General features: G+C 43.0%; 1 long non-coding RNA gene across 1 annotated transcript; it reads left to right on the top strand.

The window, feature by feature from the left end:
• The first annotated feature begins 30,097 nt into the window (after nt 1-30,097).
• On the top strand, nt 30,098-46,108 carry LOC128352165 (uncharacterized). The gene is made up of 3 exons (XR_008320252.1): nt 30,098-30,267; nt 44,690-44,775; nt 45,810-46,108. It is a non-coding gene; the product is annotated as an uncharacterized LOC128352165 (long non-coding RNA).
• Nucleotides 46,109-72,089: the final 25,981 nt, after the last annotated feature.

The following is a 72,089-nucleotide window of genomic DNA, read 5'->3' as shown; positions in this document are numbered from 1 at the left end:
GGGTTGTAACAGACATGGAGAGACAAGCGACCTAAGCAGGGCTCCAACTTTCTTAACCTCAGGAAGACTCAAAGACATCACCTCTCCTGCCAAATACCTGACACAACTGGAGATCCCAAGCCACAGAAGGGCCTTTACCCTCACCCGCTCTCACACCCTCCCTTCCACTGTTCTAGAGGGCAAATATAGTAAGATTCCATCAGGGGCATAGCAAGGTTGGAGTGGGCCCAGAGACAAGATTTTAAAATGCCCCCGTCAATGAAGACACACACACACACATCATCCTACCTTATTTTTAAAAATGTTTTGTAAATTGTGGACAATGCAAGTCATCTAATGGTACTAGAGAAAGACATGCTGTTCTGGTAGATCCAGGACTTAACTCTCACATCAATTTTGGAGGATAAATACAACTGAAGGAAGCCCAGGCGGGTGCGCAGCTGGGGGAGTCAGTCATGTGACTTGCCTCGGGGGACCCCCCCCCAAGGCAGTGGGCCCCCAGACAACTGTCTCCTTATTATAGTCACGCCCCTGGATTCCATTTATGGAGAGGCTTTGTCCCTGTGACAATGGGGAGATTGAAACCACAGAGCATGTGCTCCTCTCCTGCCCTTTTATCAAGATATTTGTGACAAGCTCCTACTCCCATTACTCCGCAAGCACCCTGGAAGATCAACCTGATCCTATCCTACTAGCAGATAAGGACCGGGCCTTCACATCCAACACTGCCAAGTTCTGTGTGACAGCATGTAGGATTTGTTGGACCTTGACTGCCAGTTTATGACCAAGCTCCTGATGTTTTTAACTGTTGCTTGACTGCTCAGTTAGCCGTGTTTTTATATATCTCTTGTTTTTAACCCACTTACTGACTTTTACACTAATTTTATGAACCATACGGTCTTAAATCATTTTGACCTGTTTTTATCCTTGCAACCCATCAATATATATCCTATTTTTTTGTTTGCCTTGTTCATAACTGATCATGTTATGATTCTTAGCCTTTTAACCTTTAATCTTTTATTCAGATGCCTCTTACTGCGCTTTTCTCAGTGTATAAGTCAGTTTGTCGTTTTATAGTAATTTTATAGTATTAGTATGTTATAGTTTTATAGTATTAGCATTTTGGTTTTCATTGTTAAATATATACCACAGTTTTAATGTAGGGCAGTAATTGGTTAATAGTGATATTTTAGCTTGTGATGTTATTTTTAGCTTATGATGTTATTTCCTTGTCTATGCTCTTGTATGCTTTTATTCTTGTGCTGGTCTTTGACCATAATAATACAGATTGATTGCGGTTTGAGGGGCTATGCTTGTAAAGGGGGATCCGATGAGGATTCCCCTTTACAAACAAAGGGGAATCCTGCCTTTAAAAGGCTTCTAAAGGGTGGCTGGTTGTGTGTGTGGCTAGAGGGCATCTTACCACCAGTGCCAGCGCCGGCTCCTCTAAACCCCAGTGCTCCCCACAGCAGTGCAGCCCATGTGTCAGCTGCGCAGTTCTCACCAGATTCCTCTTTACAAACATAGCCCCTCAAACCTAGTCAAACTGGTTCAACCTGGTTCACTTGAACAGAGCAAACCACCAGTCGGTTCGACTGAACCAGTTTGTGGACCGGCGGTTCAATTAGAATCCAGTTCCAATTCGAACCGAACCGCAAAAAATGGTTCCATGCTCTCAACTCCTGCCTGTGGCTTCCAGCAGCATCTGGAGGGCCACTGTGAGAAACAGGATGCTGGACTAGATGGGCCTTGGGCCTGATCTAGCAGGGCTGTTCTTATGTTCTTATGTTCCCCTAGTATTCATTCAGAGGAAAAGCAAAACTAGCAATTCGCTCTCCTCTCCCTGTGAGGTGCCAAGGAATTTATGAACCCAGCATGCTTTTCTTTCTAAAGCAGATGTCGACATTTTAAAACAGATAAACCTAGATTATTGCAGCAAATTTAACAGTGCGCAAATGAAATTTGTGGATTGTTTTATATGGCTTACATTTATTTTCCATTATTTCTGGAGTATGAGTGCCTTGAGGTCTTTAGAGCTATTATGCATTGATTTTAACACTTAAATCACTGTATAGTAATACCAAATGTAAAGCTTTCTGAATAAATATTGCTTTAGGGCACTCACTATGGTTGCTGCAAAATGACTCCAGTGTCAGATTAAAGCACAGAGCATGCAGACTTAGTTCTGCCACGAAGAAGAAGAAGAAGAAGAAGAAGAAGAAGAAGAAGAAGAAGAAGAAGAAGGTGGTCACATAAAAAGTCATTAAAAGGACAAAAGTTGGTGCCAACCTGCATGTGTGTCTAAACACAGGTGTGCTATGCTGTGGGATATTCCAAAGAGCAAAAAAGATCTTACAGCTCATCTCCCTGAAATCTGTTTCCCAATATCACTTTTCCTTCCATCAGGTTGAAGGCTCCAGACAGCACTGAGAGTGAGCCTGGCAAAAAGAAAGGTACTTGGGGGAAGGACTGTAGGGAGGCAAGCCAGAGAGAAGGCATTCACCACTCCTCACCTGTGCTTTTTGAATTGGACCCCCACCACTTCTTTATGTGTGATTGGGGAGGGCCTATGTTGAAAGTCAGAGATCTGCTACCTGCCTGGGAAATTTGACCTGTGATAAATGCATGCTGGTTGTTTCGTATTAGTTTGGGAGCCATCTCTGCCCATTGGCTAAACTTCTATTGTGTTATAGAAGCCAGTGGGGGGAATAGCAAAGCAAAAGCCCTTAAGAAATATGTAGAAACATTAAGAGAGATAAGATATTAAATGTATGGGGGTGATGGGAGTGAGATCACATGTGCTTTTCTGACTTCCAGCCTCTACACATTCAGCTTAACATCATTAGGCATAACATCATTAACCATAGCCCTCTTCGGACATTATTTGAGAAGTCCACTGTATGGGTGCTATAGCCTGCTGATCAGTCACACTTAGGGTGTTCACCTCTTCAGATGAATGCCCTAAGCATGTAGAAAGCCAGGGGCAGGTGAGTGGCGCACCTAGAGAGGTGCTGGGGATGGGACTTCCAATTCCCTTTGCCTGCCTTGCACATTTACAGCGGGCTTCTCAAATAACATCTGAAGAGGCCTCATATTATTCCTCATGGGGGGGGTCATTGGGGGGAACTCTGACTGCAATTTCTGCTGGCTCATCTGACAGTGACTCAGGATTATGCCTTCTTTCTCTGTAGCCACCCCTGAGCTTTAGAGCACATTCCCTGCTGAGATAAGAGGTTTAACATCCTTGGTGGTTTTTATGTATGCCGTGAAGTCACATCTTTTTGGACAGGCTTTTAGTTGAAGTTTTTAACTGTTTTTGTGTAAAATGAAATTCAATGGGTGGAGGTATTCAAATAGAATAGGGACTATGCATATACAACTGTATTCCCATAAGGCTTTTACTATGTGAATGGCAACCATGGAAAAGCAGAATTCTTGATCTCAAAGAAAGAGTCTTATATGCATACAGTAGCTCAATCCCTCAAAGCTGTTCACCAAATAATTTCTACATAGTGGTTCACATAGTTGTTTAAAATACATGTTTTAGATATACATTTGTTCCAGTATTGGTTTGATGTTTCTTTCATAGTTAGACGGTATTTATCAAATCCTGCAGTGTATCTTTTACTGGTTTTCTATTTGTTCATTGTCTTGTCCTTAAAGGAGACAAATAAGGATCCATTATGAGCAGGATTTTTAAAAAATGATTTAGAAAAACAACAACGGTAGGCCAACATTTTGAAAGGCAATAAAATGGAGAGGGGAGTAAAACCTTCAGTAATTCTTTAGCCAAATTCCCATGAGAAGGTTTAGACGTTAATCTTACTGTTAGAAAACATAAAAGTGGCAGCAGATGTACATTGTCCGAGATAATGATCATGCCATCCTATCATGCTGGGTCTTCAAAATTAAGACTATTAGGGACAGAATAGAGGCCTCATAGATCGGCTTTTTTAAACATGAAAACTATTGGTGTTTTTAAATGCTGTCAGGAGAGTACACACATCAGTATAATTAGCAGCAGCAGCAGCAGCAGTAGTAGTAGTTATCATCATCATCATCATCATCATCATGGTGCATGGAAGCAGCAGCAGTTCAAGCCCTTGTGCCATCCAAGGTGATGCAAAAGCCACTGACAACACCCCTTGATACCACCACTAGCATCCGGAGTGGGGTCAGCACCAGTCAAGGCTCTCTCTTCGCTGCAATCCTACAACAGCTTGTGGCTGCCAGGAGGGGAACATAGGAAGCTGCCATATACTGAGTCAGACCATAGGGCCATCTAGCTCAGTATTGTCTACACAGACTGGCAGCAGCTTCTCCAAGGTTGCAGGCAGGAATCTCTCTCAGCCCTATCTTGGAGATGCCAGAGAAGTAACTTGGAACCTAGATGTTCTTCCCAGAGCGGCTCCATCCCCTAAGGGGAATATCTTACAGTGCTCACATGTGGTCTCCCATTCATATGCAACCAGGGCAGACGCTGCTTAGCTTAAGGGGACAAGTTATGTTTGCTACTACAAGACCCGCTGTCTTGTGGTAGCTCTCTTGAGGGGGAAGCATCCCGTCTTTAAAAGTAGGATGAGTCCTGTTGCTGCAGTGGTGGTGGCAGCAAGAAGGAGATTTGGCACAGTGCAGCTGCTGCTTTGCTAACTGGCTTGCTCACTGTCTCTCCCTTTGCCACCTCATTCTACCAAGAGTCTTGAGCTTCCTTCCAAAATGGAGCAGAGCTCACAAAACTCTTTGTGGAAGGAACAGAGGGGAGGGGAGAGAAAGTATGTGAAAGGAGGAGGGTGATGTTTCAACTCCATCCCTAGTCCCTAGCATATTTATAATGTAGGGTGTTAAAAGAGTTGTGGAGGAGAGAGTCTTTTGGTGGGCCGCTGTGAGAAACAGGATGCTGGACTAGATGGGCCTTGGGCCTGATCCAGCAGGGCTGTTCTTACATTCTAACCTTGGGATCAGAAATAAAGAACACTGCCTTATACCAAGTAAGACCATTGGTCCATCTAACTCAATACTGTTTACACTGGCAGTGGCTCAGCAGAGTTTCAGACAGCCACTAAAATACAGGGGGAACTCCTACAACATCAATTACAGGACCCACGGTTCCTTTCAGCAACCTTCACAAGCCCCTCCCTCTTTCAGAATAAGAGTTCTCCTGTCACAAGTGGACATGGAATCATGTCCAAACAAGGCTATCAATGAACTGAAGAAGCATTCATTATCTACGTTGTGTTCGGTTTTGGATGCCGCTCACAAAGTTAAAACTTAAGTTTCTATAAAAGGATAAATGCATATCTTATGAATATGAATATGTTGAATATTTATATACAGCTTTTCAACAAAAGTTCCCAAAGCAGTGTGTGTGTGTCTGTGTGTGTGTGTGTGTCTGTCTGTCTGTTTTTGTATTCAGAAGACCCAGGTTCAGACACCAGGTCCTCCGCTACTTCACATAAATGTTTCCCCTACCATTTCTCATCTTAAAAGAGAACAAGCCTGTGCAGGCCACTGCAATTCCTGATAGAAGCAGATTTGCATGTGCACTCATAAAATTAATGTGTCAGCTAGCTCCAAAGTCCAGGGGGAACTCATACAACATCCATTGCAGGACCTACAGTTCCTTTCAGCAACCTCAACAAGCTCCTCCCCCTTCAGAATAAGGGTTCTTCTGTCACAAGTGCTGCATTCATATTTTAATATGGCTAACTCCCCCATCCCCCTGTTATTATTCAATCCAGTTAAGCTGTAGGATCATCAACAGTGTCTTTCTGCATGGAGATTCCAGATACTTACATGCATTTGAACACTATGCATTTGAACAGTCTTAAACTTTGGCTATTCACTCTGTATGCTTTATCATTCAATATTCAATGACTAGCTGGAACTAGATCCACAGAAAATATTTCTTGATATAATAGCAAGGACACAGGCATTCCCACTAATGATTATTAGTTTCGTGCCACAATACAAAAAGAGAAAGACCATATTTATACATTCAGGCTGTGGTAGCTACTAATAAAAATGCCTGCATGGAAATATGAAGATGATTCATTCGTGTATATAAGAAATGAATATCCCCATCCCGCGGTAATTCTATGACTACTGTTCTCATTTCGAAGAAAAACAGCACAATCCAAAGGGACCATTCCAGGCTCAGGGACTTGACTAAGCTGTTCTTTGTTCTTGCTCAAATGGTCTATTATTTGCAATTGGTTGCTTTCATTGTTCACCTTTCTAAACCATATATTTAGTATTGTGACAGTGTCTCCATCTGGGCTTTTTCAGAAGCCTGTAAGATCAGCCTGCTGTTACCTTGCCTGAACGTCCCCAAAAGAAAGGCTGATTTTACATCCAGATTAATTTAGCATGAAAAGGTTATGCTTAATATATCCCCAAACATTACAGTGTATGGCATATTTCTAGAAAATAAAGTCATTCTACAGGACATTCTTTAATTAAAACCACACAATAACCATTATCCCTCTCAGGTTTTAAATATATACTGTGATAACTCTAGTGAACTACTGTCTGTAAATGTGAAAAACGTGGAAAAATAAACTTTGTGCATTGCTTTCTTCGTAACAAGCTATAAGCTTGATATCTTTGTTGAAATAAAGATAAAGGTATATTTAGCACAGTGAATCAACAGTCCTGTGTAGTACTACCAGGCCTCCATTCTCCCCCCGCCCCCATCTTTCATTCCTTTCATCCTTCAGACAAGGACAGGGTTCCCAATTTTGGCCGCATGCACACGTAACACGAAACCAGAGGTGAAGGGACCTACGGTTTCAAAAACAGTGTGTCCAAATGCAGGCAAATGCAGCTTTCCCTCCCCAAACAGTGATTTGTACCTTCAGTGTGTAAAGAGTTCCACTGCCTGGACCCCTGGTTCTACGGTCCAAACGCTGGCACCACAGCTACCCCCTTCTGCAACTGAAGTTGAAGGAAGAAGCTCCTCCCTTACTCCAGCTGCTATTGGCTGCCAGGGCTGTCCTTCAGTAAATAAGGAAGCCCAGGCAACCAGTTTCCACTCCTCCTTGCAGTCAGTGAAACTGCAGAGAGGGAGATCTCCTGAACGTCCAAATTTGGATGGGAGAGTGGGAAGAGGGGGAGCGAAACCATGGGTCCACTGGACCAGCTATTCTGTGTTATGTCCAAAGGCGGCCCTTGTGTTGCCAGATATTGTTGGACTTCAACTCTCACCATCCCCAGGGCCCAATCGGCCTACAGCTATTGTGGCTGGGAACTATGGGAGTTGTAGTTCAAGAACATTTAGTAACACAAGGTTGGGAACCCCTAGACTAGGAGATACTCTACTTCAGGCCTGTGCTAGATCCTTCTGCCAAGGATCTGCATGAAACCTTGTAAATAAATCAATTAAATCAGCCATACCTGTGTGGAGCCTATATTCAATAATGAAAGTTCAACAGGGGAAAAAAGGTATCTTCCATGATTTGAAGGATCATCTGAACTCAGTGTTTCTCACAGGAAAACAATATTAACTATCAGTTACCAGAATTTGATTATTAAGATAATAAGTAGAAATTTCATGTAATTTGCTTCTTAGAAAATAATTTGCCATGGAGAACATTTAGCATAATTTGTTAAGGGTAACAAAGTGTACTGAACAAATCAGAGAATTTCTAGTTATACATTTTATTGGCTTCCATTTAGCTTTGAAAAGTGCTGCCTGAAGTTCTAGAATGTGCTGCTCAGAAAATGTTTCTCTTACTCAGACAAATTCATTCTGTTTAAACATCTGTTTCCTAGCCATAATATTTCATATCCATTCTGAAGGCAACTCTTTTTACTAGGGATTCATTCGACCATTTTGAAAATTCTCCTGCCTTGTTACAGCTTGAGTGTAACAACAATGTGCATGTGTTACCTACCACAACCTGTCTACAGGGGCTTGCCTGTACCTACAAATGTGTGCTTTATGTAATCATCTACATTTTTGCAACATGGATGTGAAATGTTACCAAAGAACACTTGGCTTAATCTCTGCGTGCTTTGCTGATTCACATAACTGATGTAACCCGGTGATTCAAGAACTTATCTGTATTCTGGCAAAACCCTGTCAGCAGTCCTAGAAGTAATACCAGAAGACCTTCATTTCTATGAGACAGAAACCACCTGAGCATTTGGTCTGATCACGAACATTGTTGTTTTCCTGCAATAACAATGGGAAAGAGTGGTAACTGATGTATCCTCAATCTGACATAGATATACTGTAATTTGCTCCATGGCAAGTTATTTTCTAAATTATATCTGTATTTATCTAAAAGGAGCAGAACTCTGAATTTAAGGTGACCCACCCCCCAATTTCTAATATCAAAGGACGGGGGGGGGGGGACTAGTCTTAGATTCAGGTAAATATGGTATTTAATTCACAGTAAGCAACAAAGCATTCATACTAAGACAGCCAGAAAGCAAATGGATCACCTCCATAATACCTACATGGCATCTACAGGGGGCTCTACTAAAGAAGTATAAAAATACAAACAGATCCAATCTGTGTTCCATGCTGTAACTGGTCCAGGTTCAGACATAATTAACTCATTGCTATCCTAAACAATATTAACAGTTGCGACAATGAAACATTACTTTAGATACTCATGTGATAAATTTTGGGTGAATTGCCTTGTTGTGTGATTTTGTTCTGTGTTATTGGGAATGGAGATTTTCCTCTGAGGCAATAAAAAAATCAATGTTATCCACAGGTCTGCATAGTGTGTACTCCAGCAGTTTCAATACTAAATCTTCTGATTGGCTCTTTGTTCCACTTGTTCAACACAATATACATCCCTTTTCAAAGAAAAGATGGAAAGTAACATTTCAAATATAAAATCGTAAAAGGTCATACTCACAGAATAAATTAGAATGGAATTACAAGTAGTTCTGAAAATGTCAACATAAAAATCGAAGCAAGACATTCTCAACAACTGAACGCTAGAGAAAAACATTATACACATAATAATCTGCAGATTAAGATAATATATTTCCAGCAACACTTTTTTAAAAAACAGAAAAAATAAAGGTATGTATCTTTTTAAAAATGGTGTCATGTGGCCAGAGAGCTTAGGAAGATGTAAAGATACCAGCAATTCTGATTTATTCTGATTGTTCTTATAAGTACAACATTAGAGAAATTGTTGAAATTCAAATGTAGAAGACACTGGCCGCATTCAAACATAACGTGAAACTGGAGGTTGGAGAACCTGTGGTTTCAATTTTAAACTGTAAATTGCATTGCAGAAGTTCATCCAACCGTGGTCCACCAACCTTTGATTTCAGGAGAGAGGTGCCCCTACCTGCTGCTCAGCCACTGAGGCTGGTCCAAGCAAGCTCCACAGCCAGACTGTAGGCAAAGCATCAGCACGTCAGCAGAACAGCCACGATTGGTCACGATCCTGAAGGGAGCATGCCAAGTGCAATCATGCATTTTCAGAGCAGTCCGCCTATCCCTAGGTATGAAAATGGCATTTAAATCCCTTTAAAGCCATGCCATGCCCTTACTACTTCTGACAGTGATGACACCCTTGCCCTCTGTTGCCAACCAGCCATATTTCAGGGTAGTCCAGAGAGCACCCCTTTATCCCTGTTGCCAGGCTACTGCATTGCTGGATAGGTAACAGGAAAGGTGGGGCTGATGCTCCAACAGGTGCAACAAACCAAATTTGCTACCGCTGTATGGACCCATAGAGATGTCCCAAAGGTATAGTTTGTGATGATGTCATCCACCTTGATCCAAGATGGTGGACGTGTGAACTTTTGAGGTGCAAGTGCACTAACTTGAGGACTGTCTAACCCATTTGAACCAAATTTGATATAGTTGTAGTGAGTAACACACAGATACATCTCAGTGGTATAGTTTGTAATAATGCCATCCACCCTGCTCCAAGATGGTGGATACACAAACATTTGAGTTGCAAGAGATCTAACTTGTGAACCTCTATTAGAACCAGATTTAGTCCAGTTGTAGAGAGAGTGAAAGGAAAGTAGGCTGATTAGTTCTTACAAGAACAACTTGTTATTTTTATTTCTTTAGAAATGCATTATATGTCCAAGCTGGTTGGACATGTCCAAAAATCTCATTCACACTATTTACACTGGGTTTGTTTGTTTATTTATTTATTCATTCATTCAATTTATATACCGCCCTTCCAAAAATGGCTCAGGGCAGTTTACACAGAGAAATAATAAATTAATAAGATAAGATGGATCCCTGTCCCCAAAGGGCTCACAAGCTAAAAAGAAACATAAGATAGACACCAGCAGCAGTCACTGGAAGTACTGTGCTGGGGGTGAATAGGGCCAGTTACTCTGGCCCTGTATGTCATCAATCAGTATGATTCTGTAATGATATGAAATGTTAAGGAGGCCCCACACATGCTGATTTGCCCCTAGCCCTGCAACCTAGGGACAACCCTGACTATGGGATTGTATCAGGACAGTGATACTCCTAAATAGCTCCTAGTCAACCCCTTTTCTTCTAATGGGGGAAAGCTTTAATTGCAATTAAGGTTTCCAGCCTGCTGCATCAGGTAACATTTTGGGATTTTCCCTGCCAGTGGATACCAGGGGAGGCTCACCCACTATGGACTGTGCCTCCCCTAACAACAAAGGAAAAGCTGCAATGAAAGAGCCCTGAGTTTTGTATTATAGTCTCTGTTTTAACCAAAACATTTGTTCTTTTTTCTACTGCTGTGCTGTCTCTCTTTCCAGTTCCAGCATGAATGGAGAAAGGGATGCCAGAGTACAATCATTCCATTCACCAATCTCAGTGTTGTTCTCATTACTGCCTTTCTCACAGACTGTATGGTGTATCTGCAGAGAGAATCACAGAACAAGATTCCTTCCCTCCTCCTGGCAGCTTAACACCTCATGCAAGTCTATCTACTGATATAGTCTATCTACTGGTATAGGGGCATACCTGCTGTCAAAAACCATGTGCTTTTGTTTACAAACAAAAGCACGTGGCTAGAGGATGATGTCACAGTGAGGTCACAGGGGGGCGGGGGCGTGCAGCTGTCAAAATGCGCTTACATCACCGGAAATACGTCACCGGAAGGGTCTGAGGAGACCCCCACGTGACCGGGAAGGGTCAGAAGTGGGGGACGCCCTTACCCCCAGAAGTCTGGCACCCAACCTACCACCCCTACCCCAGAATATGTCCAGACATGTCAGAAGGAGGACATTTGACCCCTCTACGAACACGCCTAGCCACCCTGGACCAATAGGAACAGGTTTCAGGCTCCGGAAAGGTCCAAGTGAGCAGGTGTGATAATGGTCGGGCGGCCATTTTGTGTAACATTATTGTGTGAAATGGCCCAGAGGAGACCCCACGTGGTCGGGAAGGGTCAGAAGTAGGGGGACGCCCTTACCCCTGGAAGTCTGGCACCCACCCTACCACCCTGACCCCAGAATATGTCCAGACATGTCCGAAGGCGGACATGTGACCCCTCTACAAACACGCCTAGTCACCCTGGACCAATAGGAACAGGTTTCAGGGTCCGGAAAGGCCCGAGTGCGCAGGCGTGATAATGGTTGGGTGGCCATTTTGTGTAACTTTATTGGGTGAAACGGGGTCAAGTGAGCCCTCTATGAACACGCCTGGCCATCCTGACTCTGTAGGAATAGTCCTTGTCTCTCTGAGCCACTTTGTTTTTGCAGACCCACGGTTTGAGCGATCATGGGTTCCCCAGAGAGATCCTTGGAGGGTATTGTACAAGAAACAATTGTAAACCCTAGCCTGAGAAAGCATTCTATTAGTACAAGTTCTGATGATGAGAAGTTTCCACCAAAGTCCCCTAATTTCCTTTCTTCTCACAAATATGCACATGCACCCTTTTTTAAAAAGCAAGACTTCTCTCTCTCTCTCTCTCTCACACACACACACACAATAAACATTTCTGGGATATATATCCTTTGGTTGCAAAGCTAAGCACACAAGGGTTACCTGGGAGTAAGCCCTCATGGGTTCATTAAGGCTTTGAGTTAGAAACTGTATAGAATGGTTGCAATCTGGGCTGCTATGATTTAAATCACTTCACAGAACTTAGTTTTAATGATTTAAATCTCAATTTAAAGCACCATTTCCTAGTAAAAGTAAATTCTTGTTGTCTAATATAACCTTAGTACATATTCAGAGATGTAACATGTATTCAGAGATGATAATGCGGTTTCATTCGGGCAACCAGACCTTGCATTTCTTTGTTGCACTCTTTGCATTTTTGCACACATGCCTGACTTACCCACATGTACAGAAACTTGATTAAAATACTCCCAAGTGAGGTCTCTTTTAAGCATGCAACCCTGATAGGTGTTTCCCTTCTAAAATGGAGGATACACTTGGAAAAGGTTTCCTCCATGTTCCTGTTGCTTGCCCAGATCTATTCCAACCTCCCCAGATCTCCTAGGCCTTCTTTATCCCGATTCAGACACTGTTCTGTGGAGGTGTACACAAGTTGGTGTGAATTACTGTACCTGGGTTCATTTTAAAATTTAAACAGGGATACCGGCCCTTCAAGTGCATGGTACAGATAGGAAGTATAATGCTGTACCTGTGTAACATATGAATGACTGTACGTGTGCACAGATTTGTACCTGTGCATACACTCATTGTACAATTGTTGAACATAATGTGTGAATGGACCAACAAGTTCACAGAATCTAATTAGGAGTTATTATTAATACTCTTGTTCATGATATCTTTGACCTATGTTCTTTAAATAAATAAATAGGTTTAAGGAAAAAAATCCAATTTAAATTTTAAAATCTGATTTAAAAAAAAAAAAATCATTGTTTTCTATCAACCCCAGCTGCAATTCTATGCAACATTTATTTTATCAGTTTTGAAAAATTAAGGCATATAGATCACAGCCCTGAGAGAGAATTTATGCTGAAGATCTCTCCTTTCAATACTACTACAGTCACCAAAGTTTAAAAAAAAAAAACAAAATAACCAGACAACAGCAAACAAAAAACTTGGTATAATTAAGGACTATAGAGAGAGGTGCAGCTACTTAAATATTTTGGACTTGCCTGGTTTCTAAGCTATACCTGTTAGGTTGGCTCATAAATAGAAGGCAAGAATGTCAGATTTCTTAAAAATTAAAAACAAGTATTTCTGTTTTAAAGACCCATTTCAGACAGGGTAGGTTTGAAATTATCCAAGGTGTAATTTCAGTTAAAATATCATTATTATTTTTTAAACCACCCTCTCGAGAGGAGAGCTGAGGAAGCTCGCAACAGGCTTTTCTAGATTTCTGAGTGTTACTAAGATTTGCTAGTGAAATTTTAGAAGATGAGGAAAAGGAAACGAAAAGAGAAAAGCTCCCAGCAAAAGCTGGACCCCCACCATAGCCACACAAACTGCAGATCCTGGAGCAGTAAAGTTGAGAGACAGAGGAGTGCATATGTTACTGAATTCAAAATGATGCCTGCAACTTATAATTAGGTGGGTAACAGGCCATCTGCAGGTGGACGGTGCCCACTTTGCCCCCCCCCCGCATCCCTGGAACCGTTATAAAAGGGTGACAGGTAACTTTACATTACCCTCACCTGTAAAGCTAGCAAGAACACAGGTTGGGGCCTTTACTACCCAATTAGCAAGGCCCCGGGATCTTCCTGGGGACTGGGGCCGGTTGGGATATGCTGCCTACATAGCGGGTGTGTATGTGTGTACTGTTAAAACAGATCCCCCCCCCACCCGAATATGGGTGGGTGTTCTTCAGAAATGCCTGCTGCTTCTTCAGAAGAGAACTGTTGGGAACCCGCTGCAGGTCCAACATCGAACGCCAAGCCTCCTCGAGAGGCTCCGCTGTGAGTAGCCCGCTCTTTGGGGGTGGCATTCGGGCCAACATCAGAAGCCTCACATAGAGAGGTCCCATTCTGGGTTACACACTGTTCAGTAAAAGCATTCTGAGGACCGGGGCCACTAGGTGACTCCTCGGATGGTTCAAATTCATCTGAAGAACCAGAAGCATTCCTAAGCCCTCCGTGCTGGTTGCTAAATGTGTTCCCTCTGCTTTTGGGTCCCTACGAGTGTGTATGTCCCCCCTCCCCCCCCAATGTGTGGTGGTACAGGAATACATATACTCATTTTTTGTTAATTTCTGAAACTTGAAGGCCTCAGACAGATCATTATAGAGTTTCAGGACTGTCTTCTGGTAATCTTCTGTCTTCTGGCTTGTTCAAAAATCTGCACAGCAACATTGTTAAGGACATAAAGAAAACTAGCCATCACCCACAGCCATTCATCAAGGTCTTTCCCACACACCATCAGCTTTGGTGAAGCGTCAGCATTGCCTGGCTCCTCATCAGCCAGTTCTAAAAAAACAAGAACATGATAAAGTTAGAAAACTATACAACAGCCCGCCCCACAAGGTGGTTGTAATTTATTTATTAAGATATGTATACCCCCCACCCCATGCACTACTCCCCCCGACAAGGTGGTTGTAATTTATTTTATTAAGATATGTATACCCCCACCCCTGCAGTACTCTACTGCTCGGGGTGTATCAGAGGCTCTTATTTCAACAGGGAGCATATTCCAAAGGCCAGGGACAGCATTGGAGAAGTCCCAAACAGCCGCCAGAAGAGTTGGCGGAAGCCGCAGGTGAACAAGAACATTAATAAAACAGCTACAATGTAAAATAAGACTCATAAAGTTAAACAAATTAAAGTAAACAAGTTAAAAGACCAGACTAAAACCACAATTTTTAAAGTTTCAAATTGAAAGTCATTTAAAACTATCAAAACTACATCCTCTTTAAAAGTATGCATTTTTAAAGGGTTGCTAAAAACACCAAGTTTTTATTTATTTATTCTGAAAGCTTTAAAACTAGTGCCCCAGGTGAGACGCGAACACACAACCATGGGGTTGTGTTTTTTTGTACAAATACCCTATGCTATCCATTGCGCGTGTGGAAAAATTCTATTTATTAATAACTTTCTAAAAGGCATCTTAAAAACCTTGGGTTTTCAAACATTGATGGAACACACATTTTAGAAATCTACGTTCTACACACTGCTTTTAAAACTAGAACCTGTTCACTTGGATGCAGAGCTAGAGGCCTTGTAAAAATACTTAAGAACCAGGCAAAAGAACAAGCTAGCTCTTGAACACGGGGCAGCTAGAGTTATTATATTCCTTTTCTGACACCACACTCACTGGAGAAAGTAATGAATGAGTAACACAAAGGGCAAAGTTTCATGTAAAGTTACACATACAACATAAAGAACACAAATGAATACAGAGTTGTAAAGTATAAAGAATATGATATTCTACATAGAGTGTCAGACACAGTAGTGTATGTACTTGAGAAGGAACATTTCCATATCATAGTTTAGGGTTGTCCAAGACCATGGGTAGATTGTGCCCACATCTGAAAAAACAAAGCAACAATTTCAATGTGGTTGCTAAATGCTCAGTGTAAAGTAATAATTTTCCATTAAAATAAACCCATTATTTCCTCAAGGTGCGGATAACTACCACTTAACACCCCCCTCCCAACCCACCCAAAGAGAGAGCTGTGCAGGTATGGCTTAGCATACCTAATAGTCACAACACATCTCCCTAAAACTCTGATCCTCCAGAATAGGAAGCTATAGTACAGCCATGTGGCAGGCGGACCAACACATGGCTTTTTTTCTACAAATGTCTGTTTCTACAGAGAACAATATGTAGCAGGCTACTCTGCTCCACTCTGTGGAGTTCTCTCTTTTGCCCTAAAGAATTAGTCACTCCTTCAAAACACAACATTCATCATAAACTTTTGTGGACCAGAATCTGCAGCATCACAGGCATCTGATGTATGGGATTGCTGATCCGCAACAGCTCATGCTGAAACTAGAAAATAAAACATGGCCCCTCAGCAGTTTGGGGAAAACATTTGAAACCCACATGCCTAAAAAATTTAAACTAGCAAAATGAAAAATTATTTATTTGTTACATTTTCTATACCACCTTTCATTAAAATAATCTCAAGACCCAAAAAGTTAAAAAAAGACTACAAAAATTACACAATTAAAATATTAACTAGAATATAAAAAATACAGATCTGGTTAAAAAAGAAAAACAAGCACACTCTAACAGTAAAAGATACAAAGCAACAGCAATGGAGACAATCATATAAAAGCCAAGGTAAAATAAAAATTGCAGGCCTGAAATTGAAGCTATGGGATGAAAAATAAATCCAACACAGGGTTAGGGAAAGCTCTCTTTACCTGAGACCCAGACTTTATAACCCAACACTTTCAAATATACAGGTTCAGTTTTTAACCTTGTCTAATTAGCGGTGTGTCATGCAGTCACGGAATCCACACCAACTGCAGACTACCGCCCCACCCAATTCCCCCCAAAACCTGAATATGCTATTTATTGCTAAATAAATATGCTATTTTATTGGTGAAGGTGAAGATACCCAGAGCAAAAGCTCATGCTGAGGAGGAGTGCATGAACCTACAAAACTGGAGGCACTAGCGATTCATGCTTTCATGGTCACCACTTACATTCAGAGATAAGCACATAAAAATGCAAAACCCCCCCCCAAAATGACTCCTTTTGATTTAGCATATTAGAACTGCCTGGAAAAGGGCAGGGGTGGGGGGCAAAGAGAATTCATGGTGGATTAAAGCAAAATTAAACACACACACACACACACAACAATATCTGTAGAAAATAGATGAAGACTACACTAAGTTTGAGATATTTAAAGCAGCAATAAGACACACAAAAATGCACTGAGCTTTACAGTTAAGGTTGCAATCCTATACAGACTTACTAGGGAGAAAATCTAATTGATACTGATGGTACTTACTTCTAAGGAGGCATGCATAGAATGATTTTGCATTATAAAGCCAAATAAATAAATAAATAAATAAATCCTTAAGGATGCAGACTGCAAAAGTGACAATTTTAAATTAATACAGGGGCTTATTATTATTTTTTACTGAGAATAGGAGATTCGCTACTTACTGCATGCTGGAATTTCAGGAGAGAGAAAGGAAATCTTTCTGTGTCTGAAGGTCACATGCTTTCAGTTGCCTCAGACTGGCCCACGCCTATGCAACATGATGGAACAATGGGATTATCGGGTGTGGTGTTTCGAGAGAGAGAGGAAATCTTTCTGTGCCTGAGGTCCACATGCTTTCAGCTGCCTGGCCCACGCCTATGCAAATTGTGGGATGGCCCTTGATGGGACAACATGATGGGGTTATCTGGTGGTGAACTCATCTACCTTCGAGGGAGGGACCCTTATTCTTCAGATAAAGAGCCTTGAATTTGAATTTATTCCTTCAAATAAGTTTCCTTGAATTTTAAAAGTCTCCATTTTGCACTTTGAGAGCGGTGAAAGGGGGGAGATGGCATCCCTGCTAAACTGAGGGGTGAGGGGAGAGACCATGTGTGAATCATTTGCTGTAGTGTATGGAATTTTCCTAACTGAAATTACCTTTGCTGCAAATTGGGGTGCATTTTTATAAAAGTTGGTTTTTAAAAACCTCACTTTGTTATCCCTCACCTAGCCCATTACTGCCTCCAGGCAGGCATTTGGGAAGTTATGCCATTTCCTAATGAGGTTAGCATGGAGAAGTAGACATATCTTCCCTACAGACAAGCAGTTCTGTCTCCTTGGGTGGGCAGATTGCCTGCCCAGATGAACACCAGGCCCTGCCAGTAGCTCCGGGGATCGGGGTGCCGGGACATGCCGCCCTGCATAGCTCTGCCCCCCGGAGCTCTAATAATGCACTTTGCAAGTATGCAGTGCATTGTTGGGATCCCTACCCCCCTACCCCAAGTCTGCCAGCCGCAGCTGGAAGCAGCTGCAGCTGACACATGATTGTGGAAATGGTGTTAGAGATCGCTTGCTCTCCTAACCCCAGATTGAGGGGTGGCTCCACAAGCAGGTTTGCCTGATCCCAGTGGTTCACACAGGCATGCAAAACTGGACTGAGCTTCCTTAGCCTGGTTTTGCACACACATGTGAATAGCCTCAACGTTTTAAACCTCATATTCTTAGCATTTCTCTTGCACCAGTGCTGCTTATTGGCTAGACTGGCTTTCTGAATATGGCTCAGTAAACCCTTTCCTTTCCTTCTCAATCATCTCTAGAATTAGCGATGCACCACTAGTCCTTTGACAGGTGTGTCCAGGTATTCACATTAGCAAAATAAAAAATAAAAAAATTAAACCCTTCAGCTTTGCCATTCATTAAAATACACATGTTGTTTTGAATTAACAACAAAACAACAATAATAATAATAATAATAACCTACACCCACCTCAGATAAGCAGCACCATGGTTCTATCTACTAATTTCTAACATTTAAATTAATTTTAGAAGAAAAATTATTTCCTGGATCCACTCCGTAACAAATGCTTTTACTAAGTGAATAGGGTTGTTATTACCTTTTCTTCATAACGACGTTAAAGATCATCATAAATGAACTCAAAATAGTGGTACATGTGCCGGTAACCTCTAGGCTTGACTACTGTAATGCACTCTATGTGAGGCTGTCATTGTACGTATTTTATTTAGTTATTATTTATTTATTCAATTTCTATACCGCCCTTCCAAAAATGGCTCAGGGAGGTTTACACAGAGAGATAATAAAGAAATAAGATAGATCCCTGTCCCCAAAGGGCTCACAAGCTAAAAAGAAACATAAGATAGACACCAGCAACAGTCACTGGAGGTACTGTGCTTCGAGTGGATAGGGCCAGTTACTCTCCCTCTGCTAAATAAAGAGAATCACCACATTAAAAGGTGCTCTTTGCCAAGTTACGTAGTCCAGAAACTACAACTGGTACAGAGTGCAGCAGTCATATTGGTCTCTGGGTCAACACGAAGGGACCATATAACACTGATTTTGAAAGAATTGTCCTGGCTACCGATAAGTTTCCGAACAAAATACAAATTGCTGCTTATTATCTATAAAGCCCTCAACAGCTTGGGTCCAGGGTACTTAAGACAGTGCCTTTTCTGTCATGAACCCTGTCACCTATTAAGATCATCTGGAGAGGTATGGTTATGGTTGCCGCTAGCTCGTTTGGTGGAAACTCAGGACCAGGCCTTCTTTGTGGCTTCCCCAGGGCTCTGGAATACACTCCTTCTTGAAATCAGAGCTTCTCTTCTCCTTCTCAGCTTGCTTTTAGGAAGAACCTGAAGATGTACCTGTTTTCCCACACTTTTAACTGGAATGTTTAAAATTGTAATATGTTTTTATTTTTTAAAGATTTTTTTCTTGTTTTACTTGTTTTGTGAATTTTAAACTGTTTTATATTGTTTTACATTCTCTATGTTTTAACTTTGTACACCACCTAGAGCTGTCTGTATCAGGCAGTATAGGAATATGATAGATAGATAGATAGATAGATAGATAGATAGATAGATAGATAGATAGATAGATTTCATAATTTGTAAAGTGCCTTGTGAAATAAGTTGAGACTATGGAAGCACAAATACCTGGGGATGTTTCTTTATGTTAGTTCTCAACACCGTGTCAGATGTTCTTTGTGTTTTCAGACCTTCCCTCTTCCTCAGGTTTCATCACAGCATTGTGGATCCTAAGGCTGAGATTTGGGAGGAAAGAAATTTAGGTAAAATGCAAAAAGAGAAAAGGAGGACCATGCTACTATGAAAAGGGTAGTATTTTGAAAGAATTAGGAAGTAAAAAGTGGAGAAAGAATTCATGAGAGCAGAGCAGAAAAGAGGAGAAATAGTCCAGTAGAGAGGAAAGATCACATTAAACAGCCAGAAAGGAGAGCAGTAAAACAAAAGGAAGGGAAGGGAAGGGAAGAGAAGGAAATAAAGAGTAACTGAGGGCTCTTTTACACATTAGGTAGCAACAAACTAATTCAACTGAGGCCCCACTCAACACAGGGAGCATTAGTCTGTCTGGAAAGTGTATACTTTTAATCTTTGTAAACTGCCCAGAGACGTAAGTTTTGGGTGGTATAAAAATATGTTAGGAACATAGGAAGCTGCCATATACTGAGTCAGACCATTGGTCCATCTAGCTCAGTATTGTCTTCACAGACCGGCAGTAGCTTCTCCAAGGTTGCAGGCAGGAATCTCTCTCAGCCCTATCTTGGAGATGCCAGGGAGGGAACTTGGAACCTAGATGCTCTTCCCAGGGCAGCTCCATCCCCGAAGGGGAATATCTTATAGTGTTCACGCATCAAGTCTCCCATTCATATGCAACCAGGGTAGACCCTGCTTAGCTAAGGGGACAAGTCATGCTTGCTACCCCACAAGACCAGCTCTCCTCAAATGTTAAATAAATAAATAAAATACAAAATATCTTTCCATATACTTGCCACATCCATATTTGTAAATTTTAAAAACCGTAGATGCTTTAGTGTAAAAAGCATAATGTGTGAAGAGACTCTCAGAATGAGAGCAAATAGAGGAATATGGCAGAGCCTAATACTAGCAAATAAGGCTTTACACTTGCACTTTCTGCTGGATTGAATTCAGTAATCCAAAAAAAGTTTGATTTAAAATGAGAGTTAAGCTGATTTACATTTTCAGTTGTGCTCTAAAAAGAATGGAAATTGCAGGTTAAGGTGCACATCTTAACTTCTGTGCTATATAAGCTGTAAAGAATTTGTACAGTCTGGTATATGATGATGGCTTTAGAAAAGAGGCTCCATGCACCCACACTTTACTTGGTCTTTCAGTTGGACATTGGGCTGGGGAAGGTTGCCTCCAGGCAGATATTTAACAGGTGCAGTTTCCCTAATCACTTCCGAGAGATTCCCCTGATTAATTTCTGCCTGATGCACCTCTGATCAAGGCAAGGTTTGGATGAATGGAGCCTCATTTCAGATGGCCTCCTTTTTAGGGCATGAGTGAAAATGTAAAGCAGCTTAGCTCTCATTTTAAACCAAAGGTTTTTGGATTACTGAATTTCTAGGCATTTTAAAAAGGGAAATCTGATTATACACTATGTGGAAGAGATTATCCAAACCACAAGGTAAAACTTCCTGACGTTGAATACCTAAAACTTTGTAAAACCTTCAACTAAGATAAAGTCACACTCCCACCGCACCAGAAAAAAACACAAGTAAATGAAATTAGTGGATTCAGTAATAGTGACAGTGTGATCCTACCTCATGATTATTCAGCAGTTAATAAGGACACAACAAAAAGCAGGTAATTTGTGTTCACTACAAATCTGTTATTCAATTTTTTTTCCTTAAAACACACAAACACAAATAATTAAAACTAACAAATGCTTTAACAACCATGTCCAAAACTACAGATTATCTTCCCCAAAAGTTCCCATTAACCTCACAGTTCTGCTTTATTCAATTTCCCTCAGGATGGTGTTATCAGCAAAATAGTGTTAAAGTTCTACACAAGTGACATAGCCATCCACACAGAGAGACACAGGCACACACAGGCATATGCAGGCACACCTCACCCATTCGAACTCGCTCCTCCTTGTCCTGGCCAGAGCGAGCTGGCATTCCCTGCCAGCTGCCCCATCCCCAGTGCTCAGATGGCCTCCATGCATATGCACACACACAGATGGCCTCCCAGTGGGTGTGACCAGTTGGGTTTCAAGTAGGGGTGTGCACGGAACTGCGGAGCTGCAGTCCGGCACTGGGGTGGGGGGTTACTTTAAGGCACGGGAGGGTTTACTTACCCCTCCCACCGCTTTCCCCCCTCCGGTGCCTGTATTTCATGGAATAATGGTTCTTACTATTTCCTCGAGTGCCCCTTCTCCGGCGCTCTGCTGCAGCGATTGTTTTAGTAATGGGGCGGCAGGATACCTCCCTGCCGCCCCTTCCTCCGCTTGGCGTCATGGCATAAAGTGCAAAAAGGCTTTAAGAAGCCTTTTGTGCGTGCACACATGTACTTTCTTAAGTAAACGGAGCGGCAGGATATCTTCCTGCTGCCCCTTCTTCCGTTTCACTTTGCTGCAAAGAGAAGGGGCGGCAGGAAGATATCCTGCCGCTCCATTTACTTAAGAAAGTATGTGTGTGTGCGCACGCACAAAAGGCTTCTTAAAGCCTTTTTGCACTTTATGCCATGACGCCAAGTGGAGGAAGGGGTTAGGGGGGAAAGCGGCGGGAGGGGTAAGTAAACCCTCCCGCGCCCTTAAGGGGACCCCCCACCCTGAACCACCCGAATCCGAACCGCCCAGGTCCGGACCGGTCTGGAGGCCTGTAGAATGGCCTCCGGACCGGACCGGACACATCACTAGTTTCAAGAGGCAGAAAAATGCATTTTTAGTGCTAACAGAGTAGCAAGTTTGAGGTTACAGTGCCCAGAGGCGCTCTAACCCCCGGACCTTGGGAACCTGGTCTGATCCTCCAAGGTCCGGAGGGGCTCCAAATGTCTGGGCCTGGGGGCCTCTGGCAGCCACCCTGCACCCGCCCTGTGAAACATCTATGCTTTTCTAATCACAGCTGATGGGTGGCCGGGGGGGGGAGCAGAGCAGTTCTCCCCTCTCCCCTCCTCCCCCAGTGGGGGTGGGGGGGCAGAGTGATGTTGAACCTATCCGTTTGGGCCAGCATCTTTTTCCAACTGCGAGGCATGCCTCGCTTGCGATGATCTCTCAACTGCGCAGGTGCGCCTCACAGTTGGAAGAAGACGTTGGCCCAAACGGACAGGCTCAGCATCACTCCACCCACCCCCACTGCCACCAGGAGAGGGGGAGAGGGGAGAAGGACTGCTCCATTCCCTCCCACAGCCAACCCTTGGGCACAGTAATGATAATTTAATTGTGAAATAACAATCACTTGGACCCCAAGGGGATATACAAAAGGTACTTTTCTAGCATGCAGTCTAAAGGCTGAAACTATGCAAATGAACTACAAAATCATTTAGACTGCACTTCCTCAGTCCAAAAATATGTCGCCAACCCTTTAAACCCCTGTTCAAAAGAGGAAAACTTTAAACTGCTCTACCTAAGCCATTTCCCAGTGGATCTTCACCAGATTTGCCAAGGAAGTGTCTGTTGCAACTTAGGGAATGTGTGCTGATGGCCAGGCAGATCAGACAAATGGTTTTGATTTTATATGCAATCGAATTTTCAGGGCTTATAATGGTGGAATGTTGAAAACACTTTCCAGCTTAAGTTTACTGATATTCTCTGTCTGTAGAGACCCATTGTGCATGAGGAGCATGCATTGGTGGAATGTCCAAACCAGCCTTAACAATGTAGTTGATATATAAACAAATGAAAGGTGTCACAGTGTGCCTCCACTCCTCTTCAAGCGATGGTCTACTACAGATGGAGAATATTATCCAAATCAGCCCATTCTCCAGACTAAATCCATATATTACAGATGCAGTCAACTTCAGACATTCACACACAATAAAAACCTACCACAGCCCCTCCATAGTGTTCCAACATATATGTATGAATAGAAATCAAGACTGGAATAGTATGGAGCAGAGTTTCTCAACCACCGGTCCGGGGACCGCTGCCGGTCCCCGAAGGGTTGAGCGCCGGTCCCTGACTGGGAGTCAACCCCCCCCCCAACAACTGCAATCAAGGCACTCACTTCCTCAATTTTGCACATGGTACGGAAGAGGAAGAGTATCACCTTCTTGTCCCTTGCCTCCACGTGCTGCTGTGATCTTCCTACAGCTATTTTATTCCCTATCTTTACAGCTTCAAACTGTATGCGGTGTGGGGGCATGAAAAGGTATGCCACCTGAAGGGCTGCCACTTGAAGGGCTGCTGGTTCTTGCATGCTCATTGTTTGCAGCCAAAGGTTGATTGATTGAAACCCAGCTGCCTATTGTGGTCGAGGCGCCTTGAGAGGGAACGCTGTTTCCCTCTTGCATCGGTGGGGTGTTGTGGTCCCTCTGCCCCCTGTAACCCCCTGGTCTGCACCGCCGGTGGAGGACAGCGGTCCCCTTTATGACCTCGCCGGGTGCGGGGGACAATCTCTGGCCGGGATCATGCCGCGGTGAGGGCTAAGCAGAGGAGGGAGGGAGGAGGGCCGCCTTGGCTCACCTCGCAGGTATGCGCGGGCAGCATGTGGGACCACGTGAGCTGCGTGGCCCCAAAGGCAGGCTGGTGTGATTGGCTCCCGCAGGGGAGTTGGGAGGGGGGCACAGAAGTGCACATTGTGAGAGAGGATGGGGAACACTTGCTACACTCTGGTGCGCAAGCACAGTGGCGGCAGCTCTTGGACCCAGGCGACCTTCCGAGTGCAGTCCGGTGCACCATTGCCTCACCCACCCTGAACAGTGCCTCGTCTCCCCAGCGAGGAAAATGAGGCATCTACCACTACAACGCCCCACACCCTCCGCCATCTCAGAATCACCCCCTTTCTTTTAATGCCAGGTTTCCACCGCTCTTCTTCACATTTTCTTTCACCATTAAAAAAAACCCCATTCCCAGCACCTGCCATGTAACGAATTTAACGAGTTTTGGAGGAGCTGCACGGGTTTCATTAGGTCCACCTCACAAAGTGCACATCTAAGAGCAGGATCCAGATCAAGTCAGGTGATCATGACCAAGCAGCATTGACACAAATGAGAGATGACTAAATTAATTTCAGTGGGTGGTCGTGACTAACGTTGTCTGGATCCTGCCCTGCGACTACACAACTCCTGCTAAAACTCCACCTCCATCATGAGAGGGTTAAACTGTAGATTTCCGGCTCTACTGAGCTTGCCCTGCTCTCCTCTCCTCACCTCCTTTTTGCTTTGCTTGACATCCAGCCTGATGAAGCATTTTGGGGGATTCAAAAGCTTGCTTGTGTGTTGTTTTCATTGCCCCCATGTAGCTTTTGAATTTTTCTAATGGCCCAACATCCCCTCTCCATTGAGTAATCACAAGCACCTCCACCCCCACCCCACACATACTGAAGACATACTGGAGACAAATTTGTTCACCCAGGCTTTTAGATTCAGGGGTTCTCAACCTTGGGTATCCAGACATTGGTGGACTTCTACTCCCATAATCCCCATCCATAATGGCCAAATGCCATTGTGGTTGGGGGTTATGGGAGTTTAACTGAGGGACCCAAGGTTGAGAACCCCTAGTATTCCATGTTTGCAAAAGATTCCAAATTTAATTATTTTAATGCTTATATTATTTTAATTGTAAACTGCCCAGAGATGCAAGTTTTGGGCAGTATAGAAGTCTGATAGATAGATAGATAGATAGATAGATAGATAGATAGATAGATAGATAGATAGATTTGAAACCCCTTTACTAACTGCCGGTCCGGGAAACTGCGCATGAAGAATGTAGCGGTCCTTGAAACTCTGCACGAAGAATTTAGCGGTCCTTGACTCCAAAAAGGTTGAGAAACACTGGTATGGAGTACCCTATACTCACTCATCACAAAATCATTGACACAGTTTCCTCTCCTTTCCATGCCGGATTTCATGTAGCAAACTGTAGTCCCTAACAGTGTCATCCTTAGTGTTTTGTGTCTGAAATTCAGTTTTTCATCACTGCTCCATAGACCTTGATTCCGTGAGGTGATTCTTATTTTTCTTATGTTGTAACATTTTCTGACTTGTTACCAACCCCAATCTTTGGGGCTAAAGGGGGTACAATATTTAAAAAAAAAAAAAATGGCGGATGGAAACAAATGTATAACAAAATAAACACGAGCAGTTCTGTACTTCTAAGAGGAAGAATTAAATATTAAATTATTGCACGCAAGACCGTTGTTTTGGGGAACACATTCTTAATGTTTTTGCTTTCCTTCATGCTTTGCAATGAGAGTTATTTTTTGGAATGCATTCATAATTGCTTTGCTTTTCAGCAACTGATTTAGAAGAATATTCAGTTTCAATCTTCCCAGTGGTTTGCAGCAAACCACTGTCTCTTGATGATGAATCATCATTATGCATGATAGAGAGGAAAACCTTATTTGAATGCCTCACAATGTGTCTCCAGTGACAAGGTGGAATGAAAACTTGTGCCAAAGTCTGTCTTCAAATCACAATGTGGAAAATATAAAAATTATGTTTGTGTGTCCAGACTCCCACAGGAGACATTAAATTTGGCTTCCTGTCACATATGAGTTTCTAGAATATTTAAACACTCTGTCAGTCCCAATTACCTCTTGGGTCCTTGCTTTTGTTACCCCAGGCCTTCTCCTGTCTAACAATGAGGCCTCAAATAAGCAGCAATTGGTGCCAAATGAAGACGGCTGAGGGTAGGCCTCACACTTCAGCCTGCAAAATGTCACTCTGTCTCTTCAGACTGGTGACTGGATTGGCTTCCCGAGGCACATTGTCAGTTTGATTTCTGACTTGCTAGAGCAGCTACATATAAAGGTCTTTTGAAAGACAGAACAAAAAGACCTATTTCCTGTTCAGCTAATCATAACAAAAACATACACCAAGAGCATGCATACCAAATGGAGAGGCCTGTACTAGCAACTATGGTAAACAAAAGGCACATAAACCAGTACAATCTCTTTTAGTTATAAAAGCTGAGCAGCATGAATTTATGGAGGTAGGTTGGCATTGTATGGTGAATTTTCATTTGATACCCCATTAGTGACCTGATGAGGTCAGGCAGAATGCTGTTCACCTAGGTTCTTAGTTCTCTGACTCATATCTTCCTGTGCAGAATAACCACAAGTGGAGATTTATATTCAGATGGTATAATAAAGTATTAAGGATATTTTCCATAGATTACAATGGTACATTACAGCCAAAGTAAATATGAAGTAATTGGAGGAGTAGAACGTGAGGTAAATCTGATTTCTCATCCTTAGAACAGCCCTGCTGGATCGGGCCCAAGGCCCATCTAGTCCAGCATCCTGTTTCACACAGTGGCCCACCAGGTGCCACTGGAAGCCTACAGCAGAAGTTGAGGGCATACCCTCTCTCCTGCTGTTACTCTTTTCTGGGTTTTTTGTTCCAATACAAGGAGGACATTCACATGATCTACCAGGTGGGCAGGCAGGGGGAAGGCTTCCCAAACCTTGCCTTCCCCCAAGCGATCACTGTTTAGCTGGTGGGAGCGTGGAGTGTTCTCCCACACAATCAGCCCTGCTCCATGCAGTGCAGAGAAGGGTGGATTGATCTGAGGCTGGGACTCATTGTCTTGGCCTCTGTGAAGCTCCCAGTGTACTGCACGACACGTGTGCTGCATTGGGCGATTCCCCCAAGAGATGGGTTCTCTAGGCTCCTGTTTCTGTGTGCAGCCAGGCTGAAAGCAGCCCGTGCTCACACATGAGCTGGTAGCCGGGGGTAAGGGAGTGCTTGGCTAACAGCTGGGCTTAAAAGCCAGGCTAGGCAGTGCTGGCCCCCGCCGGGATCAGTTCTTATGCACCTCCTAACCTCCTAACCCAGGCTGGGCATCCCGAGCCCAGGTTAGGCTGTGCATGAGAACAGCCTCAAGTTATCTTTGGAGTAGGGTCAATTGAGAAGGGTCAATTGAGTAAACTGGTTTTCTTCTGGCTACTCAGAGATCCCATTCAGACATAATGGCAAATGGCAGACAGTATACCTGAGGTTAAGTGCTGAAGCTGTGAATTGTGCCACAGGCAATCCAGCAAATGCAATTTCTTTAGCTCTGCTGGGTGCCTAGATTCGTTCCTCCCTCTGCCCAGCCACTGGCAGCACTGCTTACATTGCCAGACTGTGGGCATGGCATCAGTGCATTACTTATGCAGCAATTATTGGCTACAATGTGAGCAGTGGGGGGGGGGCTGCTTTCCTTTCCTTTCCTTCCAAATATCTCATGGTTTCACTCCAAGGCTTAATCAGTACCCCCACCCCGTGTATGAATCCTGACCTTCCCCAAAAACATTGGTTAAAAAATAGATCCCAGAAAAAATATGAAGCAAGCTTCATATGAAGCACGTGAAGCACATTCTGGCAAGGGGGTAGAATCCTGTCTCCTACACAGCACCCCTTCCAACCAGCCCTCCCTCAGTCTCACAACCCACCCACCTCACTCCCTCAGAACCCACCCATTTTGAAGGTGCCTCTTTGTCCAGCTAGCAGGGAATATCAAGCAAGCAAGCAGACTTGGACTTTTCCACCCTCCCCTGAGCCCTTATGCCCATTTCTGGTTCTGTGCCTTTAAATTAGGAAAATCTAGCTATGCTGTGTGCCTATTGCCAGTCAGAGAAAGGAGGATATACAAGTCCAAAGGAGGAGTGAAGTGACCAGTTCTGCTGGGCAGCAGAAGGTGGAGCGTTCACTCTGAGAAATGGCCAGCGAGAAGCAGGCTGCTCACAGCTGATATATTTCTTAGCTCCTTTGAGCTTCCCCCTTTATGGCCATGGGAAGATCTTCAGCACAAACCCCAAGTTACAGTAGGTGCTGAATTTGAACAACACGATGGGGCAAACAGACTGGCATCAGCAAACTAACCAACTTCAAACTGAGGGATCAAATTGAGGTTCTGGGGCACTAATGGAACCACAGTTGGAAATAAATCCCGCATTTGGATGATCAGTTTGTCATTACGTCTGGGTTAGCTCAGAGTGACTTGTATTATTATTATTATTATTTTACACAGTCAGACAGGTGTTATCGACTGGTTTGTTTTATCCAGACATCAAGTCCTTCCCAAGGACCTGGGATGCCAGAATTTTATTGTCAATGTTGTTGCTGTTGTTATAGATATCGTCGCAGAATATAGGCTGTTCCCAGTAAAGCTGCTTTTTGTAATTGGCTGATCGTGATTTCTGTGGCCCCTATGGTGTTGAGGTGCTCTTCAAGGTCTTTTGGAACTGCACCCAGGGCACCAATGACCACTGGGATTATTTTGGTCTTTTTCTGCCACAGCCTTTCAATTTCAATTTGTAGATCTTTGTATTTTGTGATTTTTTTTCTATTTCTTTTTCTTCTATTCTGCTATCCCCTGGTATTACTATGTCGATTATTTTGACTTGTTTTTCTTTCTTCTCGACTACAGTTATATCTGGTGTATTGTGTGGCAGATGTTTGTCTGTTTGTATTATTATTATTATTATTCTCTTGTTTACACAGTCAGACAGGTGTTATTGACTGGTTTGTTTTATCCAGACATCGAGTCCTTCCCAAGGACCTGGGATGCCAGAATTTTATCATCAATACTGTTGGTTATTATAGATATCGTCGCACAATATAGGCTGTTCCCAGTAAAGCTGCTTTTTGTAATTAGCTGATGGTGATTTCTGTGGCCCCTATGGTGTTGAGGTACTCTTCAAGGTCTTTTGGGACTGCACCCAGGGCGCCAATTACCACTGGGATTATTTTGGTCTTTTTCAGCCACAGCCTTTCAATTTCAGTTTTTAGATCTTTGTATTTGGTGATTTTTTCTATTTCTTTTTCTTCTATTCTGCTATCCCCTGGTATTGCTATGTCGATTATTTTAACTAGTTTTTCTTTCTTCTCAACTACAGTTATATCTGGTGTATTGTGTGGCAGATGTTTGTCTGTTTGTAGTCGGAAGTCCCATAATATTTTTACATCTTCATTTTCTTCAACTTTTTCAATTTTGTGGTCCCACCAATTCTTGGCTACAGGTAGCTTGTATTTTTTGCAGAAGTTCCAGTGTATCATCCCTGCTACCTTGTCATGCCTTTGTTTGTACTCAGTCTGTGTGATCTTCTTACAACAGCTGATCAGGTGGTCCACTGGACTACAGTTATATCTGGTGTATTGTGTGGCAGATGTTTGTCTGTTTGTATTATTATTATTATTATTATTATTATTATTATTATTAATTCAATTTCTATTCCGCCCTTACAAATATGGCTCAGGGCGGTTTACACAGAGAAATAATACATAAATAAGATGGATCCCTGTCCCCAAAGGGCTCACAATCTATAAAGAAACACAAGATAGACACCAGCAACGGTCACTGGAGGTACTGTGCTGTGGGTGGATAGGGCCAGTTACTCTCCCCCTGCTAAATAAAGAGAATCACCACGTTAAAGGGTGCCTCTTTGCCAAGTTAGCAGGGGCTAACCCAGCCCCTGGGTATATCATAGTAACAGCTGGAATGGTGAAGTGAGGTATCGAATTCACAATGACCACTTTTGGCCAGTCCTGGGAATAGCATTGTGATTGCATTATGACCTCAGTCTCTCCCTCACAAAGTCTTGTGAAAGGACAAACATAATGAAAGTTTAACTTTCTATCATCCCAGGCTGGCAGCCTCAGAGCACTCTTGGATTAACTCCTTCACTAGAAGAAATTATCCCCCACCTCACACACCAGTATGCTCCGAGCTACTGCTACTGTGTCTGCCATTTCCCTTCCATTATGCCACATGTGAAGAACAGGCCATGACAAGGAGGGATGAAGCTGGCAACAGCCCCTTGTAAGTGCTATTAATTTACCCTAGTGAGCACAGTGATAAACTCCCATGCCGTTATGCCAAAGTAGTACAGGGTTTTAAGACAAGCAGGATCGTCTTTCACTGTCACAATGCAAAATACGGATTCCATGACAGCATCTAAAGACAACTCATTAGGGCTCTACCTGACATATTTTTGCTAATGAAGCCTCCAGTTCCAACATAACCTTTTATCCCCCAGAGAGCGGTGACTTTCGCAGAAAGTGATAATGCTACTTTCAGTGTTTATGCATATTTTGAAGCACTTTCCTAATGTCATGATAAATGGTGATTAATTCTGTACCCATGCACCCAACCTTGGTATTACATCGATAAGATTTGGCATTAGCATTGAACCCCTTGATAGTACCTTCGGACAGGACCAAACTGAGATGGATAGAGGAGTGGTGGAATCTAATGAAGAACTAGGAAGTGCTTTTAGTCATCCAGAATTTCATTTGACCTTCTTTGTTCTGTCTTCCATTTTTAAAGAGAACAGCTAATCTGTAGACTGACCTCTTCTGTACGAGACCTTTCCATTTATCTTGACACTGATTGCAATTTCAAGTCTAATTTACAGCACTGCAAATTAAACTCTCACGATCAATCAGAGGCCAACTTGACTACTATTAATGCAATCTATGATTAAACTATCAATAACCTTTCATTTAATATATGATTTTTATATATGCACTGTTTATATCCTCAAATATGCAGTGGGGGTACAAGAGTAGGAGGTTGCCGTTCAGATAAGATCAACACAAGGCTCTGCATCAGCATCATTTCCACTGAATCAGGAACTGTGGTATAAAATCAGATACACATACATATGCTGATGTTGTCCAGCCATAAAACATTGCTTTCCATTTAATGCATATTTGAATGTACATCTTATTCTGTGGCATAATTATAGCTGGATCAGAGCTGGAGTGTTTAGAGAAAAGAAACTTGAATTGTTTTTCTTCCTTCTTCATTTTTATCTTTGAATTTCCTGTTCCTTCTTCCTTCATTACCATGGTCTAGGGTGGTAGCAAGATTGGAGTGGGACCTGGGAGAAGTAATTAAGATGGACTCCTGAGCAGAGGCGTATCTAGGGAAAATATCGCCTAGGGCAAGCACTGAAATTGCGCCCCCTGTCCAAACATCTGACACCCATCTTTCAGATAACTTTACCATAATATCAGCTCAAAAATAAAAGTCAAGCTCATTAATCTTTTAATATTTCAAAAACTATATTTAGCAGTGGACATAGCCAGACCAAAAAATGCTGGAAAACTACAAATTTCAATATGCTGGAGCTCATGAAATACCTAAATACTATGTGGAGGTGTACTTGTAAAACTAAACAGAAGTTTCTGTCTAATTCTCTACTATGCATTGTAGCATCACTATTAGATAAGTTTTAAAAATAAATGGAGAATTTGACTTTTCCCAGATACTCTGAAAATAATTAAAGAATATGCAGAGTAAACTGTGTCACTGCTTGGAATATATTCTAGTATTTCAGAAAGACAGTTAAAATGAGAGAAAGAGAGCAAGAAACTCCCAGTGGGCCTTAACACTAAGGATTTCAGACTGATTCAAAGACAAACTCACCATTAATAGCCATATTATTAAGACATCACATTTAACTCACTTATCACAAGAAGCAAAGTGAGAGCAAATGAATACAATCCTAGATAATAAGCTTCAGCTCAGTATTCACAAGCCCTGATTCTCTGTACATAGTGCCAATCTGAATATGTGTACAGTGACTTATATATATTTTTTATATATATATATATATATATATATATATATATATATATATATATATATATAATTTTTTTACCTGTAGCCCCTTCGGGGGGCTTCCTAAAGGCCATGGGGGGGTCTGCAAAGGTTCCCCCTCCTATGCAAATATCACACACTGCCCATGCACTTTCTCTCACACACACACACACACATGTGCTTGAATGTGTATGTGCATGTGCACACTTGTGCATGTGCATTTCCTTGGCTCAGAAACAGTTTTTTAACATACATACCTACTACAATCACTTCATCTATCCATTCAACATCAACAGAGAAGAGCAAGCTGTCACCCAGCCAGTATCCCTCCTTCAGGGACCCAGGACATTTGCATCCCCCCATCTATTCAGTTATATCTACACCCGTTCCCTGACCTCTCCTTTACCTTCCCTCAATCTGTTGTCTTTCCCCCTATTTTGCCTTTTGATTGTAAGCTCTTTGGGACAGGGATGTATCTTTTTTGCTACATTACTGTGTGAAGTGCAGTATTTTATACAGCACAACATTGGTATAAAATAAAATAATTATCATTCTGTCTGTTACCTTGAAAAAGAAGTCCACTCAAAGAGATCTTCTGCCATATATATGAATGATGATATGGATGGCTTTTCTGATCCTGTGTAACTCAATTAAACATTTCCTCCCTCAGATATTACTTTCATCTGCTTTAAGTCTTTAGTTAGTTTTTCTCTTATCTCCTTCTCAATCTAAGGTGTTTGGGTTGTTTGTTGTTGTTTTTTGGTTACATCTAACTATACAGATTGCAATCCAAATAGCTTCCAGAATTTAAAAAGTAGCTTGCCAGGCAGTACTGGGGAAACTGTTTATAAAAATTGAGCTAAAAGACCTGCTGTGTCCCTGGCATCCAGTTAGGACCAGTTCATGCTTAAGAGTTCTGGACCATGGCCAGCAAACCATGGGGAGTGGCCTTCATCCATTTTCTTACTTAGTGCTGAAAGCTTGGACCCTGGAAGAGATAGTCCATTCACCTCCCTGGTAGTGATTTTTGTAAACTGAGCTATTTTCCCCATCATTACAGAAGTTTCTTGTTTAATTTGGCAGTTGAAGTAGCACCAATGCATTCTGTACTTAAAATGTGAAGGCTTCAAATTAAGTGTCAAATTAAAAAAAGAAAAACCTCTCAGATTTGGGTACCATATCTAACATATCATATTTGGAAAGAATAGATCTATCCAGAGAACACAAAAGAGAGGAAAGATAAACTATGTAAATATCAATTTCGATTCAAGCTGCAATTAACCTTTTTGGAGCGATATTTTGATGAAAGTGCTCGTCATCAGTAGATTCTGCACAATTTTGCCCTTAATAACTGCTTTCTCCCACATACACACAAACACAGCGTTTGTATGAAATCAAGCTTCCATTAACCTTTTTCTGAATGGTATTTTGAGTAGGTTGCACTTGGGTTTCTTTGCATTCTGCTTCCTAATTATTTCCCCCCCTTTAAAACCCAGGAACAATTTTCGGTAATACTGCTGTGCATGATTGAAGTCTTTTGAGATAGTGAAAAATTAGCTTGACCTTTATTACCTCAATTAATCAATATTGTTAACTCTGCAGCTTTATCTCCTAACCTCTGTGGTTCTTGCAAAGCATTATTATGGACTGATTTCGGCTGAATGTTTACTGAGAGTAGATAGTCGGTCCATTTTCCTGTTTTGATATGGCAGGTTAAAAGATGTCTTATTTTCTTCGCTCAAAACTGATCTACAGGATTTGAGCTGTTCATAATGATACAAAACCAATCATTCTTATTCTTTAAACTCCCCTGTGACTGTTACGGGGTATAAGATCAAGGGCTGAATAAGGAAGCAGCATAATGTACATCCACGAGCTATTAAGTTAGTATCTTAAAAAAATATTTATATTCCACTTTTAAATGTATTAAGCAAATTTCCAAAACTGCTAATGATAAATATCAATAGAAACAAAGTTACATTTTAAATGTCACAACAAATATATCAACTAACCAGAGGCAGCCCTAGCGTTTGTGGCACCCTAGGCAAAGTTTGATTTTGGTACCCCACCAGGAGAAAAGTGCAGCGCTCTGGCTTTCACTTGAGCCTCACCAGCTGCTCATTCACTGGGTTGGAAAAGAGTTCAGAATGGGAGAGAGAGCAAAGCAAAGCAAGGCAAGGTTGGCTAGGTCACTTGCTCTCCTCTCACTCCCCTATTCTCCCTTCAGGGAGGAGAGTCAATGGGCACTCCCAGCAAGTCAGACTTGTCAGTGGTTTTTTGGAGAGGGGAAGAGAGGAATGTAGTGTCTCCCCCCCACCCCCCGCCGCAAGAACTGGTGCCCTAGGCGATCACCTAGGACTGTCTAGTGGATGGGCTGGCCCTGCAGCTAATATAGCTGCAGATAAGATGAAAAATAGCAAAATCAGTAATGACACAATAAAACATCAGATAGAAGAAGACTAAAGATACGATGTAGATTTTTAAAAGCTCATTGACTTACCTCCTGACTAACAAAGCGCATACATAAAGGGACAGCCCTGATCCCCCTACATGCATACTGTTGCGCAAGGAGGCGAAATATCCCCACTCCACCTGCACTCCGGAAGCACTCTTAAAATCATTCAAATAAAAAGCACATGTTTCAGGATTGTTAGGTTAAAAGGCTATGTATCGACCTCATGTGTATTTGACACATCAGTTCCATTCATATGTATTCATAAACAGGGCAAGGACAATATGGGGTGCTCCACCCAGGCATTTCTCTGTGGAGAAACCTTATTGTGAACTGCCGGTTCACAGATGTACAGCCACAGCCACAATGGCTAGCACATAGTCATTGCTATGATTGTGGCTATACAAAAAGATTAAGCCACAGTCATGAATGACTGAAAACGTGTACCTGTGTAAACACCAAGTTAACCCTAAAGTTCCTCCATGCAAACATGCACCTCAGCATCACAAGGGATTAAAGAGGTGCCTTTTTGAACCAGCACAAGGTCTATGTTATATTGATGACCCATAGATTGACACATCACATGCATCCAGTGAGAGAAAATGAAAGCCCTAGAATTCCCACAAGGAAGCTACAGAATGACTAGAAGGATGCCCATGGAAATACAATGGTTCAACTTTACTGAAATACAGTTGTTGTTGTTTTACTGAAACACAGTTGTCTGTAGGTATGAGAGTTAATAAGAAACAAGCATCATGATCCTAACTGTGTTTACTTAGAAGGAAGTCCCATTAAGACCAATGAGATTTACATCCTAGTAAATAGGTTGTTTCATTCATGTTATACGAGTCATTGTTTCTTTGTTTCATTTTTATAAAATGGCGGATCTCATTTTATCACTTAGGTACCCTTTTACAAAGATAATTTTTTTAATGCGTTTTTCAGAACCCATATAAGGTTCAGAAGCCATGCCTCTTGCATGATTAGACTGGATCAGTTTCAATTTGTGACCCCTGAGGATGTGGATAAGTTTATTGCAGTGGTGAAACTACCTGTTCTCTCGAACCTTGCCCAACATGGCTGATATCATCTGGTGGGATTAGAGAGGGCCTTGTTAACATCAAAAATGCATCTTGGAGGAAAGGCAGGATGCCTACTTGTCTCAAGGAGGCAATTATAAGATCACTTTTGAAGAAGCCCTCAGAAGCCCTTTAAGATCGTTCAGAGTAAAGCAATTAGAGGCCAGTTTCTAACCTTCCATGGTTGGGAAAGAGGTTCGCCCTCCACCCACCGGCCTCCGTAATTGCCCCCTGCAGCTGGTTCAGCCAGTTCTTCAGCCCATTTGGGCCTGCAGAGCTCATGGCAGTGGCAATTTTGGATGCTGCCATGCATGTGCAAATAGCCTCTGTGAGGCCCTGGGTCATGCCAGGCCTTGCAGAGGCCATTTGCACATGCACGACAGCATTCAAAATGGCCACCGCGCCAAGCTCCGCAGGCCCGAACGGGCCGAAGAACCAGCCAAACTGGCCGGAGGGGGTGATTACAGAGGCCAGCGTGTGGAGGGGAATCTTCGCGGACCCTTCCCCCCCCCCACTGCATCAAGGAATGATAAGGTTAAAAAAAATTTTTTTTAACTTTTTTAGAAAATCACGAACCCCCGTTCAACATCGAGCCAGTTTTCACATCCCTACCCAGCTCCAGACAATCTTGGATGAAAGAAATTATCTGGTACCATTTCAAATCGGCCTTTAGGCAGGCTATGGAGTTGAGACTGCCTTGGTTGGCATGATGGATGAACTCCAATTGGGAACTGACAGAGGGAATGTGACTCTGCTGGTCCTTTTGGATTTCTTGGTGGCTTTCAATACCATTAGACATGGTATCCTTCTGGGTCGTCTGCAGGGGCTGGGAATGGGAGGCACCGTTTTGCAGTGGTCCCATTCCTATTTAGGGATGTGCACAAACTGAGGTTCACACACAGGTTCTGCACCAAACCAGTTCGGGCGATGGCCAAACCGGTTCGGTGCTCCAACGCACCTCGGGAGTGGGGGAGCAGCAAGTGGCACCTTTAAAAGGGAGTACAGCAGGTCCTTACCTGCTCTCCGCCATTCCATGTAGCTTCCTGCTGCAGTGTCACTCCCCCAAACAGCCCATGCGTGGCTGTGCAGCAGCAGCATGCACATGGTCAGAATGATGTTGCTGACCACGCAAATGGCATCCATGCATGTGCAGAGGCCATGTGGCATCCAAACCATCCTGAGCCATTTTTGGAAGGGCGGTATAGAAATTGAAATAATAATAATAATAATGATGATGATAATGATGATGATGATGATGTGCATGTTGGTGCCACGCTGCCGCCATGCACAGGCTTTTGGGAGGAGCGACACCACAGCAGGAACCTGCCTGGAGCAGGAGAGAGCTGTACTCCCTTTTAAATGTACCCCCTTCTCTAGGTGTTGCCTCGGAGCACCAAACCAGTTCAGTGCAGAATCTGTGCATGAACCTCAGTTTGTGTGCATCCCTACTCCTATCTCTAAGGGAAATTTCAGATAGTATCACTTGGAGACTATTCCTCCTCTAAACAGGAGGTTTTCTATGGCATCCCACAGGGTTCCATACTATCTCCTATGTTTTTAAATATCTAAATGAAACCTCTGTGGGAGATCATCAGGAGATTTGGTGCTGGGTGTTACCAGTTTTCCCTAAATGCTTGCACTTGGTAATGGACTGGTTGAGGGAGAACAAATTCAGGCTGAATCCAAGCAAGACGGAGGTACTTATTGTGACGGGTTGTAACTCAGGAGATGGGTTATACCAGCCTTTTCTGGAAGGGGTCACGCCCTCTCAGAAGGAACAGGTATGTGGTCTGGGTATACCTCTCGACCCAGGCCTCGCTCTGGTTTCTCAAGTTGAGGCAGTGGCCAGGGCAGCTTTTTATCAGCGTAGGCTGATATGCCAGCTACAGCCATTTTGGGAGGGAAATGACCTAAAAAACATTGGTACACTTGCTGGTAACCTCCAGATTTGACTACTGCAATGTGCTCTACATGGGGCTGCCTTGTACATTATCCAGAAACTGCAACTGGTATAAAAGTGTTTGTTCTCTCTCCCACTTAACCAGTGTTAACATTGCCAGTGTTTTATCTTTATAATTTATTTGTTTGTTATTACTCTGTTCAAATCGCCCTGAGCCATTTTTGGAAGGGCGGTATAGAAATCGAATACATCCTCCTCCTCCTCCTCCTCATCCTCCTCATCATCATCTTTAGATTTTTTCACTTAGAAAATATTGCTAGACTTTTGCCTCACCAAACACAAATCAGCTGGGTTTCATTAATCTGACATGTTAAATACCAGCTGTGAGTCACTTCAGTATCACTGAAAGCACACATCACGAGCTTTATAATCCACGCAAAGTGTCAGACTCCTTCTAATGCATTTAAAGCAACTACTCAATCACTTAGTTCATTTTTAATTGGTTTTAATGTTGAAATAACAGAGTAGGAAACTTGGGTGTGGGAAATTGTCTCCTAGTTCAGCATTGTGTAATCATTCTGCTTGTTTGAATCATATGGACGTAGCTTAATGAGCTATTTAAAGTCAGTTCATGTCAGATCCGTATTTTTGTGTAGCATAAGTAAACCTAACAGAGCAGCCCTCAGCATGATGGTGGACATGAACTTGCCCTTTGTGCATAGGCCAAGTTTCCCATGCTTAATCAGGAAGCAAGGGAGGGAAGGGAAACCTTGTCAAATGTGTGTGGCTTGCCTGACCTGCCTCACAGTGTACATGAGCATGCAAAGATGCATCATAACTTGCCCTTTCACATACTCAGACTATAACCCAAATTAGAGGACAGAAAACCTTTGAGGGGGAGGATATTTAATAAGCAATGGAGAATGGCAGAGAAGAAGAGGATAGGTCATTTGATTTTCTCTGTCTTTCTTCCCCACACCTTCTCATCTCTTTTGCTACAGTACCAAACAATTAAGGTTGTGTAAAACATTTCATCGTCAAAATATTTCCACTCGAAATGGGCCATTTTAAGTGTTTCGAGCTCATAACAAAATGCCCTTCAAATAAAGGACCTCTCTAAAAGGCCTGGAACAAAACAACCCTGCTACGATTCAAAAATTTTCAACATTATGAATGCCATCTTTCCCTTGTGGATTGGTTTTCTGGTACTGGCTTGCAATCCTATGGGGTTTGGGGGAAAGGTAAAAAAATTGTTTAAAATCACCTGCATGCCCATTTATTTAGTAGTAGGCAGCACCCATTATGCCATACAACCTACCCAACTTTAGTGTCCCTAGGCACTACCTGTGAGGAACAATGGGGTGTTCGAGTTTCCCCATCATTCCCTCTGGCTCAAAACACTCAAAATGTTTTGAATTTTGTTCCATCAAGCCAGATTGGCCACTGTTTTGATGAAACATTTCAGCCATCTGCATTTTGTTTCGAGCTCAAAACGTTTCATGCACATCCCTACTAACAGTGTACTCATTCTTCCCCCATCCCTGCACCATTTAACAGTCTTTCCCATGCAGGTTAATGTAGTTACTTGTGCCAGAAGCTGAAGTATCCTTCCAACTTATTGGGAGAGAAGGGAGTGGGGACCTCACAGCCTGCATGTGCCATGTAAATCTCCTCAAATTTATCAAAATAAAAATGGCACAACCTTTTAAAAAGTAGCTCTTTTATATTTAGTGGGGGAAGAAGATGTGTCCCTATTCAGCCCAGCATACTGTCCCTCCCAGTGATTATTGCCGGTGTCTCCCTTTAGTTTCTTTAGAACATGAGACCTTATGAGACAAATATCCTCTGTCTAGTTATACAGTTGGCTCCTGAATCCCAATGTTTCTACTTTTACTGTATGTTAGTATGTCAGTATGTTAAAGAGATATTGATAGTGACATAACTGTTCATTGTCCGACAAGGTTTATAATGGGCAAGACAAATGTTCAATCAATTCCTGTAGTTATTTACCTCAAGGGACAATAAATCTTGATAGTCACAGAAACAAGGAAAAGTTAACTGAGTCCAATAGGCTCTACATAATCAAAACATCTATTGAATTAGGTAGAAGAGTAATGGGAAATGACAAAATGATTCAGATAATGATGAAAACAACCACATATACACCGGGATTGCTTCCTTATGCCTCACTCTTAAACTTCACAAAAGGCACAATCCTGCTCCATGTACAAAGATACCAGTCTGTACACATGTACAGCAGTACGCTGCCTATGTGTTTTCTGCATTTCAGGGGGCCTGTTCTCAGGATCACTTTTTAAATAAATGCAGCTACAGTCATTCACACAAAAACTTGTATGTATCTGAGTGCACAAAACAACAGACTGAGGACATGTATCAAAATTGCTCTTGGTTCTCTCCTTTCCATATTTCTTTCCACCCACTCCCATTTCTGCGCATATTTCAGGGCTTGTCAATTGCCTGGTAGGCCAGGTTCAGACATAATGCCAAACCAGAGTTAAACGGGGCAGAGATTGGAACTCCAGTACATCTGAATGTGTGAAACTGCAGTTTGGGGCTGAAAATGACCTGCACCTCACCTCACCAATCTCCAATTTGAACCTTAAGTTTTCACAAAGGTTCACTGCCGAGACCTCCAGTTTGGCTGCTGAAGGGTTACGTCCAAATCCTGGCACCACCATAACCATGGTTTTGTGCCAATTTTAGAACCACAATCATAGAGGCAGAACAGGCCTGCCCAGGACTGTGCCCACTCCATGCTGCAGCACTTCTTGCTGGCCGCTTCACCAAGCACCAGCCCCCGCCCTTCCTGTCACCTACCCAGCTATGGAGTTGTCCATCAACAGGGATGCCACCACATCCCATCACAAGCTTGTTAGCCTGTCAAGCAGATAAGCAGGGCACCCCATCACAGCACCGGGAAGGGAACATTTGGTGAGGCGGTGCCCAGCCTCAGGTTTAAGAGGCAGCCCCAAGAAGGGATTCCCTAGCAGCCAAGTTCTATTTTTTTAACATAAAGTTTAAGGAAGGGGGGGCAGTCTCTTCCTTGGAGGGGCATAGATTAGTAATCCTGAATAATGCATGATGATAAAGCAACCCCTTCTCCCACAGGCCGTTCTCTCACGAGAGTGCCAGGCCACTGGGGCTCTATATTGACCCAGTGTTGCTCTATGGAAGAAAGCTGCAGGGACAGGTACCCCAGTGAGTTCTCTACCTGTCTTGGTGACTGTCACCATGATGCTTTCAAAGCATGCCCCCTGCCAGCCTATCTGCCCATTGGACATGCACACCTTTGCTTGTGCCCCAAAACTGTGACCCCACTTTCCCAGATTCATTGAAAATCAGGGCTCCCCTCTCACATGAATCCCCGCACCAGCAGATCTGCATGCAATGCAATGCCAGAGATAACCTGGAAATTTTGGATGGATTGAAAGATCCATCCACACACTCAGGGTTGTCCCCCCCCCGCCCCCATGCACACACATGGCATGGCCCTGACAGATGGCGTATCAAAATCTCCTTTGGGTGCATGCAAGTCTTCAGAGGGAAGTGGGGGGGGTGTTCCCATGGAGAGTTAGAGGCCCACACAAGCGGGTGCCCCTTTTGAGGAACTAGCTCAACTTGTGAGCATGCAGTCTGAAGGGAGACATCCCTTTGGTCCTCCTAAGTAACCCAGCCCTCTCATGAAAGGACTAGTTTCATGAAAGCCCAATGGCAGCAAGCTGGATGACAAGATAGACCCCCCCACCTGCCCAGGATCCTTGTCTACCCTCATATACATATCCCCTTTTAGGAAGTCATCATGTTCTCTATTCCCTATTCTGAGAAACAGGGAAATAGTGCTCCCCCAGCCCAAATATTCTTGTGTGGGACTATGTGCGTCAGGGATTTTTTTTTGGGGGGGGGGGTGCCATTGCTGTCAGAAGAGGTGCTTTAAATGAGACACGTATTTACTTCTCCTTGTGGACCTCATCAGGGAATGGCATATCTTCCCTAAATGCCTGCCTGGAGGAGGTAATGGGATGGATGAGGGATAACAAACTGAAGTTGAATCCAAATAAGATGCAGGTACTGACTGGGGAGTTGGGATATGAGAAATTGTTTAGATCTGACTGTTCTGGAGGGGGTTACACGCCCCCGAAAGATCAGGTACATAGCTTGGGAGTGCTCCTGGACCCAAAGCTCTCCCTGGTTTCTCAGGTTGAGGCAGTGGTCAGGATCATTTATTATCAGCTTCAGCTGATACGTCAGCGAAGTCCATTTCTAGAGCTAAATGAGCTTAAAACAGTGGTACATATGCTTTTAACCTCCGGACTTGACTACGGTAATGCACTCTGTGTGGAGCTGCCTTTGTACGTAGTCCAGAAACTACAATTGGTACAGAATGTGGCAGCCAGATTGGTCTCTGGGAGAACACAAAGGGATTGTATAACACTGGTTTTGAAAGAAATGCACTGGCTGCCGATATGTTTCTGGGTGAAATACAAAATGCTGGTTCTTACCTATACAACCCTTAATGGCTTCTGTCCAGACTCCTTTGTCATAAATCCTGCTGCCTGCTACGATCTTCTGAAGAGGTCCAGTTACAGTTGCCACCAGCTCGTCTGGTGGCGACTCAGGACCAGGCTTCTCTGTGGCTGCCCCAGGGCTTTAGAATATGCTCCCTGCTGAAATAAGAACATCTCCTTCTCCATTTGTTCTCAGGAAGACCCTGAAGGCTCTGCTGTTCTCACAAGCTTTTAATTAGAATTAATTTTAATGATTTTAGTTATTTGTTTTAATAACTGTTCTATACTATTGTTTTTATTGTCTCTCATGTATTTTAATCTGTGTTGACTTTTAAATATTATTTTAAATTTTATATACCACCTAGAGATGTACATATCAGGTGGTAAAAAATATGATAGATAGATAGATAGATAGATAGATAGATAGATAGATAGATAGATAGATAGATAGATAAATAGCAGAGGGTGGGCAGAACGCTCCAAAAAGGATCATGCTCAGCACGCCCCCTGCGAGAGAAATTGAAATAAATTGAAAATCACTAATGGAACATAGTGCAGTTTGTTCACATTAGGAGCAGTCAAAAATCATACATAATGTAACACTGTACATGCAACAGAAAGCTCATGCATGATAATTTAGCCATGAGGAAATCGACTTTGAAGTGGTCCCTGGTGGAAAGTTTCCTTGGGTCCCCCACCCCCCGCTTGCTCCCCTGAGAATCTAGATGCATTCCAGGAAAGCATTTTAAACCCACATTCTGAAATTACACCCTTTTCTCCTCCACTCATTATAGTGCATTATTTACAATGACATTCTGCAGCTGGAATTTTACAGGGGAAATAACTTCCGCTCCCATCTTTATGTTAAACACACTTCGTGTAATATTTGAAATCCCACTTTGACAACACCAACCATTACAACATTCTTTATATTTGTTGTCTAAATTCTCTGTTCACATATCCGTCTGCATATCATTAAAAATAATTAACTTTGACTTAGAGCAAAGCAGAAAACTACCTAGATCACTTTAAATGGGCCCATATTACACAGCTCAAAAACCTAGTAACACTCTAAATTTTCTGACAAAACAAAGTACCTTTCTAGCTGGGGTCATGCTGTAACTGAAACCCAGTCACAGTGCCACAGTACATAGTATCAGAGGACATTACACTCTTGGTGGGGGAGATGATAGCCTCCAGCACAGCTGTCCCACCCAAACCCAAGGTAAGTCCCCTGGGTTGGGGGCCCTAGTGCCAAGAGGTGGCCCACTGAAGGCATCTTGCTGAACACTCCCTCAAACCTTGAGACAGTTCTGATGACATATTCAAACAACCCATTTGAAACCAGCCAACAATATCAAATATTTGCAACTACTAGTCCAAGCCAATCCAGCCTCACTGCTTCCAGATGCCTGGCAAAATAAGATCTTAGTGCCCTTTCTAAAAACTACTTGCAACTTTATATAAAGCGGCCCCTATACTGTGTAGGGAACCACTGATCCCAGAGACAGGGGTGCATGCTGCTTGCAAGCTCCTCTACAGCCTGTCCATGCTGCTTGCAGAGTCAAAACTGCTCTGTTAGCATCCCCTGCTAACAAAGAGAGGCACCTTTTTAAAGGGGTGGTTCTCTCTTTAGCGGGGAGAGAGCATCTGGCCCTATCGATCCCCAGCATAGCATCCCTCCAAAGGCTGTTACTGGTGTCTATCATATTGTGAGCCCTTTGGGGACAGGAGCCATTTTTATTATCTATCTATCTATCTATCTATCTATCTATCTATCTATCTATCTATCTATCTATCTATCTATTTATTTATTGCTATGTAAACCACTTTGGAAACCTTTGTTGAAAAGTGGTATATAAATATTCATCATAGTCGTATTTGTATTCTATGCCAGAGCTGCTCTACTAAGCAGTGTGTCATTGCAGTTGCAACTTTATTCCCACCATTCCCGATGGGAGTAGTATCGCAATTGTGATCACATACTGCTCATTAGATATGGAGCAGCCCGACCTCCACAAGCAGCATGGGCAAGCTCTAGATTGGCTCAGAAGCAGCACATGTGCCTCTCTCTTGGATCAGCAGTTGCCTGTGCAGTATAGGAGCAGGCGGCTGATGTACTGTGCAATGTTATGCATGTGGTGTGATGTAATTTTTGCACAGTTGTCCAAGACTACTGTTGCATGAGTGCAAAAATTGCACAAACCATTGCCTAACGGTGCAGCTGTCATGTTGTGCAACTATGTTTGTGCAATTTTTGCCCTTGTACAACTGCACAAATGTTGCATTCCATTGTGTGCGTAATGTTGCACAGTATGTCAGCCAAATGTGAATTTAAAAATGACCTCATCTTTTAAAAATGGATGGATCAGTAAAAATCAATGTGTATGCTTATGGCATTGACCTTAATAAATAAATCACTCTTGACTTTATTGCAATAAAGGGAGTCAGTTGCTGGGTGTGTGTGTGTGTGTGATGTTCAAGTGCAGGTGTGCAAAGGAGGTTGTGGAGTTCACTTCCATGGCACCCCAAAAGAACAAAGCCTGAACAGTATTTCACTGTATTCCTTCTTGTGCCATGATCGGATGGAAGGATGGTGAAGTGGTTCGCTTTAATGGTGGGTGGCTGCTGACAGGATAGCAGCGGAACTTTTTTAAAATGTGCCTTGTTTCTGCTTTAGGTGACGGTGGAGCTGAGAGGTGTTTTAAATCATACAGAGGATCAAACTCACTGGACATTGGAGCCAAAACAGAGCTGGAAGCATGAGTAAGAAACACTGGTCCTGGTTTTTGAGAACAAATGTTGGAAAGGAGGTGAGGGACTTAGTACAGCCAAAATGAAATTCTGTCGGCAAAATTACTTCAGAAATGAAATTGTGAAAGGAGGAAATTTTGGATGAAGAAGTCAGATAGGGAAAATGGCTGACATCCTGTGCAAAGTTCCGTGTGTGCTATAAAAGAATGTGCATGCAGTTGCACAAGAGCAGTTTTGCCCAGAAACAAAAATTATGCAAACGCAGTTGTGCGATAGTAGAGACATGGAAATAATGGGCATACTACTGTGTTTACTCAAGAGTGCTCTTGAGCAACCAAGTGCACATTCTGTTACAACACACAGTATACTTTGCTCAGTATGTCAGTGACTAATTCTTAGGACGAGAAATTATTTTGAAGGTGGTCTATGAGGAAAATGGATTCCATGGTTGTCTGTCCCCAGCTTCTGGAGTGAGTTGACTTTGGATGGAATAGCTAGGATGAGTTTTGGTGTTGGGGCTAAGGTAAGGTGTGGTGGGAGTGGCTTGTCTTGGCAGATAGGATCTCTAGCGCTCCTACTTTTGTCAGGCCTCTCTAGCAGGCCTCACTACTAGAATGGAGTTTAAAAGGGGACTGGCTTTGTGAAAGGAAAGCATAGAGCGCTTACTTACAGGACAAAATAGTGCTAGAGAAATGTATATGTCAGCTCCAATTGTGCCACCATTTATTATAAAAATCGATATAAAAGTAATAGCAGTTTCATAGCTCTGAGATAAAAGCTGTTCTGCAGTTTCATTTCAGCCACTCAACGGATGATCGGGGAGTCATTTCACCCAGCTTTTATTATACATCAGCCATTTGAAACCTCGCTCGTTTTGAGAAGTGAGGGAAAACATATTTGCGGTAGTTATGCCTTACCTTAATGAAACAGAAGCAGAAAAAGTAGAAAGAGAAAAGCTTCCCAACCAGTTAGTGTCTACCTATTAACAGCCTTATTTATCCTAGTCCAAGTTATAATTAACATTTTTTTCCTTTTGCATTTGAAAGTAAATGTGAGTACAGAGAGGCCCAGAACGTATAATGAAGACCTGCAGTCTTAACCTACCCAAACAGGATTTTAGAAGGAATCTTGCTGTCACTCGCTATGCAGCTTCCTGTTGTGATTGTAATTACAGTTTTTATTGGCACTTCAGACTGTCTACCTCCCAGAGAGATAACACTGTTTATTATCAAAAAGCTTTCTGGTTATATTGTGCTCACCACCACAACATATTATTTCATGGACTCTCTTTTTTAAATTGGTGTTCACACAACGTTTTGTATTCCATGTAACCAATAAAGGCTTAATGTATTAACCAGCCAGGGTGGTTTTTAAATACCTTTTTCCTCCCCCATCTAAAGACCTGGCCAAGGCTCTTTGCCATTTTGCTTAGACACACAGATGTTCAGATTGTGAGATATTGTTTTCTTCTTTTTTCTTTTTTTTAAAAAGTGAGCAAAATAAACACCAATTGAGCAGAAAGGCCACAGCTAGCAAATCAAATTAGATAGCAGCATTCAAATCTATTAAAATATTTAAAGTGCACCAGTGAAGGAGCAAACCTTTTCCATAGATGCACGAAGTGGATAGAGAAAAAGTAATTATAGAGAAATAACAACATGCATTCCACCTTCATCTTATGATGAAACCAAACAAGGCCTTATTTTCCCCCCAAGTGTTGCCTTCTCAAGGAAATGCATGAGAGAGACAAATAATATTCTTTTCCACCTGTCTATATTAAACTGCAGTCACAAAATATACTATATTCTTTACAGTAACACAAAAGCCCATGAAGACATTTTTGCAGTGTTTAATTATTATTATTATTTTATTTTTATTTCTTGTTTACACAGTCAGACAGGTGTTATTGATGATGGTGATGATGATGATATCAGCATTTTTACTTCACTTCTAATAGATCTTCTTCTGCTATATCTCATTAGGTTTCTAAATGATTGGTGATGCTTTAAATGTTATGTTTAGCTTATGAGAAGAGGCAGCTTTTAAAGTAGAGACCTGCTTATATTCAGTGTGGGGATACCAACTGTCCCTATTCAACCCAACATAGTGTCCCTCCCAGAGGCCGTTGATAGCGCCTCCCTTCTGTTCTTTTCATATTGTGAACCCCTTTGAGACAGGGAACCATCTTGTCCTTCCTGTTTCTGCATAAACCATTTAGAATGTTTTTGGTTGAAAAATTGTATATAAATATCCTTAGTGGCCCACATTCTTCTGACTAAGGCTCAGAAGCTATCCTCATGATCGCGTAAGGTGGCTACCCCTTCTGTGGGGAGGAAGCCTGAAAGTGCTTACCTGCCCGCAAATGACTGGCACCTTCTCCCTGGGTGGGAAGATCACCCACCCAGATGAGCGGCAGCTCCACTCTGGTGCTCCTGTGCCTGGCCATGGCTCACTTGGACGCCCTGGGGGCCGGTGAAGGGAGGTGCCACATGTGGCGCTCCACCTCCCGGAGCCCCAATAATGCACTATGCAAGTGCGCGGTGCATTTCTAGGATTCCCCACCCCTCCGCCCTGAGTGTGTCCGCTGCGGCTGCAAGCAGCCATGGCAGACATATGCTCCATTAACCCATTTTGGAGGGTGTGCTCACACCCAAAACCTGGGTTAAGCGGTGGGCTCCATAAGCGGGCTTAATGCCAAGTCACCGCTGGGAGCCACGCAGCTCCCATTGCTGCACATGAGCAGCAGAAACTCTGCTCCCTTAGCCCTGGGCTCCCTTAGCCCTGTTTCTGCTGCTCGGGAGAATTGCCTCTTTGTGTGTGCAGCCAAAAGATGCATTCAGTAGCTTCAGTGTGCAGCCTGAGGGACCCACTTCCAGGTTGCACAGTGTTTCCGGAGGGAGGGGGGGTCAACAAAAATCACAGACACACACGCATGAGCACTGATGCTAGTGCTGTGCGTATGTTTCTTTTAAAAACTGCACATGTACAGACTTAGTCAGGTTGTCAGCCAATTAATCATCAGCATCATCAAAATATCAGTGCTGTGAGAGATGTGATTTTTGGGGATGAGATCCAGCTGTCACAGCGTTTTCATAGCAGAAAAAAGAAAGATGTAACAGACAAGTCCTCTTCTGCGGCGCTGCTCTTGCTTTAGACGCCCGCAGTGGTGTGGGTGTTACAGAACTGCTAGTTTTGCTTTGTGCAACATGTCAGCCAGTGTAGAACACAATAGGCCTAAGTGCAATTCCCACGTCACTTTTCAATATCTATGGTGCTACATGAGGAATAACCAATGGGTCTCTTTCAACTTTACATTTCTAGAAGTCTATGGACAGGTTCAAATGATGCTTGCTATCTGACTACCTTTTGTTTGTTGGTTTTATTTTTATTTATTTTGCTATTTTTATCCTGTAATTGTTCTCAGTCCACTACGGCTTCCACAGAGACTTTTTCCATGCAGTGTGGTCCGAACATTCCTGGAGATATAGTCAAATTTAAAAAGTGACATTTGAAGAATTACAGCAAGTTAAATGAGCAATTCGTATCAAAAGGTATTGAAAAGTACATTTTCCAGACTTATGTGAATCAGTGCTGTAAAAGTGGCAGCTATAACTTTGTTCTATTTTAAGTTTTTCTATGTGGATAAGTATCCTGACAGAAATGTATGATATTTCACATGGAAGAATGAGGAAATGCCTGAATAGCCCTATGATTACTAATTTGGTACATGCTACCGAAACCTTAGTATTTATGGGCATTTTTAAAAATTGTTTGGGTCCAGACAAAGTTTAACATCAAACTATCATGAACATGAACCCATCATGCATTAAATAACTGTTAACATCTGTATAATGAAAACAATCTTGAATGACAATTCAGTTTTTTTTCCTGTCTTGATAATGCACAGGTTAAGCAGAACAAAGTCTAAATAATTAATAATCATAAGGTGACTGTCTAACTACCTGTCCACTAATTCATTCAGAAGAATGCATAGCTTAGATAGCTGCCAAGTAGTCAGAGAAGAAAACCTCCAGTCTCTTCAGTGTTCTACAGCTGCCAGATAAAGCAAAATGAGTTCAGTTGAGTATTATTATATCCACACTTTGGATGAGTTCCTGATCCTGTGAAAGTCAATAGCAAAACACCCATTGATTACCATGGAACAATTTTTGACTATTTGTTGTTAGCAAATGGAGATGTTAAAGAGTGACAAGAATAAGTATCCGCTTTTAATATTGCCCATACATTCCATTAGTGCAAAGATTGTTTGGCTCTTTCTTGAAGGAAGAGCCGATATAGACATTTAGGCTGGAGATAGGCCTAATCATTTTTTCAGAGAGTTTATGGTGGTATGAAATAACTCATGGTGTGTTTACTCATTCCACAATTGTCTATTGTATACATGTTTTGCCTTTTTTTCATGCTTTGAAAACCAACCATTGAGACAGAATCAATGAGTGTGTGCTCCACAGGCAACAAATGCCTCTGCTCTATTATTTTTAACTCTCTACAAACTATTGTATTCAAATCAGTTTTACTATTTTAACCCAGTTTCAGGGTTTTTAATTACTGCAATTTTTTAATTGTTGTTTTAAAATGTTTTTAAATTGTTAATTGTTGTTATATTTTTTTATTTTATTTTTTAGCTCTTTACTGTTTTAATGGTTTGTTTTAAATGTAAACCGCCCTGAGCCATTTTGGAAGGGCGGTATAAAAATCAAATCAAATCAAATCAAATCAAATCAAATAAATAAATAAATAAATAAGGAGGCCATTGAGATCATCACTGAGCTTGTCATCCTGCTGTGACACTTAGTCGTAACTCCTCAGAATATTAATACATGCTTTTAAAGCTTTTTTTGTCCACCAAGTTAATATCACTGCCATGATAATTGGATTTTCTCTTGGACAATCAATTCTGTTGGGATTGCTAGGGGAAAATGAGGCTTGCAGAGTCAACAAGCTTGTACTGTTTATACAAAGGTTTTAAAAGATCAAATGTATTATTTTGCCCTAAAAATTATCCAGCCCTGGGTTTTCTTCCTTACACCTTGACTGATTGCAACCAGAGAAAGAAAACCATAATGAGATGTGCAAACGTCAGAATGGGAAAGAGAAGAGGTCAGAGACACCATTTTATCCAGCAGAAGTCCAGCCGAGAGTATTTTCTGGAAAGAAATTAGGTCTTAAATTTCCAGTGCATATGTATCTTTAGAAGAATATGCCTAAATTATGTAACTAGTTAAAGTATTTCAGAAAATTCTTAGCTGCATTTTAAAACCTTTTTTAAAAACTTAAATAATATATACAACACACAGTTTTACATGCTCATGCATTTAAAGAAACATGTATATCTAAATGAGCAATGGCCATTATCTGGGAACCTGGTTCTCAAATGGGAAGCAGTAGACGATGGAAGCAAAAAGTAATGAAACAAAGGAAAGCCACTTCTGAGAAATGTTTGCCGGTAGATCTTATTCCACTCAGACAATTAAAAACCCTTATTTGGTTTAAGTAGTAATGGGATCAACTCAGGGGCGTAACTATCATTGGGCAAGGGGAGACAGTTGTCTCGGGGCCCACTACCTTGAGGCCCCACCCGAGACATGTCACATGTCCGCCCAGTCCAGTGTTTTGTTTTGTTTTTAATTCCCTTATCCCCCCCTCCCCCGCCCACCTCTCGGCAGTGGCAATCTCACTCCCAGAGCAGGGCCTGCCCTGCCATTCAGCTGGCCATGTCTCTTCCCAATTGCAAGGCATGCGCCTGCTCAGTGGAAAGAGTGTCGCTGTGACAATCGATTGCTGCGACGTTCTTTCCACTGTGCAGACACATGCCTCGCAGTTGGGAAGAGATGCAGCCGGGGCTGAACGGCAGGGCAGATTGCCACTGCCATGGGGGGTGGGAAGAAGGACTTCTTGCTGTCGTGCTTTGCCGTGCCGTGCCTTGCCGTGCCGTGCCTTGCCGTGCCATGCTTCACTACTGCCTCCGAGTGGGAGAGGTAGGTGTCCTTTCTCTGAGTCCTGTCGGTGGGGTGGAGAGTGTTTCTCTTGAAGGATGTGCCCGCCCACACTTTCTTTCGCTTTCAAAGCCGCCCCTTTCTGCTGTCTGATTGATCAAATTGTTTCCTCTCCCCACACCCCAGCTTGCCTCTGTGAGCCCCCAGATTGTCAGATCAACTAAAATGTTGGCCACTTAGTATTCATACAGAGAGGCTTGGTAATATTAAATGTTATACAAATGTTGGATGACTGTAACTAGCTGCAAATAATGGGCAGCATCCAAGCAAATATTTGTCCAAATGGAATGCTTCTGCTTGTGCATGGAGGTGGGAAGATTTTTACCAATTTTTCCTTTCCTCGGCAGCTTTCTGTGCCTGCCAAAAATATGTCTGTGAGAGTTGAGGGACCCTCTGGGTTATTTATTTATTTATTTATTTATTACATTTTTAAACTGCCCCACACTCATGTCTCTGGGCGGTTCACAATGATACAACTGTTAAAAACACATATAAAAACACATAAAACCAATTAAAAACTAATAATTTAAAAATCAATAACAGAATTAAAAACCTATACATTATTAAGAAGCTGGAAAAGCCTGAGTAAAAAAATAGATTTTAAAATATATTTTTTAAATTGTCAGAGATGGGGAGGATCATATCTCAATAGGGAGCGCATTCCATAGTCCTGGGGCAGCAACCGAGAAGGCCCGTCTCCATGTGGCTACCAGACAAACTGGTGGCAACTGGAGACAGACCTCCAGAGACGACTGCAATGGACGGTGGGGCTCATAATGAAGAAGTCGTTCTCTCAAATACCCAGGGCCTAAGCCATTTAGGGCTTTATAAGTTATAACTAGCACTTTATATTTTGTCCGGAAACCTATAGGGAGCAAGTGTAACTCCATCAGCAGAGGTGTAATGTAGTCTCTCCAAGATGACCCAGAGACCAACCTGGCTGCCGCATTCTGAACCAACTGAAGTTTCTTGACTATGTACAAAGGCAGCCCCACATAGAGCACATTACAGAAGTCAAGTCTGGAGGTTACCAACAGATGCACCACAGTTTTGAGGTCATTGATCTCGAGAAATGGGTGCAGCTGGTGTATCAGCCAGAGCTGATAGAAACCCTGGCCACCACCTCAACCTGAGAAACCAGGGAGATGTGTGGACCCAGAAGTACTCCCAGACTGCGAACCTGTTCCTTTTGGGGAAGTGTGACCCCATCGACAACAGATAGATCAAAATAGTCTCTGGAGTTCTGACCCTGCACAATAAGTACCTCCGTCTTATCTGGATTCAGCTTCAGTTTATTCTCCATCATCCAGCCCATTACTGCTTCCAGACAGGCATTTAGGGAGGATATGCCAGCTCCTGAAGAAGTTGACATGGAGAAGTAGATCTGGGTGTCATCAGCATACTGGTACACCCAGCTCCAAATCCCCTGATGATCTCTCCCAGCGGTTTCATGTAGATATTAAAAAACATTGGAGAAAGTACGGAGCCTTGAGGGACAGCATACTTAAGCTCAGATCTCGAAGAGCAACAATCTCCAATCGACACCATCTGGAATCTGTCCAAGAGGTAGGAGTGGAACCACTGTAAAACAGTGCGTCCCACCCCCAACACTCTCAGACATTCCAGAAGGATACTATGGTTGATAGTATCGAAAGCTGCCGAGAGATCCAAAAGGACCAACGGAGTCTCACTTCCTCTGTCAATTCCCAATTGGAGATCATCCATCAGGCTGACCAAGGCAGTCTCCACCCCATAGCCCGCCCCAAAACCCGTCTGAAATGGGTCTAGATAATCGGTTTCCTCCAAGACTGCCTGGAGCTGAGAGGCCACCACCCTCTCAGTTATCTTGCCCAACCATGGGAGGTTGGAAACAGGCCTATAATTGCTCAACTCTGAGGGATCTAATGCAGGGTTCTTTAGAAGAGGTCTAATAATTGCCTCCTTGAGACAAGGAGGCATCCTGCCCTCCCTCAGAGAGGCATTTATGATTTCCACCAGGCCGCCTACAACAGCCTCCCTGCTAGATGTTGGGCAAGGGTCAAGAGAACAAGTGGTTGGGCAAGTGTCAAGAGAACAAGTGGTAGGCCTCACCACTCCAAGCAGCTTGTCCACATCCTCAGGAGTCACAAACTGAAACCGATCCACTCGAGTCACTCGAGTCACCTCCAGTTCAGACATCAAATTAATTGTGGAGTCTCCATCTAGAGTAAGTCAGCCCGAATCCGAGAGATTTTATCTGCGATAAATTATTTAAACACATCGCAGCAGGTAACTGATGACTCCAAATTCTGGTTCAAGGGAGGAGGGGCAGATACTAGTCCCCTCACAACCCTGAACAACCCTGCTGGATGTGAACTCGCAGAGGCAATACGGGCAGAAAAGAACCGCTTCTTTGCAGCACGTATTGCCTGAGCATAGATCTTTACATGTGCTCTATGTCGTAATCTGTCGGATTCGAGTCGAGTCTTTCTCCACTTGCACTCCAGTCGCCTACCTTGCCGCTTCAGCCCCCGTAGATCTTCCATATACCAAAGGGCCAGTTTTGAAGCAGGTCGGAGGGGACGCTTAGGAGCAATCTTGTCTACTGCCCTGGTGAGCAAGTTGTTCCAATTCTCAACCAGGGTATCAAAAAGATCACCGGCAAAGCCAGCATTAAATCCCTCCAAGGCTTCTTGGAATCCTACCAAATCCAATAACCTCTTCGGGCGGACCATTCTAATAGGCCCCTTACACCTGAGAAGGTGTGAAGTGGTCATAAGTCTAACTTTAACCAGATTTGTTAGTTGTATTCTGAGTGTCCAATACTTTCTGTATACTGTACAGTTAGATGTACATAAATGCCTATGGTGTTTAATTAGGGAACACTAGAAAGAACAGAGCTCGAACATGCAGTGCAATTTGAGTGCTGAAGTTATGATTAACAATGTCCGTACTTGTTAGTTTAGAGAGAAAGATGTGAATCAAATCCATCAGCTTGGCTTCTCAAGGATATCTTGTCCCCTGTAGCCATATTCTCATAGAAATGTTGTCTGGGCCAAAGGTAGACTTAAAGACTTCAACTTAAAGCTGTCTGAGACTTGTGCTGGAGTTACTGTATGAAGGGAAGGTGAGGTGTCACATGATGACTGTATTGGTCTCCGGTTAACTTCTTCTCTACAGAGAAGTGCTAGGCCTAGACCTACAGTAAAACTTGGTCCACTCCCACCAGTACCCCAGAGAAGTTGCTCTGACTTGACTACTGTATTTCATTTGCGTGTATTTTAAGAATCTGTTCTGTTGCTGCAGTTGGCTTTCCTCTATACTCAACTACTGTACTCATGTCTGTAGCAGCCTTTTGCAAGTAGTGTTACATCTGAAGTGCAGCTGCATTGAAGAATACAGTACTTACTCCTGTTACTAGCTGTTGTTTCCTGTCATATTTGTGTATTCTTACTCTATTTGTTTTTACACTTCTATCCTACTCATCCTCCAAGTAGCCCAAAGTGGTGGTGTGTTTATCCTCACAACAACCCTGTGAGATAGGTTAGGCTGAGAGATAAGTGACAGGCAGAGAGCCACCCAGTGAGTTTAATAGCTGGATGGGGATGTGAACTTAGGTCTTCCTGGTCCTAGTCCAGCACTCTAGCCACTACGCCATGCTGGCCGGTTGACCTCAAGAGATGGAAAAATCTGATAAAACTTCAATTCCAATTTTTTACAGCTTCATATTTAATAAGAACAATTCTCTGCTGGTGCTTCATGCCCTCTGCTGCTTGTAAACTCATAAAAAGTGCAGTATGTATATATTACCAGCTTCGGTTACTGTAGTTTTGTGATTTGTTAAGCACTTAACTAAAAAATAGTACTCCTTTCTCTTAGGTGCTCCTTTAAGTTGAAGGTAGTTGAAATATGTCACTTGACTTAACTATCATACAAAGCTGAGCAATGGATATTGTGAAGTGTGCGTGTGTGTATTCAGTGAAATGTATTTCCAGGCAGCATACGTATTTTGAAATATCAGACTTAAATCCTTGGGGGGCCTGGGGTGTGTGGAGGCCCTGGACTGGAAGGAGAGGATAGCAGTGGGGGTGGGGGGTCATTTTAAAATCTCAACTCTGGGCCCACTCCAATCTTGCTACGCCCCTGCACTAAACTACTTGGAGCAGAGAAGACTTAACACCATTTTTATAATAAGTACTAATGGTTTTGCTTTAAGAGTAGATATATATCACCGATATACAGGAAACTGAAAACAAAGTGTTAAGTATAATGTAATGTTACATGTGCTGCCTACTTCCCCAAGTGGTAAGAAGTCCTAGACATACAGCCCACCATAAGAAACATTGTCCTTCCATGGCAGTAAGAAGCGCTATGTGAAAAGTTTCCGTGCAAGATCCAAACATGAATTTAGTCACCCTTCACACAGTAGCGCTGGCTTCCATCTTCCTTCCTAGCATGAATTCATGCTATTTTCAGATAGAGAGCAGAATCTTCTTGCCATTTTTGCAGTGCCATCTGCTGTCCAAGCCACCTAATGGCACAGTGGGGAAATGACTTGACTAGCAAGCCAGAGGTTGCAGGTTCGAATCCCCACTGGTATGTTTCCCAGACTATGGGAAACACCTTTATCGGGCAGCAGCGATATAGGAAGATGCTGAAAGGCATCATTTCATACTGCTTGGAAGACGGCAATGGTAAACCCCTCCTGTGTTCTACCAAAAACAACCACAGGACTCTGTGGTCTCCAGGAGTCGACACCGACTTGGCGGCACACTTTACCTTTATCAGCTGTCCAGCTCATGCTTTCTGAGAACCAGCCCTTTTCTTCATTAATCAGAAAAGTAGTAATCGGTCCTTCTCTGAAAGCAACAGCTGTCCAGCAGGGAGTGCTGCAGGAATTGTAAGAGGACTCTGCTGTTTGTCTGAACAGTCTGAATTCAAGCTAGATGGAAGACAAAATCAAGTGCTAGTGTTTGAGGATGTGTACACTTGAGCTTGGCTCTTGTGCAAAGGTTTCTCATGTAGCGCTTCTTACTGCCATCTGGAAGGACCCATCAATGGACCTTCTGAACTATTAGCCAGTGCTCTGCCTCACAACAGATAGGTCAGCTAGTGTTCATCATGACCACCAGATAATTAGACCACAGAAAAAGACTGAGTTTTGGATAGATTGAAATGGTGAAACTGAGCAGTGAGCTGAATCATTTTAGGGTGCAGGGTTTTCAGTCAAGGGACCTCATGTAAACCGATTCTGTTTATAGGAGCGCTTTGCTCTTTCAGCCTAATTTAATAACCCATTTGTATGGTTGGAAATAAAAGAATATATTACAAAGAGACTCCAGCTACATTTGCACATAATGCGGAACTGCGCTTCCCCCACCCCACCCCGCCACTCTCCTGTCAGAGGGCAGGGAGCCTGCGGTCAGCAAGACTGCAGAGGGGAGGGGGAACTGGCTGTGTGGGCTTCCTTATTTCATGAAGGACAGCTCACACTGCCAATGACAGCCGAGGAGAGGGAGGAGCTTCATCCCTCAACTCCTGTTTGAGGGAACGCAGTCTGCGTTTACACATTCAGATGTAACGCAGGCTGTGTTAAGCCTCGGGTTAGAGAGGCAAAACTCACTTCAGCATGAAGATACAGATTGCAGTTCAGAGAACGGAACCTCAGGTCACTCTCTGCATGGAACCGGAGTTCCTAGGGGCTGGCATGCATTCGGATGGAACATTCCAGAAACCTCTATCCCTTTCAGCTCCGGTTCTGCATTCCATGTGAATGTGGCCATTGTAAGCATGCAGTGACCTCTCAACCAGAGGAATCCAGAATCCAGGTAGTGCTGCACCCCTGGAACCTTTCACAACTTAGGGAAGTAAAGAGCATGCTAACAGTAATTTTGCTGCAGTGCTTTCAATAGACCTGAGCTGATACGCAATAGAGGGTATTGTTTCCAAGCATCACTTCTTTCACATCAATCAAACCAGCTTTAGACAGTAAAGGTGAAAGAACCAATCATGTTCATTGACTGTTTCCATAGAGATGCAGAAATTAAGCAACATAAAATATTTTCAGCATCATCTAACCTTTCTACTTTCCCTGTGCAATAGCTTGCGTCATACAGTGCTGTCTATAGAATTTCATGCAGTAGCCTTTGCCCATTATGTGTACAGATGGTTTTGCCTTTCAAAATCTGGGAGCTACAGAACTGTCTGCCTCTCATATCCTGAGCATTCAGTCATTTGTTTTCATCCTCTGACTCACAGCTCCTGATGTTATGAAGTTTGTGCTTAAATGCAGGAAGACAGCATTATAGCTTTTGTATAGATCTTATAGATCCATCTCATTGTTGTTAAAAATATTGTGGTTGAAAATAAAAAGTGCATCAATAGACTTATATTACACCTTGGCATGTTATCATTAAACAGTTTTTATATAAGTTTCAGCAATGAAACTACAGTGGGCATTGCAAACTGCCCAGAGATCTAATATGGGGCAGTATATACAGGTGAAACTCGGAAAATTAGAATATCGTGCAAAAGTCCATTAATTTCAGTAATGCAAATTAAAAGGTGAAACTGATATATGAGACAGACGCATTACATGGAAAGCGAGATAAGTCAAGCCTTAATTTGTTATAATTGTGATGATCATGGCGTACAGCTCATGAAAACCCCAAATCCACAGTCTCAGAAAATTAGAATATTACATGGAACCAAGAAGACAAGGATTGAAGAATAGAACAATATCGGACCTCTGAAAAGTATAAGCATGCATATGGATTCAGTACTTGGTTTGGGCCCCTTTTGCAGCAATTACTGCCTCAATGCAGCGTGGCATGAATGCTATCAGCCTGTGGCACTGATGAGGTATTATGGAAGACCAGGATGCTTCATTAGCGGCCTTCAGCAATTCTGCATTGTTTGGTCTCATGTCTCTCATCCTTCTCTTGGCAATGCCCCATAGATTCTCTATGGGGTCAGGTCAGGCGAGTTTGCTGGCCAATCAAGCACAGTACACTGTATACTTTTCAGAGGTCCGATATTGTTCTATTCTTCAATCCTTGTCTTCTTGGTTCCATGTAATATTCTAATTTTCTGGGATTGTGGATTTGGGGTTTTCATGAGCTGTACGCCATGATCATCACAATTATAACAAATTAAGGCTTGACTTATCTCGCTTTCCATGTAATGCGTCTGTCTCATATATCAGTTTCACCTTTTAATTTGCATTACTGAAATTAATGGACTTTTGCACGATATTCTAATTTTCCGAGTTTCACCTGTAAATATGATAGATAGATAGATAGATAGATAGATGAATTTATGTATTTATATATTTATATATTGCATTATTTCCAGTCCTATTTTCAGAAATTATAAAGTACCCACTGCCTGTGTAATCCTACATTAAAATGATTCCTATCTAACTGCAACATGGATGTTTCAAGAAAGCAAGTGTCCAGTTTCTACTCCAGCCTAGGATCAGGAAGAATAATTGCAGGTTCATGTTTAGGATTTGCAAAGGGTCTAAAACCCTAAGTAGCACAAAACTAATGACAAAATTGAAGCTCCATTCTGACATAAAACCAAACCAGAGGTGCCAGATGTTTAGTTGGGTATGGTGTTGGAGAGCATGGTGGTATCTCAGCTCCAGGCTGCTCTGGATTAATCTGATTATTTAGATCTTCCAGTCTGGCTTCTGACCTGGATATGGAAACCGCCCTGAGCCATTTTTGGAAGGGCAGTATATAAATCAAACAAACAAACAAACTGCCCTGGTCGCCCTACACCATGAGATAGTCAAAGGGAATGTGATTCTGTTGATTCTCCTGGACCTCTCAGCCGCTTTTGATACTATCAACCATGGTATCCTTCTGGACGTCTCTCTGGGTTGGGACTTGGGGGCACGGTTATACAGTGGCTCCACTCCTATCTTGACGGTCATACTCACAAGGTGGTGCTGGGGGATGCCTGGTCCACTCGCTGGCCTTTGGCCTATGGGGTACCAAAGGGATCTATTCTGTCCCACCATGCTGTTTAACAACTACATGAAACCTCTGGGAGAGGTCATCCATAGGTGTAGGTATACTGATGACACCCAACTCTACCGATCTTTTAAGTCAGCAGACAGCAGGGGGGCTCTGAACCAAGGCTTGGAGGCTGATCTGAACTGGATGGGGGCAAACAAATTGAAACTTAATCCAGATAAGACGGAAGTGCTCTGGGTTGTTAAAACTGATTATCAGAGTAGTGAGGTAAATCTGGTCTTGGACAAGGTCACACTCCCTCTGGAAAACAAAGTCCACAGTTTGGGGGTGCTTCAGGACCCAACGCTGTCCTTGGAGGCACAGGCAGCAATGGTGAGCAGAAGTGCCTTTTACCAACTATGGCTGGTGCACCAGCTGCAACCCTACCCGGAGAAGTCGGACCTGACCTCAGTCACTCATGCTTTGGTAACATCCAGATTGGGCTACTGCAACGTGCTCTTCATGGGTCTACCCTTGGAAATTGTTCAAAAGCTTCAGCTGGTTCAGACTGCTGCTGCAAGCATGCTCATGGGTGCAAGTCGCTTCATCACAGCCATCCTGCAGTAGCTTCACTGGTTACCAGTCCACTTCCGGGCTAGATTCAAGGTGCTGGTCTTGACCTGTAAAGCCCTACTCAACTTAGGGCCGAGATATCTGTCAGACTGCATTCACCTATATGAACCTGCCAGGGACCTCTGCTCATCATCTCAGGCCCTGCTCATGGCTCCACCACTAACAGAGATCTGGTTGGCAGGGACTAGAGAAAGGCCTTTTTGGTTGTGACCCCTCAGCTTTTGAACACCCTCCCTGAAGAGCTTCGCCATGCTCCCTCTCTCAGTGTTTTTAAAAAACAACTAAAACATATCTTTTTAAAGAGGCTTTTTAATGTTTCACCTGTTGCTTACAGTATATCTGATGGGTTCTTTAGTCTTTAGTTATTATCATTCTTCATTTTTAACTTTTTAAAGAATTTAATTTGAAATTCTAAAAGCTAATTCTGATCGTGATTTTAGCTTGGATTTTTAACTTTTTTAATTTGGTTAATTTTATTAGTCTGATTTTATATTGTAACTATTGTATAAATGTTGTGAGCCGCTCTGAGCAGTAATGTATTGGAGGGGTGGGATATAAATATTTTGAATAAATAAAAATAAATAAAATAAATTTGTGATTGTCTGAAAGCATGAAGGCGCAGTTTCATCACCCAACCCTGGCTCAATTTTTGCTTCCAAACCTGAATCTGAACCCTCGGTTTCTACTGAGTTTCGCTGCTGAAACCTGAGATTAGAAGGCAGCATTATATCGTCCAAATTTTGCCACCATTATAACCTGGGTTTCATGCACAAACTCCTCCCGCCACCATAGACAGAAAGGCTCAGAGCAGCCCATGAACACATCAGTTATAGGGTGGCTGCATCTTTCGCTGGCCTCCTCTCAGAGCTGATGCCCCAACCTCTTCTGTTTCTTTACTCCTCCTGCCACTGCCCAGCAACAGGGATGCCTCATCCCTGCAGTTACTGCATTTAACAGGACAGAATGGCATTGGGGAAAGCACATTCTTATTAAGACATGTCCAATAGAGAAATGTGCAATAGAGAAAAGGAGAAGGAGAATAGACTAGGGAAGTGCACAAAACCGGTTTGCCCAGTTTGGTTCAAATTCAAACCAGGTTCAAACAAGGAGGGGGTGGTTCGGTTTTGGTTTTGCTCGAACCTCTCCCTGGTTCAGTTTGAATTCGAACCATTTCGAACTGGTTTGAACTGTTTCAAACTGGTTTGGACATACAAAAATGGGTAGGGTGGTAGCTGGCACCCAGGGGTACCTGCCACCCAAACCCCAAAGCAATCAGACACTCGTACAATTTTTTATGAATTTTTGAAAATTATTTTTATTTTTTCTTATACGGTATAGTGGGACTCGAACCAGCCCATTATTCCTTATTGTGGAGCACCCATGGGTGCCAACAGCCATGCAATCCCTGAAGCAATCGGACACCCCTATGATTTTTTAATGAATATTTGAAATATTTTTAATTATTTTTCTCATAGGGTATAATGGGACCAAAAACAGCCCATATCCCCTATTGTGGAGCAACTAGGGGCACAAAAGTGGGTTGGGTGGTAGACAGACAGGGGTGCCTACTATCCACAAAGTTCCAAGGCAATCGGACATTCCTCTGATTATTGGTGAATTTTAAAATTATTTTTGAATTCCTCATAGAGAATAATGAGGATTGCAGCAAATGTATAGCTTCACGTGAGGGAGAAAGTGGTTTCCTAGAGTGGAGTGTGGTGGGTGGTAGTTCCCAAGGTGGGCAAGGAAGCTATCAGAATTATTTGAAAGGAATTGGGCAAAAGGCTGATTTTAAAGTGGTTTTTGAAGTTTACGCGACTGTAAGGTTTTTCCATAAAGAAGCATGGAGGTGTCAGCAAATGTATAGCTTCACGTCGGGGGCAAAGGGGTGTCCGAGAGCAGAGTGTGGTGGGTGGTAGTGCCCAAGGGAGGCCAGGAAGCTATCAGAATTATTTGAAAGGAATTGAGCAAAGGGCTGATTTTTAAGTGATTTTTGAAGTTTATGTGTCTTTAAGGTTAGCAATGAGAGTGGATTCATGGTTTGTCATTGAAAATCTTATATGCTACCAAAGAATCTAGACTTCGAACACTTCAGAAACAACAAAACCCAGTACCCCATGGATTAGCAACCCATGGGGGTGGTTGACACCCTCGCTCTGGGCCACCCCAGCATCCCCCAAGTGCAGTTATGGGGCTGCTGAAACCTCCATTCTTCCCTATGGAGAAAAACCTTAAAGCCACTTGTGGGGTGCTGGGGTGGCCCAGAGTGAGTGTTGGTCTAGTGCAAAGCGGGTGCAGTCCACTCTAGGACACCCCTTTCCCCCCTACGTGAAGCTATACATTTGCTGCAATCCTAATTATTCCCTGAGTATGAGTGTCCGATTGCTTCAGGGTTTGGGTGGTTGTTGGCACCCATGGGTGCTCCACAATAAGGAATAATGGGCTGGTTCGAGTCCCATTATACCCTATGAGAAAAAATAAAAATAATTTTCAAAAATTCATTAAAAAAATTGTACGAGTGTCCGATTGCTTTGGGGTTTGGGTGGCAGGCACTCCTGGGTGCCAGCTACCACCCCACCCACTTTGGGAGGTCCTAACCAGTTCAAACCAGTTCTAACCGGTTTGAATCGAATCACCCCCTGGTTCGGTTCGAATCCGAACCTGCAGCTCGAACCTGATGGCTGGTTCAGTTCTAATTAGAACCTCCGAACCACCCTGGTTAGTTAGTTATAGGTTTATTCAGTCATTGACCAGCAAACTGAACCACCCTGGTTTGAATTTGAACTGGTTCGAATTCAAACCGGTTTGCACATCCCTAGAATAGACACACACCCTTTCATTGACCTAACACCCAATCTTGCCCCATTCCTGGGGTTCTCAGATATTATCAACTGAGTGTTTTTTCTTTGGTCTTAATGTGCACAAAGGTGCAGTGAGGGGGAGGAAACCAGACCGAGGGACATGCCTGAGAATACCAGGGGAAAGCACCACTTGCTGGACTACAGAAGAGACAGGGAACGTTGTCTGGTACTCCAGGCACATATCCTAGGAGGGGATATGTATATGTGATAGGCAGGCATATGTATGTATATATGCATGTGTATATGTATATGTATATGTATATGTATATGTACATGTACATGTACATGTACATGTACATGTGATAGGCAGGCAAAGGACCTTCCAACTGCACCTTTCCCCTTGCACCCAACTCTTCCAGAATTCAAATTAGTCCAGGCCACCTCAGGTGTTCAAGCAGTTCTGGGCAGACAAGGAGAGACTGGGGATGAATTGTACATCCTAAGCTAATCAGTACCAGCTGGGCCCAACTCTGCAGTGAGTGCAAATCAACCACCTCAGGGCACTCTGTGTTGTGACACTCATGGATTAGAACAGTCCCTGGTCAGCCAGGTGACCGTGAGAAGCGAAACCAAACTGTAGGGAGACCAGACTGTTTTAAGAGGCACTTATATTCGGATCCCAGCAATACTGGGACTGGGAGGGATGGTTGTTTGTTTGTTTGTTTGTTTGTTTAACATATTTTATACTGCCCCGAACTTGCATCTCTGGGCAGTTTACAACTAAAATCATTTAAAACATTAAAACAATTAAAATCATTTAAACATTAAAATCATTAACATTAAAATCATTTATAACCAACATTAAAAATCAAAACCTTAATTAAAAAGAAAAGAAAATGAAAAGCCTGGGTGAATAAATGTGTCTTCAGTGCCTTTTTAAAGGTCTCCAGAGATGGGGAGGCTCTTACAGTATTTCAACAGGGAGTGCATTCCAAAGTTCAGGGGCAGCAATGGAGAAGGCCCATTCCTGAGTAGCCACCAAACGAGTTGGCGGCAACCACAGACAAACCTCTCCAGATGATCTCAACAGGCAGTGGGGCACATGGTGAAGAAGGCATTCTCTTAAATACCCATGTTGCCGAGGATGTTGCCGAGGGACCCTTCCCGAGGCTTTGGTGGAACTGTCAACCAGGCTGACTCTTGTGTGATTTAATCCTTCTCTAGACAGATGGTTCTCATGAGCTTGGCCAAGCCCAAGCATGCTTCCATCCTGGGGAAGAGTCTGATCCGCTTCCCTTACCAACTTTCACACACACAAACACACAAATCACAAATCGAAGGGTCAAATCCTTTGTAATCTCGACCTATCCCTAGCAGTCTTATCCTAGCCATACATATATAAGCAGTCATACATGAGATGGGGTGGTGGTCTTGGGGGAGGGGAAATATAGAAATCCCCAGAGAAATGGAGAGGGGTGCCATGCATCTCCTGTCATATCTACTGAAGACTGGGCTGGTGTGGATGTGTCACAAATGGTCATTGCCAGTAACAAACTCATTCTGAGACCATATAGAAAAAGTAGAGGGAACACTTGTGCAGTCTGTCTTTAACCAGTACAAGTGGGAAGAGAGGGGCCCAATCCTCTCTTCCTATGGGAGGGAAGAGGGGGGCCACAAGACCCTTCCTCCCCAACTAAAAAAAAACCAGTGGTGTGAGCAGTGTGAGGAATGGGCTGAAATGTCTTTGCCCTACTGAGGGCAGGCATACACTGCACTGAGCACACACACCCCACTAACACTGTGGCCAATGGTTGCCATTTCATTAGTGTGTTGATGCCTTGCCCACAGTCTGGTGATGCAAGCAGAATGGAGCTTGCTGGAATATAGCCTAGACGGGCAAGGAAGAGAGAGGGGTCCCTCTGTCCAGAAGCCAGATGAACCCACGGTTAGTCAATTGTCTGCGGCATGATTTCCAGCTTCACAGATTAACCACAGCTTTGTCTTACCTGAGGTCTCACATTATGTCTGAGCAGGGCCCTAGAGTCAGCATCATGCAAACGTCAGCTCAGCATCCAAGAGATCCAAAGTTCAGAATAGGTGTGTGGGGTGTTGAAGATTTGGTGCTCAAGAAAAGACAATACCCTGATGTTGATTTTACATATACTCCAATTTTCTTCTCAGGAGCTCAGGACCAAACTAGATATGACAGTGGTAGACATGTGTTTCTTTGCACCTGTCCAAGTCATGCACTTATAAAGTGGAAAGTCTTATTTTAACAATAAAGGAATGCACTGAACTCTCCCCTCTCCCATGTCTTACTTCTCCTCCAATCATATTTCCTCTGTTCCCAGCTCACTTCTTCTATTGGAGCAGGTAAGGGAGAAAAGTAATGGAGTGCAGGGAGGTAAGGTACCCCTTCCCCACACACTCCTTTTGCAGTTAAAGGTCTCCTCACTATGTGTAAAAGAGGCAGACATATGAAAGATAGTGAGGTCATTCACACAATCAAACAAAGTTTGGGAGCTGTGTGTGCTCCCAATGTTTGGTTGTGTGGAAGCAAGGTAAGAGGGAAACCTGGGTAGAAGTGACTGTGTGGAAGCAAGGTAGGAGGAAAACCTGGGTAGCTTTTCCTCCTTCCTTGCTTCCACACAACTGAAAATTGGAAGCACACACAGCTCCCAAACCCAGGTAGAACATAGTTTTTGATTGTGTGGATGACCTCTATATGTGCAGCTTGCCTAGAGTTTTCAAGCAGTTTTCTGTCCAGGTAGCTTATAGGGCTGGACTTGCTTTAATCCTAAGTGGATACCAAGAAGGTGCAACTTCACTGGAGGATCACTTAGCTTGACTCTCAGAGTATACCCGTTTCTAAGTCAGCCTTTATTGCTATTTTATTTTTATCCTGCTTTTCAGACAAAAAATACCTCCTGAAGCAGCTCACATCAATCAAACATGCAGCACAATGCTGCTGGCAAGCATTATACATACACAAAAATGAGACATAAGCCCCTTGAAGGCACTTGAGTCCCAGGCTGCTCCTCCAAGATGATGAGCTATCCAGAGGTTGAGAAGATGGTGAGAGACTAAATAGGCATGAAAAAGAATTTCCTAACAGTTATATCCTTACACATGCCAATCCACAGCATATCTATCTTTAGTGCACTTGTGCTGATTAGAGCCTCATACAAAATGTGTTTGATGTGGGGGGTCCCCCAACTCAGCTGGCTATAAACAGCATTTTTATTTTGCATAATCATTAGGCCATAAACATTGGAGAATTCATTAACTGATGCTTATATTATTTATTTTACTTTTCTCTAAGGCACAACCTGCCAGCAGGTTTTGCATAAGCCCTACTGAAATGAACACTATATCTCACCACCGGTGATGACTAGTGGAGCCTGACCACAAAAATGTAAAAAGGATACAGAAACTTCAGCTGCAAAAAAAAAAAAGGCATGGGAACATACAAACTGGATGTGATCCAGAAGGTTAGCAAAGCACAGGAACGGATGAGATCACACAGTAATATATATAGCCTCGTTCTGAAGTCCACAGCTGGAGATGGGATGTCGCACAGGCTGGATTTATTCTATAAGCTAAGTAACATTTCTCTTGAGTGTGCTTGATAGAAGGTTTTGCTTACATGCTCCAAGTCTAATTGACCATCATATTTGGGATTCAAGGAAATTATCCCTCGGGTCAGATAGCTTAGAGGTCTTTGGCCTTCCTGAATAGTGTTTTACATCTCTAGGATAAGGTGTAATGTATTTGGTCTGTCCTGCTCTTTACTTGTCACACTGTATAATCTAGATAATGTTCATAACATTTTAGGATGCTGACAACATAGAATTTTGCCTTTATTAAAGGAATTACATTTCATTTCTAGCTTATTCAGTTTTATTGTGTTGCTGTGAGCCAGGATTCCCTTTTACAAAGAGACCACCCTCTGTTTTGCCTTTAATATAGCCTATGATGTGGACAGTGTGCATTGCTGGGTAAATTGGCTGTTATTTTGTCTAAAGTAACCTTGAAAGGTATCTTCAAACAAGTTGACATGTCAAAGCACGCATATGTGCCTATGACTAACATTTGAGCCCAGTTCAGACATTATGTTGTACGAGTGTACAGATAGCTGTACACTTGTATATGTGTTTGTGTGAATGACTTTACCTGTGTTCATTTTAAAAGTGAACCAGATACAGGCTCTTCAAATACATGGTACAGATATAAAGTGTGCAGTAAGCATAACATGTAAATGACTGTACCTGTGTACAGATCTGTAGCTGTGTATACTGTACACTTGTACGAGTGTTGAACATAATGTGTGAATGGGCCTTATGAGAGCACGGGGGGTGGGATGCTATTCTAGATGCACCTTCAAAAGCATGTTTAAAAGATCACAGGAAGTACACATGACATTTCATCATTTCCTCTAAAAAGATGTCATTTCATCATATTCATCCCCATCTATACAGGTTCTATGCAGCCTAATAGTTGTGCAGTTAAGTCATAGTGCATGAAGAACATAGATCATTATTTCATAAATTAACAAGCTTCATGAGACACCTACACACTGTCTTTATTTTTGGCTAGGGCTTGCATATATACTTTATCGACCAAAATCGAGGCAATTTTACCCATGTGTAACTTAAAGGATGAGTGTAGAGATCTTTGGAAACTGTTAAGATGATCAAACTATCCAGATGGAAAGTGCAAGCTTTGAGTAATTAAGAATATCATTATGCATAGTAGATGACTGCAGGCTTTGAGCCAAATTGCCTCATTAGAAATATTCAGAGAAGAATGACAATCCCATTTGGCCATTACTGTATATCCAACTGAACTTGTAATCGTTAATCTGAAGTAAGGCCAAAATGGTCCAGCATATCATACCATCAATTTTCACAACAAAACTTATTGCCAGTGTCTAACATTGGTAGTTAGAATCTAGCTGTTAGAATCTAGAGATCTTCCTCTTGCGGTCAGCTCTTAAAGTATGCTTGTGTGCTTTTCTCATGTTTTTCAAGTAAACCATCTGCTTGTTTATATAATTGTAATTGTGCTGTGGTGCCATTCTGAATTGTCTGTCAGAACTAAAACCTTGAGTAGCACAGGAAAAAGAGGAAGGATTCATCCAACAAGTTTATTCTTTCATGCTCACCCAAACACATTCTTTCTGATTACATTAGCCTTATAGCCATCACAAACCGTCTGACTGACAGACACCATCATTTTCATGTTATAGACCACCAGATTCTTTTCCTGTGGATTTTAGTACGGGAAGTCAGTCTTGTGAACCCTCTGAATGACATGTTTTCAGATCATGAGTCAAAGCATTCACAAGCTGAGTTCAACACATCGGAGTCACAGAAAAGGAAAAATGAACCCAGGTTCCATTTGCAACACTAAAACAGATGGCCTGAATCAGACTTAGCTCCCTTTGCTTCAAGGTATGCAAAGGGTTGCACATGTGAAGCTCACAACATCACTGTTATCCACTGATCGTTTCGTTTAACTTTTTCTTTTTTCTCTATGTATTTATCATTTTTGTTTATTTATGTAATTAATTTATATACTGCCTGACTCCAAAGGCTCTAGGCGGTTCACAAAACACAAGGGGGGGGGACAAAATAAAACAAACTATTAAAAACAGCTATTTAAAAATGTAGAACATTCAGAGACTACTAAAAGCCTGGCTGGGAAAAAATGTGTCTTAAGGGCTCTTTTGAAGGTTGGCAAAGACATTAAACCACAGATATCTATAGGGAGTACATACCATAGCCCAGGAGTGACTACAGAGAAGGCCCACCTCCGAGTCACTGCCAGATGTACCGGCGGCATATGATGGACCTCTTTCGATGATGGCAGGGATCATGCAGAAGAAGGCGCTCTCCTAGGTAACCTGGTCCCAAGCTATTTAGGGCTTTAAAGGTAATCATCAGCACTCTACATCTAGTCAAGCCTAGAGGTTACCAGAGAGTGTACCACAATTCTGAGATCGCTATCTTGAAGGAACTGTCACAGCTGTCATATCAACCGAAGTTGATAAAAAGTGTTCCTGGCCATAGCCTCAACCTGAGAAACCAAAGTGAGGCCTGAGTCCAGAAGCAATCCCAAGCTATGTACCTGTTCCTTCGGGGGGAGTGCAACCACATCCAGAATAGGAAGATCTATCATGTCCCCCAAAATATGACCCCTTACCATGAGTACTTCCATCTGGCTTGGATTCAGCTTCAATTTATTATCCCTCATCCAGTCCATTACTGCCCTTAGGCAGGCATTTAGCAGGGTTATGCCATTTCCTGATGTTGATGTCATGGAGAAATAGGTTTGGGTGTCATCAGCATGTTGATAACACCCAGCTCCAAATCTCCTGATGATCTCACCCAGCGGTTTCATGTAGATGTTGAAAAGCATTGGCAATAGGATGGAGCCCTGAGCGACACCATACAATAGCTCTCATTTCAGAGAGCAACTATCTCCAAGCGACACTATCTGGAATCTACCGGAGAGATAGGAACATAACTACTACAAAGCAGTGCCACCTATTCCCTAATCCCCCAGATGATCCAGAAGGATACCGTGGTCAATAGTATCAAAAGCTGCAGAAAGGTCAAGAGAACCAACAGAGTCACATTCTCTCTGTCCATTCCCTGGTAGAGATCATCCATCAGGCCAACCAAGGCTTTCTCCATCCGATAGCCTGCTCTAAAGCCAGTTGAAATGGATCTAGATAATCAGTATCTTCCAAAACTGCCTGGAGTTGATCAGCCACCACCTTCTCAATTAATGTGCCCACCCAAGGGAGGTTGGAGACTGGCCTGTAATTATACATCACTGAGGGCTCCAGGGCAGGCTTCTTTTAAAAAAGGTCTCACAAGTGCTTCCTTCAAACATTAAGGCATCCACCCCTCCCTCAGTGAGGCATTTATGATGGCAATTAGGCCATCTCTAACAACCTCCCTTCATGGGGCCAAAGCACAAGTGGTAGGCTGAACTCTTCCAAGGAGCTTGTCCACATCCTCGGGAGTCACAAATTGAAACTGATCCATTCGAATCGAGCCAGAGCAGTTACTGGACACTTCTATAATTGACCCTCCCATAACTGTGGAATCCAAACAGCTTGAATGCAGAAGATTTTATTCTCAAAGAAGTTGTTAAAAGTCCCACAGCAGAAGAATGAAAAACCCAGATCTAAGTTCAGAGAGGAGGGAATCTGAGTTAAACCCCTCACAACTCTGAACAACTCTGCTGAACGCGAACTTTAAGACGCAATTAGGAATGTGCACGGAACCGGCTGGCCCAGTTCGGTTCGAGTCCGGACCAGACTCAAACCCAACCGGGCCAGTTCAGTCCGGCACCTCCTCAAACCCCTTCCCAGCTCAGCTTGGTCCAGGCGGGGTTTGCGAATGGTTGGGGTTTTTTTAAAGAAAAGTTTTTTTTAACCTTCCTCTCCATCGGGGGAGTTCTTGGAGGCAGCAGGGGGGTTGGCGGAGGTCCTCCCCCGCACTGGCTCTCTTTATAGCCCTCTCCAGCTATAAACTGCCTCCAGGTCTTCGGACGGTTTTTGGCCTTCTCCCGGTTGCTCAGCGGCCAATTTGGAGGCAGCGTGCCTGTGCAATTGGCCTCTGCATCACCTGGGCCATGCAGAGGCCAATTGCACAGGTGTGCGGCCTCCAAAATGGCTGCTGCACCACCCGGAGAAAGCCGAAAACTGGCCGAAGAGCGGCTGGAGAGGGCTATAAAGAGAGCCGCCCGGGGAGGCGGAACCTCCATGGACACCCCCACCGCCTCCAGAATTCCCCCATGGGGGAGTAAGGTTAAAAAAATTATTTATTTATTTTAAATCGAAAAACGTGCGCTAGCATTCATGAACCCCTGAACAGTTGGGGGTGTTTGGTCCAGGGTTGGACCTAACGGGGTGGTTCGGTTTGACCCCAAACAGTCGAACCAAATTGGTTCGACGTCGAACCTGTTTGCACACCCCTAGATGCAATACATGTAGAACAGAATCGCTTCTTCACTGCATGTATTGCCACAGAATAAGCCCTCAAATGGGCTTTCTGCCATGTCCTATTGGAATCAAGTTGAGTCTTCCTCCACTTATGCTCTAGTTTTCTCCCTTGCCACTTCTGCTGTTCAGTATACCATGGAGCCAATTTTGAAGCAGAACAGAGAAGGCGCTTAGGGGCGATAATGTCTACTGCCCTGGTAAACTCCCTATTCCAGGTCTCCACCAGGGCATCGGCAGAATCACCAGCAGAACCAACTCTAAAACCCTCCAAGGCCTCTTGGAATCCTATAGGATCCAACAACTTGCTTGGGTGGACCATCCTAATAATAGGTCCTGCACCCTTGAAGAGGTGGGTTGTAGCCACGAAACCAACCTTAACCAGATGGTGGTAGATACAATATGGTCCAATTCTCTCACAGGGATTCTGGTAAGGAATGTGTTGTTCTGATGGATCACAGCCACTCCATACACATACACTCTTCTCCTAAACTGCCCCACCACAGAGTACCCAGCAGGGAGGAGCTGAGCCCATACCAGGCCACTTGCCTCCCCCAACCAGGTCTCAGTTATGCAAGCCAAGTTGGCTCCCTCATCCATGATCAAATCATGGATGATCTCAATCTTATTTTGAACTGACCTGGCATTGCAAGGGAGCAAGGATAGGTTCTCAGGATGAATGGAACTACACACTGAGGCTTGAGAACTGACAGAACAGCTGGAAGGGGAAACAGCTATTAAATGTCTGGTCTCCTTTCCTGTGCAAAGGCCTGCTGACCTGCTAACATCAAATCTTCTATTCCCCATCACTACTGCAATAGCTGCTCCAGGATCCCCAGAAGTGCCTCCCATTCCCACACCTTCACCAGAGCCTAGACACATAATTGTAAATCACCAGGCAATTAAAAGAGAACTGGCACTATGGGGAAGGAGTCCAGGATGGTAAATTGGCCTCAGCCCTCAGTCCCACCCCCGAAGGCCACCACCAAAGGCCAGCCCCTTGTTTGTTTGTTTGTTTGTTTGTTTGTTTGTTTGTTTGTTTGACATATTTCTATCATGTCTAAAACTTGCGTCTCTGGGCAGTTTACAATTAAAATCATTTAAAAATTAAATCAATTTAACAATTAAAATCATTTAAACATTAAAATCATTAACATTAGAATAATTTATAACCCCACATTAAAATTAAAAACTATAAATCTAATTAAAAGCCTGGGTGAATAAATATCTTGAGTGCCTTTTTAAAAGTTGCCAGAGATCGGGAATCTCTTATTTCAACAGGAAGTGTATTCCAAAGTCTAGGGGCAGCAACGTAGAAGGCCCATTCCCCAGTAGCCGCCAGACAAGTTGGCCGCATCTGCAGACAAACCTCTCCAAATGATCTTAACAGGTAATGGGGCTCATGGTGAAAAAGGCATTCTCTTAAATACCCAGGGCCTAAGCTGTTTAGGGCTTTATAGGCAATAACCAGTACCTTGTATTTTGCCCAGAAACATATTGGCAGCCAGTGTAATTCTTTTAACACAGGAGTAATATGGTCTGTTCTAGATGACCTGGCTGTGACATTCTGGACCAACTACAGTTTCCAGACTACATACAAAGGCAGCCCCACATAGAGCACATCACAGTAATCCAGCCTGGAGGTTACCAGCATTTGTACCATCGTTGTGATGTCTCCCATGGGGGTTGTGGAGGAGGATTCCTCAGATGAAGACCCAGAACAGAGGGAGCAGGCTGAAACTCCAGTCGACTCAGCAGAGCTAGAGCTGACAGGCCTGTAGGCCCCTCTGCCTCCTTCCCTCCCTGCTCCTGCTGATGCCTCCAAGGCCTCTGAAATCAGGTGCCTGCTCCAGACAGAGGCGTAACTAGGGAAAATAGCGCCTAGGGCAAGCACTGAAATTGCGCCCCTGTCCAGACAGGA

This window comes from Hemicordylus capensis, chromosome 1, assembly GCF_027244095.1.
Source record: "Hemicordylus capensis ecotype Gifberg chromosome 1, rHemCap1.1.pri, whole genome shotgun sequence".
Lineage (NCBI taxonomy): Eukaryota > Metazoa > Chordata > Lepidosauria > Squamata > Cordylidae > Hemicordylus > Hemicordylus capensis.
This window is presented reverse-complemented; position numbering and strand designations above follow the sequence as displayed.